This window comes from Amblyomma mixtum, chromosome 10 (genome assembly GCF_055824585.1).
Source record: "Amblyomma mixtum isolate Tamu chromosome 10, ASM5582458v1, whole genome shotgun sequence".
Classification (NCBI taxonomy): domain Eukaryota; kingdom Metazoa; phylum Arthropoda; class Arachnida; order Ixodida; family Ixodidae; genus Amblyomma; species Amblyomma mixtum.
Window position 1 is genome coordinate 145361050 of NC_143021.1, and position 60948 is coordinate 145421997.

Below are 60948 nucleotides of genomic sequence, written 5' to 3' on the forward strand. Positions count from 1 at the left end.
TGTCGGGGACACCTAACATCATTGGTATTCCACGCACACAACACCGAGGTATTCCATGGTGCCAGCGGCCCCCATAGTTTTATCTACAAAAGACAGTGTCATGTCTGATGCGTGTGTTGTGTGTGTGCGTACTTGCGTATGTATGTACGTACGTACGTGCTTGTGTGTGTATGTATGTGTGTGTAAATATGTATGTGTGTGTAAATATGTATGTGTGTGTAAATATGTATATGTATGTGTGTGTAAGTATGTATGTGTGTGTAAGTATGTATGTGTGTGTAAGTATGTATGTGTGTGTAAGTATGTATGTGTGTGTAAGTATGTATGTATGTATGTATGTATGTATGTATGTATGTATGTATGTATGTATGTGTGTGTGTGTATGTATGTATGTATGCATGTATGTATGTATGCATGTATGCATGTATGCATGTGTGTATGTATGTATGTGTGTGTGCATGTGTGTGTGCATGTATGTGTGTGTATGTATGTGTGTGTATGTATGTATGTATGTATGTATGTATGTGTGTGTATGTATGTGTGTGTGTATGTATGTATGTATGTATGTATGTATGTATGTGTGTATGTTTGGTTTGGTTGGTTTCTGGGGTTTAACGTCCCAAAGCGACTAAGGCTATGAGAGACGCCGTAGTGGAGGGCTCCGGAAATCTGGACCACCTGGGGTTCTTTTACGTGCACTGACATCGCACAGTACACGGGCCTCCAGAATTTCTCCTCCAAAGAAATTCTAGCCGCCGCGGCCGGGATCGAGCCCGCGTCTTTCGGGACACCGTAACCGAGCACCGTAACCGCTGAGCCACCGCGGCGGCTCTATGTGTGTATGTATGCATGTATGTATGTATGTATGTATGTATGTATGCATGTATGCATGCATGCATGTATGCATATATGCATGTATGCATGTATGCGTGTATGCGTGTGTGTATGTGTGTATGCGTTTATGTATGTGTGTATGTGTATGTATGTGTGTATGTGTATTTGTGTGTGTGTCACAACTTCCTTCTTGGGTAGATTGATTTCATTAAACCGGTCTACCTGTGCGTCCGCTGGACCGAAAGATGGAATTCGCAAAACATTGGCTTGTACATAAAAACAGCAGAGTATTTATATCGGAAGGGAAGGTTTACAAAAGAAACACTAAGAAGAGTACTGCACGGCTACATAAAGGCGAAATCAACAATTCAAGAAGTCTAAGACAAGGTTGCACCAACAATTAGCTCAGGGTATATACACGGTTAATTACATGGTTACCAATATAGATCAAGGCAACACTGAAAGTGTACAGGCGATGTAGAATGTACGGGCATGCAACAAACAATAAAAAGAGAGAGAGCAACTTTATTTGAAACTTGAGGGTTTGGAGTTAGGGCACGTGGGGGCGACGTCTTGAGCCCACGAGACGAGTGCGAGCTGTGCCTTCTTGCCTAGTCTTGCAAGAAGTTGGATCCAACCCTCCGAGGAGGGAGTTGGCAGTAATGTTTGTGGGGGCGGGTTACCCTCGCATCCCCAGAGGATGTGTGCCTTAGTTGCAAACACTCCCTGGTCGCAATTAGGACAAACGGGGTCGTATTCCCCGTCAGTGATGCGGTATAGTCTAGAAGGACTGAGAAAGGAATTGGTGTGCAGTCTGTGAAGCATGGTGGCTTGCGCTCGGTCGAGGTGGGGAAGCGGGCACATGCGACTTGTCTCCTTGTAGAAGTTGGTGATTTCCGCACAGTATAGGGGGCCTTGGCGAGAGCGTCCGCGTTCGAGGGGCCGGCTGCCCGGTTGGTTAGGCCTCGGGCAAAACGGTTGACCCCTTCGTTCCCAGAGTTCCCCGCGTGCGCAGGTACGTATACTCACACTAAGCTTACAGTGCGGTCGAGAGTGCAGCCGCTGAGGATGTGTGCGGCAGGTAGACAGATTGAGTTCGTCGATAAATTTTGAATGGCTCGTGTAGAGTCACTGAATATCATGCGTGTGCGGGGATCTGCGATGGCCAGCGCGATCGCGAACTCTTCGGCAGCGGTGGAAGAGTGTGTGCGCACTGTGTCGGCGTTGATGAGGGTGGTGTTTGGCGTGGCTCCGCAAGCCACGTATGTGTTGGAGTCGCATTTCATCGTGTCCACGTACATGGCGTGCTCGTCGGTGGAGTGCATGTGAGCCAGAGCCTGGGCCTTGAGTTGGCGGCGCGTATCGTGGCGGCCGGGCAACATGTTCTTGGCCATGGGTTCGACGATCAACCGACTATAGATATAGATATAGAGAAAAAGAACTAGAAGAATAATTTTCAAAATTTCACCAGCGCTGCGACTAGGAACAAGAACAGAGAAGGAAGACAAGGACTTGTTCTTGTTCCTAGTCGCAGCGCTGGTGAAATTTTGAAGATGTACCAACTAGCTCAAACCACCATTTTGCTCTAGAAGAATAAGAATAGGGTGGTGCGCATATGGCAGGTTCTCTCAGATCATGAATGGCAGTTTACCAATATCTCTCAAGGCAAAGGTATACAACAGCTGTATCTTACCGGTACTCATCTATGGGGCAGAAACATGGAGGCTAACAAAAAAAGGTTCAGCTTAATTTAAGGACAACAAAGCGAGGTATGGAAAGAAAAATGATAGGAGTAACATTACGAGATCGGAACCGGGCGGAGTGGGTGAGACAACGAACGCGGGTTAATGATATCCTAGTCGAAATAAAGCGGAAGAAATTGAGCTTGGGCAGGGCATTTAATGGAAAGGCAAGATAACCGCTGGTCCTTAAGGGTAACGGAGTGGATTCCAAGAGAAGGCAAGCGCAGCAGGGGGTGGCAGAAAGTTACATGGGCGGATTTAAGAAATTTGCGGCATTATGGTGGCCGTGGCAGGCGAAGGACAGGTTAATAGGAGAGACATGGGAGAGGCCTTTGCCCTGCAATGGGCGTAGTCAGGCTGATGATGATGATATGCGTTCACGCATAAAATGATTGCAAGCGACGCTATTCTCGAGTCACGCGTGATTATCGCTCGTCAACCCACGCAGGTAATGTTAAAGAAGTCATGGACTTCTTGTTCTTCCGGACGTGCAACGTCATATCAGTACAAGAGCGTTTCTGCCCTTTGTCTCGCTTGAAACATGTGCTACAACCCCTTAATAATGCTATAACATTACTTGGCTATGTTGGCGGAGTCGTGTCATCGAAACGTCTCGGCAGCAGTTGTGCCGTTCTCAGAGAGGTAGCATCAAACGAATGGTTGTAATCGATAGAGGTTGATGTGAAGATGATGCGCAAAAAATTTGATTGAATAGCATGATTAGTCAATTAATTAGAGCCAAAATGTCGAAAAACCGTCGAAATAGCTCGGACGTCGATATAGTGAGAGGACGGAAAAACAACCGTGGAGGTAAAATAGTGGGAAAATAAGCAAAGGAGTGAAAATAAAGTTTGAAATGTGTTTAATGACTGATAATTACTGGAACAAAAGTTTGAGATGGATTACTTAGAAGCCGAAGTCGTTAGTCGGTCTGATAGGCTGGAGAGTGAATGTTATTAAGAAAAAATGTAAAACAAAGTGATTGCAATCGGCAACCATAATCAATGAGGATGATTAATAGATATCAAATAATGACAAGTTGCTAGTAAATGTGCTAATGAGGCCAATGCGATGCTAACTAAGAGCAAAGGGGGCAAAGAGTATCAAAAAAGAGCAAAGGCTATCAAAGAGAAGCATAGAGAGACAATGAGTGCCGTGGAGACGTCAATGGTTTCGTATTCTCCCAGTGCGGGTTGCTGCAGTGATCTCTAACGTTTTCCTACCAGCTCCGACAAACATCACTCGAGAGTTAAGGGCTAACTCGATGACCACTTCCTGGGCGTACGTGCGGAGCGCTTGCATGCGCAGCACGCGCCACGACAGACTTCGAAAAGGGGTATGCATCTCCATGCTCCTGGTGTTGGCTCGTCCCCCTCCCGAGCCAACTGAAAGTATGCCAATTCGTGAACAAAAGATGGTTGTAGAGCTGGAAGGATTCCAAGAAAACTTCAAAGAACCAGAAAGAACTTTAAGCCATGAAAAAAAAGAGTCCCCGAGAGCCCCGCGGTCCTCCGATCGTTGTTAACCGGACCCCGCTTCCGACGCGCGCGCTGGCGCCAGTGCGCAGGCGCCTATATCTGACATGCACAGCAGGGTGTCGAACCGGAATTTTTTCGGGTTCGGTTCAGGTTCGGGTTCACACCTTTCGGGTTCAGTTCCGGGTTCGGCTTCAGAGCGACATTGCGTTCCGGTTCGAACCGGTTCGGACCGTACTGAACCGGTTCAAACGGGTTCAAACGGGTTCAGGGCAAAAAAAAATTTAGAACTTAGATGGGTTTTAATCAACCTTGTTATGGTGTTTACTTCTTCTGTGGCATCGATATATAACATAAAAATGCAAAAATTTGTTTAATGCGAGATGTTCTCACTTTACCCACTTTATGTATTGTCTGCCGCAAAAAGACGAATTTACGGCAAGAGCTGAAAAATGAAATAAACTCGAAATGTAATGTACGGCTATGTGTATGCTATAATCCTTCTGAGGATGTATAAGGCGAAAAGCCGGTGGATTTTGCATCTACACAACTCTCCAGCTGAGGAATTTCGGAGACCCCGTCGCGCGAGAAATTGGTCTCCTTGAAGCTCGAGTCAATCGGGAATTTTTCGTACGCAGTACACTTACGCGGGCGCCGACATGACCGCCGCACCAGGCCTCTACCAGACACGTACAAGCGCAAAAAACACGGACAGAGAAGAGACTTGGACAACACGAGCGCTTACTTTCAACTGAAGGTTTATTGATACACAAGCAAAATTATATACCCCTTGCTGCATGACGTCAAACTGATAGCCCTGCCGACATCACGTGGCTGCTCCCAAAAACATTATTTCCTTTTTAGTCAGTGTGACAGAAGGTGCGCTGACGCAGGATGGGCCGGCTTTTCTAATCAAATCTGTCTCTATTATCTCTCTCAGATCCTGACAACTATGTTTGGCCACAATCTTGCATGCGCTGAAGACAGGTTTACATGGTTTCTTATTTTTTTCAGCACAATCATGACAATGTTCAGAGAGATTACCGTCTCTATAATTGCCTACCTTCCTCCTGTGTTCCAGTAATCTTTCGTTCAGACATCGGCCAATTTGACCGATGTACCTAGAGCCACACGACAGAGGAATTTCATAAACCACACCAGAAACACATGTACAAAAGGATCCCGGTCTGTCCGTGTTTTTTGCGCTTGTACGTGTCTGCTATGAACCAACTAGCCCAAAGGTCTGTGCTCCAGGCCTCTACGTTCCCGCGCACTATTGAGAAACGAAGCTGCCATGTATCGGCACCTATATACATACAGACACCTTTTCGTCGTCCCGAAATCGACTTGCCAGCCCCCCCCCCCCCCCCTTCCCTTTCCTACATGTTACGAGAATATGCGAGAACCCCTCCACCACACATCCCCCATCGAACGAGAGCCTCGTGGGAGCACTAGCTCTAACACCCTGAGCATACCAAAACATATTTTATTGAAATCTCCTCTTCGACATAGCCTTTGTGACTCGCTTTATATATCTCGAGCCCCTGTTTCTCAGTATCTTCAAAAAGACAGCTAGTCGTGGATTCTCGCTAGTACAGTCAGAAATTACGACTATGACTTATTATGATGACGTCAACCTGTTTTATTCTGATAAAAAGAATATGATAAAAAAATACACTTGGATAGCTTAGGTTGAGGCGCTTCGTTTCTGCACGGACACAAATTGGTAACATCTTCGTTGGGTTGTTGCGTTGCAACATTCTTGCAAGTGCAGCATTCTGCTAGGAAGAAGGTGTACTTGCACTGCGTAGAATTTTTGTAACCTTTCCTGGGGGGTCTATCAAAGGGAGCCTGTGCGACTACAGAATTCTTTGCGCCCTTGGTGGAGTCTGGTGAATCTGTCGTGCACCATTTGTCCACCAACTTGTTTCAGGGCATTTATTTTCAAAACTACAAACAACCCCTTTCTTGGAGCTGTGTGTGTGTGTGTGTGTGTGTGTGTGTGTGTGTGTGTTTGTGTGTGTGTGTGTTTGTGTTTGTGTGTGTGTGTGTGTGTGTGTGTGTGTGTGTGTGTGTGTGTGTGTGTGTGTGTGTGTGTGTGTTTGTGTGTGTGTGTGTTTGTGTGTGTGTGTGTGTGTGTGTGTGTGTGTGTGTGTGTGTGTGTGTGTGTGTGTGTGTGTGTGTGTGTGTGTGTGTGTGTGTGTGTGTGTGTGTGTGTGTGTGTGTGTGTCGAAATTGAGCGCATGCATTTGCCCTGTGGCCGTCCGGAGTGCCTTCTCTCGACCCTGCATCTGGGACGCAGCCTCGGCGAAGGTCTTCATAGGGGGGAGGAGTCTATTGCGTTGCAAGACACTGCTGGCGTGTGAGCCCGCGAACTCCGGAAAACTCTTTGTGCCGCGAGCGTTCCGACCTATACTCGGCGCCGCAGGGGCCGGCCTCGTAGCCGACGCGGGGCTCATGTTCAGCCGAAGACGCACCCCTCTCGAACTTGACATATTTATGAGCGTCACGGCTGTCCGCTCTTCTCTCGCATCGGAACCCGGGGTGGTCTGGATTCGGCCCCCAAGGACGCTTTCTTCCAAGAAACGCGGCTTGGTCACGTGACCACGGCGTTCGAAAACTCGACCGTCAACGGACAAAGAGAGTTTTCCTCCAGCCGCGGAAGAGAGCAGCTGCTCGGGGAGACAGTCTGTAGCTTCGAAGAGCCTGGGGCCCTCTTTCCTTTTGGGTCAAAGTCTCTGAATAAAGACCCAATTCCTAGCCTTCACTGAGTCCGCAGCCCGCACCTTGCAACAGCATTCTCAATCGGTGCTCGAAGGACTGTGCACACAAATTTTATTCGTGTATTCTTCTTTCAAACGATGACTTAGATATTAGGATACCTGGATCACTATGCGGTATTCGCCTACGGCCGCTGAATAATTTAGAAAATAATTTATTCTCACATGCTTTTTCGGTTTCATCAACCGAAAAATGTTGTGACTTGTAGCTGAACTGTCACGTGAGGCGTGCAAACCTGTGATATAGACGCTGATACTTTGTTCTGACTCACTACTGCACAGAAACCAGCCTGCGTCAAAGGCTAGAATTACAACAAACGAGTTTTTGCCGTTTTATTTCGTGATCCTAAATTCAACTACACGTAACAGCACTCGTTCTGCTGATGAAACTAAAACAACGTCACGAAGAAATTCGAATATAAATTATTTATTGGCTGTAGGCAAATACCACAGGGTGCTCCATGTATACCAATGTCGAAATCATCGTTTGAAAAGAGAAAATACCCAAGCAAAAATTTGGTGTCTGTACTGCTTTATTGAGTAAGATCAGTGCTAACAATTTGATTAAAGCCATACACAAACATGAAAAGGAGGAGAAGTAATAACTCAAGATTTCACATAAACCTGACTTACAACGCTTTAGAATTGGCGCTAGTACATTACAGAAGAGTCAATTAGGTTTCTTCCCACACATCATACTTCATTCAATTTTGTTGTCTCATATACTGGGCGCCATTCTTCCACTTTCCAGCGCAGACAGCTTTGGATGGGTAAACCTACGCGCGAGCCTGTCTCATTTTGTCTGAAAAAAAAAAAGAAGTGTGCCGGGTTGCAAAAAAAGTGGGGCTGAACCGAGCTCCGAACCGGTTCGGAACGGTTCCTTTGAATCGTTCCGGTTCGGGTTCAGTTCCAAGATGGCGAAAAAAATATGGGTTCGGTTCGGCTCCGGTTCCGGGTGAAAATTCGGGTTCGGTTCCGGTTTCGGGTTCAGGTTCGGTTCCGGTTCGACACCCTGGCACAGATATCTGCGCACCGCTCGCGTGTGCTCGCGCGTCACGCATGCGCAGACAGGCTCGAGCAGAATGGCCTGAAAGGCGAATTGGTTTATGATGAAACGAACGGCGGCGCAACAAGGACAGTAGCCCTCCCTTCTTAGTGTCCTTCTTGCGCCGCCGTTCATTTCAACAGGCTCCAGCCTACGCCCGTGCGCGTAAGCGCTCCGCCCGTACTCCTCGGGTGTGTTCATCGAGTTAGCCCTTTATGCATGGGCCAGTGATGGTGGCTGTCTACTCTCGGCGTCCGCCTTGTGAATGCGAGCCACTGCCGCCGGAGGACGAGTCGTGCGTCCTGTCGGCATTTCCACGTCACCTGACGTGACTTGTCCGCATCGTCCGCGGGTGGCAGCGACTTGGATTCACATGGCGGACGGCGATAGCGGACGACACCGATTTCGGCCGTCGCGTTGATGGGCCTTAATGGGATTATTAATGCTGTCGCATTAATACAATGTTCATTAATATGCTCGATAACAGCTGCGTAAGATCTGTTCCCAAATCTTACCTGCAAGCCATGTCAAAGACACAGGCGCATAATTCGCAACATCACTCAGGGCGCCCGCCTTGTGCAACGCCCCCAGCATTCAACTAATCTGGAAGAGAGGACTGTTACAAACATTTATCAGAACTTATCTTAGATACGATGCGACATGATCTTGCACTAAGTTGAAAGAAGCTCGGTGAGCAGCTTGGGCATCTGTTTGTTCATTTGTGATGGAACAGCGGAACACGACGGGACAGGGGAGCTGTTTGCCAGGGCATCAGGACCACAAGCATTCGGCGCATTAAACACTTGCAACAACACAATGCCACGTGCGGAAATGCTGACATCTTCAACCTCGCCTATCGCGCATGAGTGGACGGTCTGTTTCTATTGTTTGTCACTGTGGAGAAGACAAGGTTGAAGTATTGATTATAGCTTTTAGCGCTGTCGTCATGTGTAACATCGCTGCCAAACACCAACGATGGAGCAGCTACTTTGTCTTTAGTATTCCATTTAACATCCTTCCAACACTCTCAAATTTTGCTTTTATCTAGAGTGAGCGGAAAGAGAATAACTATCCTTAGCATTACGATTAGCATCTTTCGGTTTGGTTTATGGGGTTTAACGTCCCAAAGCGACTGAGGCTATGAGAGACACCGTAGTGAAGGGTTCCGGAAATTTCGACCACCTGGGGTTCTTTAACGTGCACTGACATCGCACAGTACAAGGGCCTCTAGAATTTCTCCTCCAAAGAAATTCCAGCCGCCGCGGCCGGGATCGAACCCGCGTCTTTCGGGTCAGCAGCCGAGCACCATAACCGCTGAGCCACCGCGGCGGCGATTAGCATCTTTCACTGAGCACGCTATGGGCTGCAATTTTTTCTTCATTTTCATCTACTGGCAGTTCTCGAAAATACGGTAGCATGTCTCTCTTCTGGTTTAACAAATTCGCTGCATCGTCAGTCACAGGAGGGAGACGGCCGTTTTTTGTGCTGTGCGGCCACGAATATTGGCTCGCACGATGAAGCCGGATGGAAGAATTTATAGTGAGGGTCTAGTAATTTGTGACTGGTTCGTTTCCTCTCACGGGAGGAGTACAGGCCTCTCCAGACGTGGTGATTCAGCAGGAATGAAGAAGGACACTATCGATGATGGAGATGTTGAAAGGAAGAAATGCATTTAGAGAAATGCGAAACAACAAACTGATTTACGCAAGTGAAGTCACACAGAGAATTTCTATAATTGTTACTTAAAGGAACTGATCTCACAATAGAAAAACGACACTCGAACACATTATTTATAGACCGAAGGTCTCGGTTAAAGCCTAAGTATTCTGGAAGTACGTGCTATGCGCGGAGCCTCTAATCAGACTGGTGCTTTTGCATCCCGTTTTAAAGGTTCCGTTGATAATGAAGTTGGGGCGGTAATTCCTTGTGAGCCATGCACTTCATGTACTTTTAGCAGGAAGTTCCCAGACACCCTTAGAGCGTTTGGGGGCAGCGGTCTCGGACTCAAAGAAGATGCCCTCGACTCAGCCTGGCAAGCTCAGCGGAGACCAGCTAAAAAGTGACAAGAGGTTTTTGGGCGTTTAGTGCCCAGGTTTCGCCGGTCGCAAGCCAGAGAATGGGGCGTAGCCAAAGGTTCACAAACAAAACAAACTTTATACATCAAAGAGCCGATACAGACGATTTCACAATCACTAGTACAAACACAAAGTGATTAACAAAACAATTAATGCAACTCGTGCAAAGTTAAACTCGACAGAGACTACAATAGAAAAGGGATATCGCACCTAAAGTGCAGTAACACCAGAGAGGCAAACAAACAAAACACAATTTGTTCACTGGGCACTGCGACAGTCCGACGACCAGAGGTTCACGACGATGCAGTCCCGTACACTGGCGTACGCTGATTCGTTGGTTCGTGGCTGGGGCGAGTGGTGTTGTCCCGGGAGTCGGGCGGGCGCACTTCGGTGAAGCTTAAACGGCGGCTCGGGCTAAGCTGGCAGCGGTCAACGCCCTTCTTATATAGGCTTGGTCAGCGTCTCTTTGTTCTATGCGCCAAGGCAGGTGCTCACATACAAGCAGTAGCGGCCGTGCCGTCTCCTTCTCCTACTCGCGCCGCTGATTGGTTAAAAGCCGGGAATGGCTTCCAGGAGCATCTGGAACTTTCTGGCGTGGCGCCGCCGCCGACGGCCCAGTGAAGACAGGGGGCGCATCTCTTAGTACACGCAAGGCTATGCCCTCTCAGCCGATTTCCAGTCGAAGCATCTCTGACATTCTAGAAAAATCGACGGCATTCCCCCCGCGTGCGGTGTGGAGGGGGCGGCCACACACACAAGGCTATTTGCTCACCGGGGTTTCCTTCTCCCCCTTTTTCGACGGGCGCCGGCGAGAGCCATCCGCGCGGCGCTGCGTTGTTTCTTTTTTTAGAGCGCAGCTCTTTGGCGTCCGTTCCTAAGTTTCGCGGCGTCGTCGGCGTTGTCGTCGGCCTCGTAACCAGCTCCGCCCCCCTTTCATCCCCCCAGCGCTAGCAGCGACCGACTGATACCGCTGGATGCCGCTGACGCCGCTAGAGAGTCAAGATAACGTGACTGCATAGAACACCGTCGCCGCCATGCAGAAAGAGGAGGAAAGGGTCCCCCCCCCCCTGTTCTTGTGTGGCGGATAGGGTGCTCTTCAGTTGCCGACGCGCCGGTTATTTCACGTAGGCCCCGGCACGTCGACGAATACGTGACCACCTTCCCACGGCTAGACCTGGTTCTTAGCGCTGCGGAAGCGAGGGTATCATATTGTTTGTGTCGGCATCGGCGGCGTTGTCCCTGAAACCAACTCCGCAGCTGGGGTTGACTCACTATCGAAAAGGTGAAACAGCTTATTTGCTGCGCTCAAATTTCGCATTAGGAAGTAACGTAATCGTCGGTAATTTTTTGTTTTCAAAATTGCGCCGTATTTTGTGACTCACATCCATCCTGAGGTTTGGGCGAAAGCCCCGGAACTCAGAGCCCTAGCGCTAAAAACAGGCAGCGAATCACAAAATATTCGAAACTCCTTTCCGCACCAGGGTTTGCCCCTTTCTTTTTACTGCTCCTGCCTCCCAGCAGCACGAACTAGACAATGCCGCGTGCATTTCCTTTCAACCACCCCTCTGCGGTTGTCAGCATGTTTACAGACGTGAGACCTGCGGCAGCCAGACACGTTAGCTAATTTATTACTTTGGAGCCGACGGCCGGATGGGGAAAGGCGCCGTGAGGCGACGGAGAGCAACGCGCTTGACAAGGTAGACGGTGCCAGAATTCCAAGAAAGAAAGGAGATAACGGGCCTGTCGCAACACAGACGAAACGTAGGGCGGGGGCAACGGTGCGTGCGCGCCCTCGAAGCACGTGGAGAGGGGCGTGTGCGTCGTTTAACCCTGTCAACAGCGACCTTCCTTGCAATGCAGCCACCTTACGTGGCAATGCGCGCGCTTCTGTGCTGCCCACGCGACAGACCCTTCGCCGAAACGATGGCGGGATGCCAAAAATAGTTATCTGTGCTTCTCGCCTCCTTCTTTCTTGGTTCCTACTGCGCACGTGGTTTCACTAAACATTGAAGTCCACCCCCCCCCCCCCTTCCACGCATTAGTGGCGCCAAAAGTCGATAATTACCTACGTATATGTCCACTCTGGGCAGGCGCGTAGCCATAAATATTCTTCAGTGTGTGTTATACGCTGCCCGCAAAAAAGAAAGAGAGCCAGCGCCCGAACAATGCGTTAGTCATCAAAACTTCGTGCTGGGCTAGTTGGTAGAGCATAGTTTAAACTTCATTCAGCGCAAAAAGACGAATACAAAGACGAGTCGAGTCTTTCCTTTCTGTGTGTACGTCTTTTGCGCTGAACCAAGTTTCAACTATCTATATCATATTTGTGCTTTAATGAAGCCGAAGGATTAGTTGTTTCGTTCACTGAAGTAGCTACATAAAAATACGAGTGCACACAGGACTCCGAGGTTTTGGTTCATTGAGAACAATTATTTTGTCATATATGAACACTCGTACGAAAAATCGCGGCTATTTACATTTTCACACAATACAGAACACAACACCTGCTCTACGATAAAGTCAGCAACTGCAAACCAATGGCATTTTTCGGAACTTTTACCCTGTGAGGGTTTCAATTGGGGGGATAAATACGTTTTCCCCGTTAACATTTATTTTGTCATAAACAGACACTAGTACGAGAAATCGCTGCTATTTACAACATTTTCACACAATAATATACAACACAAGACCTGCTCTACGATAAAGACAGCAACTGCGAACGAATGACATTATTCAGAACTTTTACCCTGTGGGGGTTTCAATTGGGGGGGGGGGTAAATACGTTTTCCCCGCTTAAGCGCGGCTGGCACAGCTCAGTACCGACGGACCCCTTCCCGTGATCGAGTACGCTACCGAACGCACGTCGACCACGGTGAGCCTTGTTCTGAGGCAGCAAAGAAACGACACTCTGGTTGACACAAACAAGGCACTTATTGCTACCAAAACAATAACACCAGCTAGCAACAAAATACGCTAAGGAATCGAGGACGTCCGACTCACCAGCACGGTTAGCTGTGAATGTTCGCCCACGCTAGGGCAGGGGATACTCCGAGGCTGGACGGGACAAGATGCGCGAGTACGTTCCTTCTCACGAGGTTCCGCCCGCTGGCGAGAGCGGAGCCCACGTCGATACGTTCCTACACGGCCAAATCCTGAGCCAAAGAGAGTCGTCTCCCATCCCTTCACGGGAGGGCAGCAATCACGCCGTCCGAGGCACTCGTTGCCCTGCTGTGCCCTGCCTTGTTATTTAAGGCGCGGTTATAGTGCAACGTGCTCAGCGCTCTAGGAAGCTGCCGCCGACGCAAGCTGCGTCACGCCGGCTACGACGAGCGCCTCGGGAAACCAGCGCGCGTTTGGCGCGCTGTAGTGCCCAGCGGGTACGCAGATGACGAGCAGTGGAAACAGGTTTTTGTACCGTAAGTTACACTGGGGCTGGTTGCGAAGAGCTTTGCGCCCCTCTGCGCCGACCATACTGCTCATGCGCGGAAGCCGCGTGACGTCACTAGAGGCGCAGCTCCATCGCCCTCGACGCCGCCGGCGCGCGCGCTTGGCGCATTCCAGAGTCTTGACGTCACAGTCTCGGCAGACACGCCGGAGCCGCTTGCACCCGCCGCTGTGCTTACGATACTATCAAGGGGCTTTACACTGCACCAGCGCCGCCTCTCCCCTGGCGGTCATTTCCGAACTACTGTCCGGGCACGTCGCCGGCGGAGCTGCTGCGGCTCGCACTGGCTCGCACCCCCTGGCAGTCTCTCTTTCATTGTGAGCACGCGCCGTCCTGCTCGCGGGCGCAGAAAAGAGGTGTTGCCGCTCGCTGTGAGTCATGGCTGGAATTCCGCGACGTTCTAAGAGTGGCGAAACTCGTTGTGTCGGGGCTGTCACAATAGTTCTCTGAACATCAACGGCCAAGGGCTGCCCGTGGAATTCTATAGATTTCCTGGACATGTCCTACAATCTTGGAAAAAAGAAAATATTATTGGAAAATTGTAACATACCGTAATGGAAATATTGAAGGCAATGGTCCACCCTTTCTATATGTAGCAAAATCTTAAATTTTGTCATCGCTCGTATCGAGCAGTTGAAGATAGGAAAAACGTTAATACAGAAAAAAATGCAAGCCTATCGATGGGAGACTGCTATAGTGAAATCTTGTAGTATATAAAAACAAATGAGTTCATACACTCTTTCCCACTTAAAAATGCTTTTGTCCGGAATTGTCGGCTATGAAATGGATGAGAACGAGAAACAGTAGGCCTCGACAACTGCTGTGGGCAGGGTGAAGTAAGCCTTTTTCTGTTGCTAAACACGTTTGGTAGGTTGAACGCGTAATATTATTTCTGACCAGTTTTTGCATTAATTTACTGAGCATGTAATGTTTACTAAAGCTCGCGCTAACGAAACTCTTTTGTTTTTGCCACTAAAGCCCTTCGCCGGTCATATAAAGCAAAACATTATTTTGGAGACACAACAACAGCTAGTGGCGGTATGCGGACGCGTGTGAGGCGAGGTCAGTGATTGCATCAATGTTCCGACTTGTGACGCCTGGCTCAATTTTCGAAGTTGCTTTTCATGTAAAAGATTTCTTAAAATAAAAATAATCAAAATGTTTGCTTGCACATGGAGGAGCTTTTGCATATGAGCGATGGCTCTGCATATAAATTGTTTTGGGGATGCGCGTACGCTGTAATCAGCATTAAAATAAATATACCAACCGCTTATCTCTGTTGTAGCGATTGACCAAACTAGAGCATTTTTTCTCTTCGCCGTATATAGCTAGCAGCTGGTAGGCGCATTTCTCGCGTGTTTTCGTTTTTCTCTTCAGCATCGCGTGTCTCCTTAAGGCCTCTTTATTTTACGTTAAAATAAAAGTTATTTCCATTATTATTCAGCGAAACACGTAACGAAATCCTTATTTGACATTTTCAGAAGCGCTAACAAACAGAGGGAACAGACAGGGACGAGCGCTCTAGAGAGCGAGATCTCACCGTGGGAATTGAAGGTGGCGGAGATAGCCTCCAGCGCTTTGGCGTTGAAACTGTCGTGGGAGAAGACAGCAAAGCCGCCTTCCTTATCTGCCGGTATAACACACATGGACTGTTCCAACAAAAAACCTGCAACGCGTTTCAGGGGAAGTTTGGATGGATTCGGTCTGCTGTGGTTGAGGACGTCAATGCCATCCAAGGTGCAACAGCTGGCCTCGTCGGAAGCTAACTTGGATACACGACGTACCACGGACAGAAGCTCATGACCTGACTTCTTCGTTTCGTAGGCGAACTTGGGGCCAAGGGCCAGGACGTTCTTGATATCTTCTGGCAAAGCCAATCCCTCGGGGTTATGCAGGGTGCCCTTTGCTTGTGCTCGGGCGGTGACCTGCAACCGTAGAATCTTCAGTTGCTGCTGCCAGATGGTCTCGGTAGCTCGAGAAGCCAGGCGCCGGTATTCCCGTAGAAGGCGAGCAGATTTTGACGAATCCGCTGGGTCATGCAGCTGCATGGCCAGGTGGCTTCTGTGAAGCCGAGCTTGTCGATGACATTCTGCCCGCAGGATCTTGCCTATCCTTCCGGAGTGCCCAACAGAAGGAACAAAGCCTCCGAGCACGGTGATGACGTCCTGGGGAAGGATTTTTTCTCGGATGCAGAAGGCAAGCGAGCGTGCTCTGCATGTCACTGCAGCGATGAGGGACACTGTCGCACTTGGGGAACACAAAACATTGAAGAAAGGGCCCGTTGAACTAGAGATGAAGTTCAGAAGGGTAGCGGATCGGGCTAGTTGGTGCAGATCTGACATTTTTCAGAACAAGGACCCTCTGCGTCCTTGTTGTTTTAGCGCTTCTGAAAATGTCAAATCTGCACCAACTAGCCCGATCCGCTACCCTTCTGAGATCCTTATTATTGGGCCAACAAACCTGCATGCACCGAGCTTCTCAGCCATCCAACGAAATTAAGTATTTGCGAAGATGGCCGCGCCAAAAAAAAAATGCTATTTACCTCGAATTCCACGTCTCAAATGACCTTGTCATTCACTTGCGATACGCATTTCGCAGTTACGGTACCGGCTTTTTCGTCAACAATCTGCTTCATGAAGTGGACCTGATCCACTACCAGTTCCTTTTTCAAGTTTGTGTAGTGAAAAAAAAAATCACTGTCGAGTGTTTCTTTGAACCTACATCTCAGAGCGTACAGCTGCCGCGACAGAAAGAAATGCGAACGGCGCGGTGCATACGCGCTCCGCTGTTCGAATTTATTTTCGTCACGCTTATACTTGGCTGGCAACACAAATACGCTAGAGACATCCGTCATACAATAATGTACCACTCTAGCCTCTTTTTGTTGCTACCGAGGTAAAATCGCGTTGAAGATAGATTTCACCTGCGCAGGGCGTGGGCGCCGTGCTGTTCGCATTTTTTCTAGCGCCCCTTTACATTTTGATAATCCTCTGAAGCTCCTCAGCGTTCAAGCACGAGGGAAAAAGCTCGCGAGTGCACAGATATTTGTTGGCCGGCCAACACGTTCTAAGTACGTGCAGAACTGCCTTTTTTTTTTTCAGGTGAAAGCGCGCTGCTCACGCAGCTACTCAATGGGAGGGGTGACCGGTTTGCCCGGTCAAAAGTGGGGAGTCCGCCGAAGAGGGCGCTTTTCACTGGCGTCCGCAGCGCCCCCCTGCGAAGCTGCGGTCCCCTATCGCGCGTGCGCGAGGAGAACGCACCGTTCGTATATAATGCGCGGGACATGCGGTTAATGCAGTGCGCTCTAGATGGAGGTTAAAGAGAGTCGAGCCGCTGCCAGTAGGCGGAGAAGACTGGAAAACCTCAATTTCTCTGACCCCGAGGTTGTCGCTTGGCAGTTAGCCGCATACGCTACGTATATCCTGGCATAGCAGAGCTAAGCCACTGACAAATTTTTTGGCGCACGCCGCGGCCAGGTGAGGAGGTTTTCACTGCTGCTACTGCTACCGCGCGAATTTCGCCGCCATAGGCCTTGCTGTGCGGGCAAATTTGCTCTCGCGGATTGCTGTTGACGCGCGAGGCGAAAAAGAAACTTGCGCTAGCACTGCTAGTACAGCGCCTTCGGCGCAAATGCAGGAGGACTATGTATTTAAGAGAAATCTTCTAAAAGAGGCCGGACCTCGGCGAGTACCACCACCTGGTACAAGATCTCCGTCGAGTGGACCCGGAATACAATTTCAAATATATCAGGTAACAAAAAATGTTATACTGCTCCCGCAATACATGTCGTGAAGAAGTCAGCGCAAAAAACGCACGAGGGACAGAAGAGAGGACACACATCACGTTCACGAGCGCCACTAATGCGTCATGTCTTCTGTCCCTCGTCCGTTTCTAGCGCTGACTCCTTCGCAACATGCATCACCAACTAGGCCGGCAGCTTGCTCTCCTGTCCCGAGATACAGTAGCGCTCGCTACAAGCTCCCCTTGTTATATTTCCTTTTTCTATTGGGTTTCACGGCAAAGCGATGTGCAGCTACAATTTAGCACTGTTTTGAAGCGAAAAGTTTCACTACGCGGATCACAGCCGAGCTTCGCGTGAGCCGAACTGGTGAGTTATGGGTATGCGCGAAACCGAGTGACGTCACGCGCCGCGCAGGTGGTCGCCCCTCGCCGACTCCGTGGCCTGACCTTTCGGCGCAGCTGCGCGCTACTGCGCATGTGCGTCGCCTCCTCGCTGCCCCCACAACTGCGCGCTTCGCCTCCTCGCCCACCGTTTGACCTTTCGTTGCAGCCGCGTGTTGTGTTGCCCACGTCGCAGCCGGCAACCCTCCTCTCAGCATTCCTGCGGGCAGTTTTAACCGCACCGATTTCCGTCTCCTCGTTGGCCTCCATACAGGCAATATGTGGATGGCCGTCAAACCAAGCATCACCACAGCCTAATTTTTTTTCCGCCGTACCCGTGGCGCTTGTCGAAAGTAAGTTTATTCAAAATTAATTATTATTTTGTTGCATTATTCATAGCGCGCCGGTGCCAAAGGTATTGAGCGCGCTGTATCGCTCTTCTCTCTTAATCGAAACGTCTTAAATGGTCGGGCGCAAATTGAAGCAATAGGGGCTGTGTGTAATGATTACCACAGCAAAGCAGTGAGCTAGATTTTCAGTTCAGTTTGTCTGTTCATGCAGAATGACCAAAGCGTCTTTTGGCCGCCTGCTGGACCTTGCTTACTACTAAAGTTTACATGCTCCCAACCACCACCGCAGACCGGTGTCTCCAGTAGAAAGGCTGCTGTCACACTGAGGTGAGTGTGGTGCTGGAAATGAACGCTGGGTATTTTTAACTGCATTTTGTAAGCAGAACTCATGAGGTTATCACTGCGCTGAAAAAAAAATTGTTTTGCTTGCCTTGGTTCCCACATTCTGTATTGCTGTAAGCCTGCGACCAAATCAAACAGGTACTAAAACAAGGCAAAATTCGTTTTCTTCGAAAGTGTTCTCATCACATTGATTTCATGACTGCTGAAAATTTAATTTATGACTGCTAAATGCTTACAGGTTCCTCGCCTCAGGCTGCAGCATGCAAGCCATTGTAATCTCTTACTGCCTGCACTCTTCAACAGTGTCGCAAATACTAAAGGAAACTTTGCCAGCAATATTAGACTGCCTGTCACCAGTTGTTTTGAAGCGCGCAATAGCAGCACAGTGGCAACGCATCCAACAAGCTTACAGCACCAAATGAAACTCTCGTAACTGCTTTGGCAGCATAGACGGCAAGCACTTTGCCATCAGGTGTCCGGACAATACTGGCTCTGATATCCGCAACTAAAAGAGGTTTTTCTCAATTGTCCTTCTCGTAGTTGTAGATGCTGATTATCGCTTTCTGCTAGTTGACGTCGGAGCTAAAGGAAAATTTCCGGATGGTGCTATGTTTACAAAGAGTACCATCAAAGAACAGTTTGAAGATGGAACACTCGGTCCACCTTCTTAAATGGCCAGGTGGCCTCTGTGTATCGTGGGTGATGCGGCATTACCTCTGAAGACGTACTTACTGTGGCATTACCCTGGGAAAAACTTAGAAGAGAAAAAAAAGGTCTTCAACTATTGGTTCTCTAGGGCACGAGGATGCGTTGGAAATGTAGTTGGCATTTTGGTTGCACGGTGGCGCTCCTTTCTTTCCACTGTGCGCGTAGACCCTGCCCCCCTAACCAATATTGTAAATGCAGCAGCGTGGCTACATAGTTTTCTTTTCTTACGCAGGACACTGCATACTGCCGATCTGGCTATAGCGATAGTGTGTGTGGAAAAAAATGTGCAAGATGGGGATTGGTGCAAAACAGTTATGGAAGCCGGTGGCAGTAGCAACCACTCGACAGTTACAAGTAATCGGTCGACTTCAACTGCCATGGTCCTGAGGAATGAAATCGCTGAATATTTAATATCTCCAGCAGGTTCCCTTCCTTGGGAGCTCAGAGCTGTTCGGAGGAGCTAAAAAGTAGTCTACACCTTTACAAGACGTTGCATGAGCAACAATCTCGTCGAACAACGAAGGTCTGCAGTTTTCTACAATCGTTTTCTGTGCAAGTACCCGAGAGACTTCGCTCCGTTCGAGCGCATCACTTCCCAGTTTGTTTTCCGTGTATTTTAGTTGTAATAGTAAATTGAAAATGTAGTCATAAATTTGTTGTCAGGTGTTGGTAATCCTGTTCTTTTCCTTAATTACTGTCTGTTCTTCAAAAGTGGTATTAAACATGACTAACATTTTGTTATGCCTTCACAAATTTTTTGCATCAGCTGTTTGTACAAGTGCAGTTCATACTTTCGTGCCACACATGTTACAGAAATATTTTTTCTAGGTGGAAGTAGCACGTGGTTTATTTTAGTCTACTTGCGGGGTATAAAGACTAGTGTTTTTCTGTTTCCTTCTTTCCCGTGGAAACTGCTTTGACTGTCTTTAGCAATCACCGGCACTAGACTTGGGCCTTTCTGATGACCCCGCATATTGGTCATTTCCAAATTACATGCTTAACAACCTTTTAGTTTTTTGGAATTTTGATAAATTGGATAATTAATTTTCCAGTGTATCGCCACCAAAAAATGATCTGAAATAGCGTAATAGGCGAACACGGCTAGCAGGAGTTAAGCAAAATAAAATCAGGAACATGCTATCCCTTTTAAAATCGCAAAGCTGGCATGACAGTTTCATATCACAGGTACTTGAAGGCTGTTACTTCCCGTCTTGTTGCATTCAAATGAAAAAGTAGTATGATAGCTAAATTGTAGTAAAATAATCATTTGGATTGCAGCCTTATACTTTGATCCATTGGCAGCGGTAATGGACCTCCATAAACAGCAGTTTTTTTCCCCAACCCTGAGTGATGAAATTCACCATTGAGCAAAATTGTTTATAGTTTGACGCTTCATAAAAAGTAGGCTGTGTGCATGTTAGCAAATGCAGAAATAGTAAAATTGCATGCACAGCGGCTTTATGAACTAAATGACATCCGTTTCAAGTTATTTGGCCACTGGCTTTGTAGAAAGATAGGGGAACATATTTGTACCTATGAGACTTTGTAATAAAAAGAGCTATTAAGAGGCAATCCAGTGATTAAAATATGCTCGAAAGTTCAAGAATTTTACAGATAAAACTTCCTTAGGCTCGTCGAAATGCACACCTGCGGATGTAAAGCACACAGGACACCAAGGAACCCCATTAAGAAAGCATGAAAACACACGTAATGCTTTGCTCGGCAGCTCGGCAGTAGTCACATACAAAAAATATGGCACGTCGGTCCGCCGTTGGCCGCACTTGAACCAAGTGGGAGAATTTCTACTTCAAGCGACAGAGGGGTAAAACACTTGAAAGAGGGATAAATTTTCTCACAGAACTGTTTGCAGTTAACACATTTCACTCTCAGCGGCTGCAATATCTATATTCGGGTACAACTCAAGTGTGAAGCACCGAATGCCGCTCAAAGGGGGCCCTCCCTCCAGCCAGAAGCGTGACTGGTTTTCATGACGTAGAGGTTATTCCCCTCCTTTGAAATTGCATGTGTCTGGCAGGTGTCTCAGTGGGATGGGATTAAGTGCAATATCATGTCAATTGGTCAAGGCCATCCCTCCATCCAGTGGCATGAGTGACTTAGAAGACGTGGATGTAAATCGTCTAGTTTGAAATTGCATAAGGATTGGTTTAGTTTATGGGGTTTAACGTCCCAAAGCGCCTCAGACTATGATGGACGCCGTATAGAAGGTCTCCGGAAATTTCAACCGCCTGGGGTTCGTTAGCGTGCACTGAAATCGCACAGTATGCCGCTCCAATGAAACCGGCATGACCTGCGTCGTGCACTGGAGCTCACATACGACTATGAGTCTGACACAATGGCAGAGAGGGAAATCCCAATGACATCGACGCGTTGGTTTTATAACTGGGCACCCTTTCTGCATTACCTCTAGCAGGGCGGGATAATTACTGGGCGGATTGGAGAGCAAAAAATTGATATTTCCGATGTTGTTACATGTACTATAGGTGGGATAGAGGCGGGAAGCCAACCGTTGAACTGAAGGCTAGCTAAAACAAGGAAATCTAAACTATGTATAACAAGCATGCTTCGACCCTACTACCGTCATGTTTTCTTGTAAAATAAAACCTACGGTTTTCCTGCGGTCTACCTTGGTTTCAATGATTATTTATTGTGCCCTTCATTTCTTTCGGCTCTTAACCAGAGGCAAGGAAGTTTTGAAAGTAGCCGACTTAATAGCTCGTGTTTGACAGCACAGGGTAACTACGATAACTACGGGTAACCACATACTTCAATTATCTGCCCTTCTCTTCCCTACAGTTCAAAACCGTTGCAGGTTCCCACAATATCTTTTTTTTCCTCAGTTCCTTGCGTGAAAGAACACTTTCCCACACCTTTTCAAGTAGAGCATTGGGCCCAGCAAAAGCGAGATCAAGCTCGTGTAAGCTGGGCACAGCTGTCGGTCCCATGGCAGGTGTACCACACCGCTGGGTCTGGCACGGGGGCCACAGGCACTCATGCATCCAGTGTGTAGGCAGCATCTCGTCACGCAATTTATGTAGACATTGCACCGGCTGCTTGACTAACTCTAAAACTTATGGCAGCATCTCTATAAAACCTTTAATCCACCCCATATAAACAGCATCATCATCAGCCTAACTGTTCTTCCAACTACCGAAATGGGACCAACACACTTCTGTGCCTAACCAACCCAAGATTGATTCTGCTTAATTACTGAAAATCCATCGAAATTTGTTTCCTGGCTAAGCCACAGTTTCCTCAAGCACAAATGTTCGGCTGTGCTCAGGAGGATGTCGGCAGTAACTACTCCCTCATTGATGTCCTAATCTGCTTTGCAGATTCCCTCAAGTACGTAGAATTAACATAATTGTGAAGGGAAAGCGCTCCTGACCTCAGCCACTGCAGTGTGCTTGCCAAACTGTTAACCGTACAATTTCTAAAATTCCAAATTCCCATTAAGCGCACTTAAGCTCTCCCACGATAATGCTAGCAGTGTTGAATTATCACCAGGCAAAGCATAAAAAACAGGCCAGTGCTTGCCACATTCAAATTAAAGCAAAATCTGTAGCAAGAAACGGCGAAACTGAAGACAAATTTAAAAGGAGTTAAAACGCCAGAAGAAAGCTGCTGACGCTGCTGGACCCACACTCTGGATGCATCCCCCATTCTCCCCATGCACTTGTTTGTTTTTCTCTTTTTTTGTTTCCTTTTTTGAACAAAAGGGACTAATTAGACAGATTGACAACGTACAACTAACATATACGGGAGGTGCTTGCACTCACCAATGCAAACCAGAGATCGTCGCGCTCAATAGTGGACCATGAAAAGAAAACACACTAATGGAAAAATACAGGCCCGCTATTTCTGGCGCGGTTACTAGGCGCTAGTCTTACCAGTAAGTACTAGTTCTGGACACTCTACTGCACTACTTCGAAAAACAGCTTTGTACAAAAAGTGTGCAGGCCGGTTGATGAGCAATAGCGCTCTAAACACATATACGCCTATATAAAATGAGTAAGCCGTCGTCTAGCACCTTTTATTTTTATAAAAGGAGTGCATTAGAGGACAGCTTACCACCCTTTTTAGCCCTTTCTGTTCAGAGCGAAGAGTGGTAACCAGCCTCTGCGGCCTATCTCTCAGTGCCTCTGAAGGCACAAGCAGCTCTGACTCGAAAGGCAGAATTCTGCTCTCGGAAAGTGCATATCATGTTGCTGTCCTACATTTCACCAACCTGACTTGAGCGTAGCAGACTGTCCGTATTCAGTCAATGCTTAACGTGCAGGTGTGTGTGAAAAATCACACTTTTTACTTTGCTCCAAATACTTTTTCTCAGAACGCAAAACGTTCATGAGGCATTTTCGCCTTCAGCGCGGAAGTAACAACAGAAATGGCTCTTGCGTGCAAATTGGCTGTTCCATTTGACATTCAAGCTGCCTGCACTTGGGGGGGGGGGGGGGGGGGGGTAAAATGTAGTATAATCCATCCCACTCATCATCCAACACTGGATTGGAGCACTCGGTATCGCTGTACAGGGCAGTTTTATCGTGTCCGTTCTAACCGCAGCATTTTGGACAGTCTTATAACTGTTTTAATGCAGCACTATGTGAATTGCATACGTCTGGCAAAGACTGCGCACGGATAAAAAAATGGGGCATGAAGAGAAACTGGATACAGTTGGACAAATTCTGGTGATGTCGTGATAAGGTCATCAAGTTGTTTATCAGTGTTCCGTGCTCCATTCTACACTCGGCAACAACTCTTCTTGGCAATGAAAGGAAGGCCACAGGGAAGAAGCGCTCATAACCACCTCGTGCTGTCAAATAGTTCGGCCGCCTGGTGCACTGCTCTCCCCGTGATAATGCCAATCCATGACTGGAGCAGCTTGCGCCATCTACTGAAGCTCGCTGTAACTAGACGTGCCTAGCAAATTTATTGCAATAAAAAAAATCGCTTTTTTTTCCTGACTTTCAACGTTGCAAAATTGTGCTAGAAATGTGCTTTAAGTAACAAATATTAACAGCATACCAGCCGCCGTGGTGGCTCAGTGGTTATGTTGCTCGGCTGCTGACCCGAAAGACGCGGGTTCGATCCCGGCCGCGGCGGTTGAATTTCTTTGGAGGAGAAATTCTAGAGGCCCGTGTACTGTGCGATGTCAGTGCACGTTAAAGAACCCCAGGTGGTCGAAATTTCCGGAGCCCTACACTACGGCGTCTCTCATAGCCTTAGTCGCTTTGGGACGATAAAGCCCATAAACCAAACCAAGCCTAACAGCATACCATATTTTAAAGACTTACAACTGCAAGCTGGGAATTTCATCCGCTGCATAGCAAGAGGAGGCATGTTTTGGTACTGTCGCTTGTGCTCCATTGCCAGGAAAAGTTGTTATGGTATAGAGGCACAGACTAAATAGCAAAGTTTGGCTTTCAAACTGCTTGCTCATCTCTTCTGTGCACTTGGTAAAGGCAGAAGTATCCTCCGAACACAGAAATTGCGAATTCCATGTGCAGTCTACCCACAACATGTTTGCTAAAGAATCTTTCAAATCTGAGGTTCGGTGTAGGCTAAAAATTTTACTTTCATACCGCACTTGCCAACAAAGGGACAAAAAATTTCTTTTAGGTTGCAGTAGTGGACATGAAAATTTACAAGAGAATGAAAAGACATCTATATATGTGGCTGTTTCTGTTTTATTAAAGAATCTATTAGCGTGCCCAGTTTTCATAAATATTTAGCAATAACGGCCTTGCGAGCCACCAACTAGATCATCAAAGGATCATGGAATACTCTCTGTACAAGAATCACGCAAGTCTCCAAAAAGACTTAAAAGAAAACAATGAAGCCGCAAACTATACAAATAGTTTTAAGCCTTGCAAGCAGAAACAACGGATTTAATAGAAACCTGTTGACTACCTTTAAAGGCAGCAACAAATGTGCAAGTTGTAGGAGACTATACAGTACCAGACGCTATATTTAAACCCTTGTTAGAGTGCTTCCAATCGGTTCTTGTCTCCAAATGCTGTTGCCTTGGGAAGGCCTATACAACACATGCCCATTCATGTTAATCTCGAGGCTAAACCTAAAACTCTACTCGCACGAGCATACAACAAAAGCCGGAGCATGTGGCTTAGTGGCCTCCGGTCTGTTATCAGTTGCCACATCAGAATACGGCTTCAAGTAAAAGAAAAATCGAACCCTGCAATGGCGCTCTTTCAAATGAGGCGCCAACATCTTTGTGACGCAAATCTGCCGCAAAACTGAGAAACAGAACAACTTAATGCGCATTTTATCTATTGTCGAGACTGCACCAATATGAACAGATATGCATGCAATGTTTAGTTGGGCGTTTATCCCAAATAATACTACGCAAGACACTTCACATGCAATAAACTAATGACTATGACGTCCACCTCACTTGGCAAATTACGTGTACAGAGCAAAAAAAAAATGAAATGTGAACATATGAACGGCACGTTTCGGGTTAGCATACAAATGCGCCTTAAGGCGAGAACACAGGGCTACAAAGCCAAAAACATTTTTCGGCGAAAAACTGAGAAACGTAGAGTTTCACATTCCATTCTCTCCGCAGCAAATTACCGTGCCGCCACGCCCCAAATCGCCGGGTCACGAAGTTTTGCCACGACTGGCCGAGACAGTCATTAGGCACGAGGCAATTGCCGCCTACGCAGTAGTAGTCTGCTGGAAAACAGGACGAAGACGCTTCAATTACACTGACACACGAACTAGTCAATCACAGCCTTATAAAATCTTTGGCCGTCACGATCGGTGTCATGACAAAGGACAACGCTTTGGCCCAACTGACTACGAGTCCTCAAATGACCGCCAAGAAATGTGCAAAAAGAAAAACGCATTCGACCAACTTTAACACTCGCAGAGCACATTCCAAGCTAAAATTTTGAACTTCGAGGCGAAAAAGAACTTATTTTAGCGGGTGGACAGCGACTGTCGCAGTCCCTTCGAGGTTCCGAGTTAACTGCGGCGGTGCGCAATCCGGCTGTGTGTGGGCAGAGCCAATATAACTATAGCGTCACTCTCGTCCGAACTCGTAGAGACGCGTAGCTACGTGATTCGCATTCTCTCAAGCGGCGGTTGAAGGCTCGCGTTATAACTGTACCGCTCTCGCTTCCGCCTCTGTCGAGCGTACAGTCGAGCGCGATTTGAATGTTATCGTGCGAGCGTCGACCGGGAACATGAACAGCGCCATGGCCCAGAATTCTCTGCCGAGGCGAGGCGGTTATCAGGCCAGCTTCCCTCACTCTTTTTGCTGTTCCTTCAGCAGCCGTCACTCCCTGCCGGGCTATCAGTTCCTTTTTTTTTTTTGGGGGGGGGGGGGGGTCGAACAGGCAGTGATCGTAGTGCGCACGACGTATTCTTCGGTATTATCTGGTGAACAAAGGCGATATGACGAGGCGATGCTGCGTTGGTATATTTTTTCCAACTTGAAAGTCGTTAAAATCAAGAAGAGGGAAGCACTGGCTTTACCAGATCTTTCCCACCAATTTTGTTATCGCCGGCGAAGATACGAGGTAACCAAGTGCACACTTTATCGCAACAAATGGAAAGCTTAGAATAGAGAGAAAGGGCGGCGGGTTTGTCGCGGGGGTGACGGTTGTTGTATGAGACAGCGAACGAGTGAGAGAAGGGTGAGAAACCATGATTTTTTCTGTTCCAAAACCGGCCGCCAGGTGCCTGGAGTGCTAGGCTGGTCGACACTCGCGCGATAACCTTCAAATCGCGCTAGACTGTACACTCAGAAGGCCTCACTCATATTCACGTCTCCAACATGCTCGCACCACTTGTCAGCGTTTTCAAAAGCTTAAAGCGTTCGAATTGAAATCTGAGCACCCGCGACCTCCGCATATCTTGCCGTGCGATCATAGGAGGAAAATCGGGCGGGGAAACGACCTTCAATAAACGCACTGACTGAGTGTGCATATCTCCGATGTCGCGTTACTACATCGACGCGACTGCTTTACAAGCTTATTGAAGGTCGTTTCCCGCCCGATTTTCCTCCTATGATCGCACGGCAAGATATGCGGAGGTCGCGGGTGCTCAGATTTCAATTCGAACGCTTTAAGCTTTTGAAAACGCTGACAAGTGGTGCGAGCATGTTGGAGACGTGACTCGCGGCCATGACCCTGTCCGTCTGTTACATCTGAAGTGAAAGTCGTAACCAGTCATGCCTGACTAGCCATTAATCACACGACTTGTTACTAATGACTGGTTCTTATGACTAGTTAGTCATGACTGGCGGACTGGTTAGTCATGACTAGTCATCACTAGATTGTCATGACTAGTTAGTCGTTAGACGGTCATGACAAGTTAGTCATGACTGGTACTTAATTACTAGTTAGTCGTTAACGAGTCATGACTAGTTATTAACCAGTCATGACTAGATCACCATTAATCAATCAGGCTTTGTTAGTCATGCCTAACTAGTCATGCTGGTTATCATGACTAGTTAATCATGACTGTCTGACTGTTTAGTCATGACTGGTTGACTGGTTAGTCATGAACGTTTAGTCATGATTAGTGAGTCATTAGACGGCCATGACAATTTAGTCATGAACGTTTAGTCATGATTAGTGAGTCGGTAACCACTCATGACTAGCTAGTTTTTATAGTCATGACTACATAGCCATTAACCAATCAGGACTTGTTAGTCATGACTGGTTATGACTTGTTAGTTATGACTGGTTGACTGGTTAGCCATGAATGTTTAGTCATGACTAGTCATCACTGGTGTGTCATGACCAGCTAGTAATTAGACAGCCATAGCTAGTTAGTCATGACTGGTTTGTCATAACTAGATAGTCATTAACAATTCATGACATCGTAGTCATTAACCAACTATGACTAGTTTGTCATGACTGACATGTCATTAACCCGTCATGACTAGTTAGCCATGTCTAGTTAGTAATTAATGGTTGACTGGATACTCATGGCCGTTTAGTCATGACTACTCATGACTAGTTTCTCATGGCTAGTCGTGACTGCTTTGTCATGACTAGTCAGTCATTATACAGTCATGACTGGCTAGTCATGACTAGTTAGCCATTAACCAGTCATGGCTGGTTAGTCATTAACTAGTCATGACTAACTAGCTATTAACCAGTTATGACTAGCTAGTCATGGCTGATAAGTCATCACTGATTAGTCCTGACTCCTTATAACTGGTTTGCAATGACTAGCTAGTCATGGCTTGTTATTCATGAGCGGTTTGTCATGACTAGTTAGTCATTAACCAGTCGTGACTAGTTAGTCATAACCAGTCGTGACTAGTTATTCATAACCAATCGTGACTTCAAATCAAATCAAATCGTGAAAGCGACAACAAATTTCTTCTAGTTTAAAGTAGTGCGAACATGAAAATTTACGAGAATGACATCTATATATGCGGCAGTTTCTCTTTTATTAAGAATGTATCAGCGTGCGAAATTTCATAAATCCTTAGCAATAAGGGCCTTGCGAGTCACAAGTTAGGTCATCAAAGGATCATGTAATACTCTCATTACAAGAATCAAGTCAATCTCCGAAAAGAAATACGGGAAAATAATGAAGCTGCAGTCTGCACACATAATGTTTAATTTTTGCAAGCAGCAACAACGGATTCCATAAAATGCCGTTGACTACGTTTATAGGCAGCAACATATGTGCAAGTTGTAGGCGACTATATAGTACCAGACGCTATATTTAAACCCTTGTTAGAGTCCTTCCAATCGGTTCTTGTCTACGCATGCTGTTGCCTTTGGAAGGCCTGTACCACACATGCCCATTCATGTTGATCTCGAGGGTAAACCTAAAACCCTACTCGCACGAGCATAAAACAAAAGCCAGAGCATGTGTCTTAGTGGTCTCTGTTCTATTAGCAGCAGCCACATCAGAATATGGCTTCAAGTAAGAGAAAAAAAACGAACCTTGCAATGGAGATCTTTCAAATGAGACGCCAACCCCCTTGTAACACAAATATGCTGCAAAATAAAGACACAGATCAACTTAATGCGCATTTTATCTACTGCCGAGACTGCACTGGGATGAAAAAATCCTGCATGCAATGTTTACTCGGGCATTTATTCCAAATAATCCAACCAGTTACTGGTAAGATCTTGGGATTACGACAGTTAGCAAATAGACATAATTGACCAGTCTCAATACATGACCTAATAGTTATCACTAAATACTACGCAAGACACCTCACAAGCAATAAACTAACGACTATGACGTCCTCCTAACTTCTCAAATTACGTGTAGAGCGCAAAAAGAAAACAAATAGATTAAATGTGAAGATATGATCGGCACTTTTCGGGTTAGCGCTCAAGTGCGCATCAAGGCGAAAATACAGGGCTACAAAGCGGAAAACAACTCTTGGCGAAAAACCCGCCGCGGTGGCTAAGTGGTAAGGCGCTTGTCTCCTGAGCCGGAGTACCCGGTTTCAACCCGACCGCGTCGGCCGCGTCTTGATGGAGGCGAAACGCAAGAGGCGCCCGTGTGCTGTGCGGTGTCAGTGCACGTTAAAGAACCCCAGGTGGTCGAAATTATTCCGGAGACCTCCACTACGGCACCTCTTCCTCTCTTTCTTCTTTCACTCCTACCTTCCTCCCTTCCCTTACGGCGCGGCATGGGTGTGCACCGAGATATGTGAGACAGATACTGCGCCATTTCCTTTCCTCAAAAACCAATTTATTTAAAAACTAAGAAATGTAGCATTTCACATTCGATTCGCTCGGCTGCAAATTAACCACGCCCTAAATCTCCGGGTCACGAAGTTTTGCCACGACTGGCCGAGACCGTCATTAGGCACGAGGCAATTGCCGCCTACGCAGCAGCAGTCTGCTGGAAAACAGGACGAAGACGCTTCAATTACACTCACACACGAACTAATGAATCGCAGCCTTATAAAATCTTTGGCCGTCACGATCGGTGTCATGACAACGGACGACGCATTGGCCTAACTGACGACGTGTCCTCAAACGACTGCCATGAAATGTGCACAAAGAAAAACGCATTCGCCCAACTTTAACACTCGCAGAACACATTCTAAGCTAAAATTTTGAACTTCGAGGCGAAGAAGAACTTTTGCGGGTGCACAGCGACTGTCGCGAGTGCCGTCGACTTTTCCGAGCGAATTACGGCAGCGCACTTGAACCGGCTCTGTGAGGGCAGAGCCAATATACCTTAGCGTCACTCTCGTCCGAACTAGTCGAGACACGTAGCTACGTGATTCGCATTCTCTCAAGCGGCGGTTGAAGGCTCACGTTATAACTGCTCCGCTCTCGCTTCCGCCTCTCTCGAGCGTACACTCAGAAGGCCTGACTCACATTCACGTCTCCAACATGCCTGCACCGCTTGTCAGCGTTTTAGGTGTTAGTTAAAACTAACACCTACCGTTCATCATTCTTTCCTCGAACCATAGCCGAGTGGAACGCCTTACCCTATAAGGTTGCTGACATGCCCTCTGTTGAATCTGTTGTTATGGCCGTGTCACCTTATCTATGGTGCAGCACGTATTTCTTTACAACGCTTCTTGCTTTGGCGTCCGCCTTTCGAAGTCTATTCCTTCTCTCTTCTTTTCTATTTTTTGATTGTGCGCATTCCTTCGTGGCTGATTCTCAACGGCACGTTTTCTTTCTTTGCCGCTGTTAAACTCAACTTAGCAATTGTTCAAGAACAATGTATCCACTCCTGCTTTGACAGCCAAGCGGCAGTTGGCAGAATTTGATAAATAATAAAAATAAAATAAAAGCTTCAAGCGTTCGAATTCAAATCTTTGAGCAGCCGCGACCTCCACTTATCTTACCGTGCGATAGAGGAAAATCGGGCGGGAAACGACCTTCAATAAACGCTCTGACCGAGTGTGCATATCTCCGATATCGCGTTACTACATCGACGCGACTGCTTTCCAAGCTCCCGACATTTTAAGGCGAAAGCCTTTAAGTGCTCATACTCGCGGCCTTGACTCTCTCCGTCTATCCATTACATCTGAAGTGAAAATCGTAACTAATGATTACTAGTAACAAGTCATAATTAGTCATTAACCAGTCACGACAAATCTGGTTAACTATTCATTAACCAGTCATGCCTAGAGGGTTGTTATAAATAGCTACGAGAAGAGTTTTGTGATTTACGTGCTTCAAGTTTAAGGTAAGGCCAGAAGTATAAGAAGTTTAGAAACTGAGGGAATTTATAGACGAAAGGAACAATTTTAAGTTGCACAGGGCCCAGAATGTCGCCAAGCCAAACTATATTTTGCGGCTGTTGTTTTTGCACATTCAGAAAGGCAACTTCTCTGTACCTGATGTAGGTTATGAAAAACATAATATTCTCAAGATTTGAAACGTTTCAATGATTTTAAAAGTAGAAGCTTTTCAAATATTCTATAGCCTAAACATCTATAGTGAAGGTGCACAGACAACACAAGAAAGCTGTTTCCTGCTGATAGCATTCCTCTATTATTGTAGTGCGATTAAGAGCGTCCAATAGCATTGTCAGCTTTGGTGTCATGAGGTGAGTGCAAATTGTCTCAACTATACTTTTTTTAGTCCATGCAACCATAGAAACGTTTGGTGGAGGAAGAAGGAAGCCGCTCGCAAACATGCCTCTCCGTAGCTGTATAAAGCTGCTCTGCGCATGCGCAGCAAAAAAAAAATCACTCGCAATTCGCAATTACTACTCGGGCGGTGCAGAGAGCTGTGGGCTGGAGATGCTGTGCGGTGGCGGTACGTAGCGACAAACCGGAAAGAGGCGTCGTCACCTTGCGAAGAGAGCGGATAACAGATACGGCGGCACCAGTGTCTATAAGAGCAAGCGTCAAAACACCTTCCACGGTAACGTCAATAACCATCGCGGGGAAAAGAGGACTTTGACGGTCAGCGGAGTACGCAGTTCGTGCCTCGGGAACTGCGGCGGTTAGTTTCCCTGCTCGGCTGAGGAAAGTCGGCGGCGCATGGGCGAAATGGAGCGGCGGCGGGGTGACGGTGAGCGACGAGACGAGGAAGCCTGGTGGCCAGAGGGTTCAGGTGGCGGCCCCGGCGGAACTCGGAAGTAAGGCGCCGAATAGGACATTCCAGTATATTCAGGCCCCGACAGTGACATGCGGAGTCGAAAGTGGCGGGCGACGTGTCCGGGAATGCCGCAAGCAAAGCATATCGGACGGTTGTCCGATATGCGCCATGGCGAGGTGGGCGGCGCAACTCTACCAGTAGTGCGTGGCGAGCGCATGATGGCCGAAGGATACACATACGCCGTGGGAGGTGCTGGGCGAGCCACAACTTCGGCGTAGGTGCGAAGCGCCGCCACAATGGGGTGCGGCGCGAAAGCGTCAGGATAACTCAGCGGCACAGCACTCGGGGGAGGTGGAGATAGGGCAGCGTCAGAAAGCGCCATCAGGGCAGCGACAGGAGCTGGAGGATGGCCGGAAGGAAGAGCTTCCGAGACCTGTCGCGGGATTTCATGTCTGAGCTGCGGCGCCAGAGAACATGATGGTTCGGGTAGAGATGGTAGGAGAGATAGCTGGCGGGCAACCTCCTCGCGGACAAATTTCTTGATTTCGGCGTTGAGGTAGGAGGAGTCGGGTTCCGCGGCCAGTTAAGCGAGCGACGCGTCAGCAGGGTGGCGAACCAAAACGCGTTGCTTCCGTAGCTCGTCGAAACTTTGGCAAAGTTCGTACACCATTGCGACGGTGGTCGGACTCTTAGCCACGAGCATGTTGAAGGCGCCATCATCGATGCCCTTCATGACGTGGCGAATTTTATCTTCCTCTGTCATGATGGGTTCACTCGTTTACATAAATCGACTATGTCCTCTATGTAACTGGTGAAGCTTTCATCGGTCCTCTGCGCTCGCGAGCGGAGACGCTGTTCAGCGCGAAGTTTGCGAACGGCAGGGCAGCCGAATACTTCCGCAAACGTAGTTTTGAACACGGACCAGGCGGTGATGTCTGACTCGTGGTTCCGATACCAGAGGTTTGCGACGTCAGTAAGATAGAATACGACGTTGTAAAGCTTCAGAGCGTCGTCCCACTTGCTGTGCCGGCTCACCCGTTCGTAGGCTGACAACCAATCTTCCACATCTTGGTCGCAGCTGCCACTAAAGATAGCAGGGTCGCGTTGACGTGAGGGACCAGAACAGGTGATAGGTGGAAGCAGGTCGCAGGAAGCAGGGTCGGGGACTGCTGGCTTCGGTCCTCCATGGGAACGGACACCGTGCGACTGTGGAGTTTCAGGGCGACTCCGGGGGTTGGGATCGTTGCAACCTCCACCAAGTGAACAGTGGATTTCTTAGTGGGTCACGGCGACCAACGCACGCAACGGTCAGGTCGTAGCAAGACGGCAGAACCAGCCGAAGGAAGCAGCTCCAGCACGAGCCTCGCGCCGGAACCACCAGCGATGACGACGAAGTGCGGCACCGCGGAGTCGTCGTCGTCTTCTTCTTACACAGGGGACACTGACGATCTAAAGTGCCCGAGGCGAAAGCCTTTCCACGCAACTTTGGCTTCTACTGTGAATTGGATTGGCTAGTCATGACTAATTAGTTGTGACCTAAGACTTACTAGTTATAATTAATTAGTTAATTACAAAGTAGTCATGATTAATTAGTTAATGACTCACTATCATGAATAATTAGTTAATTACTAAGTAGTCATGATTGGCAAATGACTGGTTACTGACTAACTGGTCATGTCTAGTTATGACTGACTAGTCATGATTGGTTACTGACAGGCTAGTCCTAGCTGGTTAATGACTAATTATTTATGACTAATTAGTTGAAGGCTAACTAGTCATGATTGGTAAATGACTGGTTACTGACTAACTAGCCTTGTCTAGTTATGACTAACTAGTCATGACTGGTTAATGACAGGCTAGTCCTAGCTGGTTAATGACTAATTATTTATGACTAATTAGTTAAGGGCTAACTAGTCATGATTGGTTATTGACTAACTAGTCATGATTGGTTAATGAGTAACTTGTCTTGACTGGTTAATTACTAACTTGTCATGACAAACCCGCCATGAATAACCAGTCATGACTGGCTACTGGCGTAATAGTCATGACAAACCAGCGATGACTAGTCATGACAAACAAGTCATGACTGCTAAATGACTAAGTAGTCATGATAACCAGTCATGACTGGTTAACGACTAGTTAGACGTGACTTGTTACTAAAATCACGAGTTACGATTTTCACTTCAGATGTAACAAACAGACGGACAAAGTCATGTCCGCGACTATGAGCACTTAAAGGCTTTCGCCTTAATAAATCGACGCCTGCCGGTGGGTTTTCGGCATCATTTCCGCTCAGTGCTTGGTGTTCACGCCGTCGGAGCCGCGCTGAATGGCATGCAACAGCGGCCGGAAAACCAGCCCGTTTGCGCGAATCACGAGGTGGCTGGGCAAACGAGTGCAAATGATATCGGTTGAACGTGCATTTCGAAAGCAAGTGCATAGATAACACGCATCGGGCTAAGAGTGCGTGATTGGTTTATTGGTGTTTAACGTCTCAAATCGAATCAGGCTATGAGGGACGCCGTAGTGAAGGGCTCCGGAAATTTCGACCACCTGGGGTTCTTTAAGCGTGCGGGTTCGATCCCGTCTGCTGCGGTCGCATTTCGATGGAGGCGAAATTCGTTAAAGAACCCTAAGTGGCCGAAATTTCCGGAGCCCTCCACTACGGCGTCCCTCATAGCCTGAGTCGCTTTGGGACATTTAACCCCATAAACCAACCCAAACCAACTAAACTACTTAGATGAAAAGGAATACTGTGCCGTTCCCTTATAGCAAGTATTGATGCTAATGGTACAACCGCCGAGAAGTTAAGCCTCCGTCCATTTCAACGGCGTTGGAAGCGTGTACACGGCATCATTGTGTATGAGACTAACTCCCGCCAGTGGCGATGCTGATGCCGTTTATGGGCTAAGCCTCGCCATTTACACCTTTGTCGCGCGCGAGAAAGTGACCGCACATCAGTTTATCGAAGCACAGAGCATCGCGTGGTCCGGTGTAGCCTCGGTACTCCAAAGTCATACACCCCGAGCCATTCCCCGACCCAGCACTGCAGCTCTAACTCATTCTGTGCTGCGCAGGGGACCACAGCAATGAGTCCGTCACAGTATGCATCGCAACCCAGACAACACCAAACGTCCTGAGGACGTCCTCAAAAGATACAAACGTCTTCACGATTTTTGACTGTGTCTTTAGGACGTCCTGAGGACGCTGCCTAGAAGAGGGTCCTAGAAATGTCATCTGGAGGACCTAATGAGGACGCAGTTACAAACAGACCCTTTTTGTTGATTGCGGTTGTTCCTGCAGCTATATGTAATTATTGCGGTAATTAAAGCACGGTCATTATTGCGGTAACTAAAGCGCACAGGTGAATTCTTGACAAATTCGCGCGGCTAAACCGCCTGTCTTTCCCTTTTGTGCGAGAGCGCAACGGCATCGAGTTGGGCAGCGCTGTGCGCTACCGTGAAGATTTCTCTGCCGCACAGCGACGCGTGAGCACGACGTCGCAGCGCAGGCCCAAGCAGGCAGGCGCGTTGCTTTTCTTCGTACGCGAATGCGCCAGCAGCGGAAAAGCGCACCGAGGCTCCGGAAACGAAATGATTTCCTTTCAGTGTCTGTTTTGCAGTAATCGAGAGTTGGTTGCGTATACTGTATGTAGCATTGTGTTTGCTTTACCAGTAAGTTAGAAAACTGTTATACTTTAGAACATTTCCAGATTTGTCGTTTACCACGGCATATCTTTGCGGTACCCATCAGCGCCTTGCGTCACCGCCACATGGAGGAAGAAAAATTGTTTTTCCTTCCTCCATGCACGCCATCTTTCAATCGGCCAAGTCAAGTCTCTTCAAGCCAAGCCAAGCCAGGGCATAGGAATCTGCATGAAAATCGGCGAAGTAGCGCACTGAAAAAGTCATGGAGGCGACGGTTACAAACAAAGGTGAGATGCTTGACGTTATGTCTTAAATTGTTTTGATAGGAAAACTTGCGAACTTAGTAGTCATCACGATAGGCAAAACTGCTTGTCGCCTGCGCTTGTTTCTTTGGCATTCGCGGTTTTCTTTTTGTTTTTTTTTTGTTAAAAATGACATCACATTCGCGCCATTTTTAAGCCAGACCGCCAGACAAGTTCAAAATGGCTGAAAGTTCTGATCGGCAGTTCCGCCGGGAGAGGAAACGGCGTGTTGACGAGTGTCTTCAGCTGTTGAACCTGGAGCAAAATGAAATGCTAGGAGGGCCATCCACTTCGCGTCAACTGGAGACCCCTGCAACGTGCGTTGTGCGTGATTTGCCCAGAACTCCTACATCACGCGAGCCTGGTGCGAACGAGCGCTTCTCAAGCGATCTTGGAGCAGGCAGTACTTATGGTGTGTCATCCGACAGTGACGAGCACTATTGTGTCGAGGCAGCCTGCTCGTCATGCTCTGACAGTGATTATGGCTCGGCGTGGATCTGGGAAGCTGCAGAAAGCCCCGGCGTGGACGGTGTTGAAGGACGCATTCCTTCTGCATCCTTCTCCAACGACGGCGCTTCCACGGAGGACGGCGTAGGTGATGCTAGTGATGACCTCACAAAATTTAGGCAGAAGCTGCAGATTTGGGCAGTGCAATCGCAGTCATCTCACGCCGCGGTGACATCGCTGTTGAAAGTTCTTCGGACACATGCATGTTTTTCTTCTCTGCCGTCATCTGCAAGAGCCCTACTTCAGACTCCAAAGAAATCTGCAGGAATTTGGAGTGTGCAGGAGGAGAATATCGTCATTTCGGTATTGAAGTCGGATTGAGGTGGCTGCTGCTCAACTGTGGCGAGTTGCCTGCAGAACTGAGCCTCAGTTTCAACATTGATGGCCTGCCAGTTTCAAAAAGCTCTAAAGGACAGTTTTGGACTATTTTTGACCGGGTCAACAACATCAGTGAGAAAGTGCCATTTGTTGTAACTGTCTTCTTTGGCAACAGCAAACCACACAGTGCAAATGAATTTCTGCGGGACTTTGTGGACGAGCTGAAATGTCTCATATCTACAGGCATAACATTTGGCATATTGACAGTTGCTGTAAGGCTCCATTCCATAGTCTGTGATGCTCCTGCTAAAGCTTTTGTGATGTATATTAGAAGTAACACAGGCTACTATAGTTGTCCAAAATGTACTTTAAAACGAGAATATTGTGAAGGTAGAGTGTGTTTTCCAAGTGCTCCTAGACAACTACGAACAAATGACAGCTTGAGTGCAAAAACACAGGAGCAGCACCACACTGGTGAAACAGTTTTCGAAGAACTACCTATAGACATTATAAAAAGTGTGCCATTCGATTATATGCTTCTTGTATGTCTAGGTGTAACACGCAAGCTGCTGCTGTTATGGACTCGTGGTCCAAAAGAAGTTAGGGTAGGTAGCAAAGTCTGTAGTGAGATTTCAGACAGAAATACAAACTTAGCTGAGTTTGTGCCTTGTGACTTCAACAGGAAGCCAAGGGGCCTGTCAGAGTTAGATAGGTGGAAAGCAACAGAACTTCGCTTCTTCTTGTAGTATGCAGGACCTATTGTTTTGCAATCAGTAATTCCCCCAGAGATGTATAAAAATTTCCTTGCTTTGCATGTAGCCATACGTGTACTGTCAAGCAGTGTTGCTACAGCAAATGAAGTTAAGTATGCAGAAGACCTGCTGAGCTTTTTTATTAGCAGCTTTATTAAGGTCTATGGTCAACAGCATGCCTCACGTTATGTGCATGGGCTGTACCGTCTAGCTGCTGATGTGTTGCACCTGGGGCCCCTGGATGCTTGGAGTGCATTTCCATTTGAAAATTATATGTCTTCTTTAAAGCGCATGCTCCGGAATCCAGAATGCCCACTTGAACAGCTGTGTAACAGGTTGGCAGAGCACGGCACAGTTTTCACTGGCAACGTGAAGGCAACAAGTTACCCGCTTTTCACATCAGAACATGAGACTGGGCCGCTCATTGATCCTTGCCAAGGGCCGCAATTTTTTAAAGCAACATTACCAAGCAATCTTGTGCTTGCAGCTAACAAGAAAAATAACTGTTGCACACTTCTAGATGGGTCTGTTATTTTGATTGAAAACTTTGCTCATTTTCCATCTGGTGACCCATGTGTCATTGGAAGAAAGTTTCGCCAGTGCAGAGACCTGTACACTTCGCCTTGTCCATCCTCGATGCTCGGTATATGCATAGTTTCGCAGCCTTCTAGCCTGTCGTCCTGGCCTCTTCACAGCATTGCCAAAAAATGCCTAAAAGTGCTTTTTAAGAGAGAGAATGTTGTTGTTCCTCTCCTCCACTTTTGAGCATTTGCCTAGATTACGCACAGTATCTGATTTGGCTGTCTTGTTTTTACACCTCATGTGGCACAAGTGTGCATATTGTTGGCACTACATAGCAGACAGTTCTCCATGCATGGAGTGGGAGTCGGCAAAGGAGGCAAGGGGACAGTCTGATGGTTTTGTGGTACTGAAAATTGCTGGAAAAAAACAGTAACCTCGAATTTGCTGATGATGCAGCTATGCTAATTTAAGAGATGAAATGTAGTATAAGCTTGAGGGTCTGTACAGGCATAGTGCTACAGTTTGCTTAAGTTTAAAGGAATAATATGTAATTCAATTTTCTGGAGTTGAAGATTGGTAGTGAGGTATCGTAATAGTGGTAGTATGCCTTTGCAATGTAGAGGTGAATTACCCAGATCATGAGCGAATTTAAGCACATTAGGAGTAGCTTTGAAAGCATTTCACAGCACAGCCACATACATATTCAACGAAAAAAAAAGGCTCCATTAGAGTAAGAGTGGAGTCCAAGACATTGACAACACTTCTGGGTACATTTTTGGGTATGTTATCTAAGAGATTTGGTAACGATGCAAGACAGCATTTAGAAAGTGCTAAAGATGATGTTTTGTTGAAGGGTGTAACGAATTCTGTAGCTGTGTAGTTTGCTGATGTCTTTTTATTATTGAATGGCAAATCTCTGTATTTGTTCTATTTTTTGTGCTTGTAAATAATTTTTTTTACTTCATCATTCTAGAGCCAGTTATACTTGTGAGGCTTTCGTATGTTTTGCATACTACTGAACATTTGCATAAGAAATTATGGTACATGCATGTATGTTTCTTTTTTATAAGGTGATCACTACGTTGTAGTGAAGTTTCCAGAAGAGAGCGATGCAGTTGCAATAATTCACAAACGATGGATATCAAGAAAACGATTTTGTTTGTGGCCCCCAGAGATGAGGCATGTTGAGAGCCTTGTTAAGGCTGGAGCGACACCGGGCCCAGACTGGAAAGAACTGCCATGTACAACTGTGCAAGCCTTTGGCAAAATTGATTATTGTGTTTGATTTTATGTTCATGCATTGTAGCTGGCTGTAATGTTTAAATTACTTGCTCTTATACTTAGCCTTTCATAAACAAATTATCTTATTTACTTGTAATGCAAAACTTTACTGAAATAGAAATCTGCCATTATGCATTGTGTTACAGTAGATTATTACAACTAAGCATTCATTATTTATAACTGAGTCTATCGTGTATCTGGACATAAGTATCAAACGTATTTGTATCTATGCCAACCTACTCTTTTTCCCCCGTTTAGTGTGCACCCACAAAGTCTGCCCTATTGCTCTGTTCATGCACCCCTTGCTTGCTTCTTTCATTACGCAGCCGCGAAGACGATCCTTGAAACACATTTATTTTTGTTTAATTTTTTAATTTTTGGGCCTGTGTAGTTGATCCTCACATTATAATCATAGTCATGTTAAATTTGAGTAGCTGCAACTCTGTAGTCAGTGCGTTGTAGGAATTCCGATAAATTAGCCAATTTTGTGCACGACCATTTGGTAATAATAAAAAAAGAACACATTTTTGCTGTCTATGACAGTAATTTCAACAGCCACCTATCGTTTTTTTGCCTTAATGCCCTTCCAGTTGTGACATCAATTAGTTTTCTTTTCACTAGTGATTTCTGGGTACACCTAATAGAAATAGCAAAACTGTAGTCACAAGAAAAACTAGAAGCAGCTGCACATTGTTAGCTAAGTGCCTTGAAAAATAAACTGCATGTAACACGCTATGTGCTAAATACTGAGAAGAACTTTGCCTGCCAGATAAGTTCTTGCCAAGAAGAGATTAGAGCATTTCGTTATCGCTGTACTCATTGTATAGGCAACCAGGGGCAAGTAAATTGTATGTGGCAAGTGTTCAGCACATTTCAGTGGGTAATGGTTATTTTTATATTTTTCAGTTTTAGAAATATGTGCCATTTAAACATGCCGCAGTCAAACCCAGTTGTAACGTATTAAGGTGCTGAGGTGATGGCATCGCTATAGCTGGTAGCAACAGCAACTGGGTTGCACAGAAAAAATAAACGCAAACAGCTTCAATCTCTTTCATGATACAGAAGGAAAGTGCTCTACACCATTTATACTTTTAGGCACATATGGTGATGCAAGGCAACGCCTGAGAAGGGCAGAAGACACGTCTGACCTCCAAAGTGAAGATGACCTCGGGAGGGGAAGGAGGAGCCGGACATTTGGAATGCTCAGATACGGATGATGATGAGCTAAATCTGCCAAAGCCACCACAAGTTATGATGGAAAGTAAGAGTTCATAGCACTTTTTTTGCGATCTTACACTTGAGGGGCAAAGGTTCTGTATCCTATGTCTTAACTGTTAATATAAAGATTCTGCACAAATATATAGTGATCTGGTAGTGCAGACAAAGTTTGAGATTGATGATCCAATTTTTCTCGAGGAAAAGTTTTTTGCCATCTGCACTTTGAAGTAACAGTCATTATCTTGTGCTCGCCAACCATTTTTCATTTCATAAACTTCCAAGCATGACATGCACTAAAGAATTCAAAGTGAAAAGCTGTGAACCAAAACAAAGTTGGAGCTCTGAAAATCTATTTATTGCTCGCTTTTGTTTGGGTGAAGAGGCTTAAGTGTTGCAACATGTTGTATGCAGAAAAACTAGACAAGGCTCATAGTGAAAATTCTCTTAGTATAACGGGGGCAAATTCTGATAAATCTTTCATGAACAGTTAAAGGGCTGTGGTTCAGGTTATTTGACATCTTTTATAATGTGAGTACCGAAAATTGCATTTGAGTGGCAGTTTTACTCATTTTGCTGTTATTTTTATTCAAGGAGCGAGAAATGACAGCAATAAAAAGCCTCGAAAGGAAGCAACAGGAGCTATGTATTCATTGGACAGCTTTCAACTTCACGGTATGATCTTTTTGTTTGTTACGCAGGCATTATAATGAATATAGAAATCATATGGGCTGTTAATTTGAATTCATGGAGTTTTGGTTCTAGCTTTGAGTGTGTTAAAAAGGCACTGGTTATTTGAGCATTACATAATTCAAACACTTCTTGTAGTATTACAGTTCCAATTATCAAGGGTCGTCTGTATTATTCAAGCAGTTTGTCCTGTGGTACGAACTGCGTTACATGAGTATGGCTTTGGTTGCAAGTGAATTAAGAGTAGTGTCATGAAGTCAGTTTTAGCAGGTAGAGCTGTCTCTATACTCTTCTTATGATGGCAGCATCATCACATTACTCATTTGCTTCAAACTAATGCCATTTTTTTGTACTAAGTGCAAAGCAGTTTCCATTGAGATATAATTTTAAGATGTGTTACATGCACAGGTTGAAGTCAGTCCATATATTTATATATTTATCTATGAATCCAAGCCTAGAAGTTCTCTCGAGCTCAACAGCTGTTTTTTATTTTTAATTCAAATATATCTTGTATGTACAGATAACAGCCGGGACAGTCAAGAAGATTATTTATCCAGGAGCCCCGGCCAAGGATTGCCGAGCTTTTGTAAGTTGTACATGCTTGGAAGTAATATTTTGCATCAGCTGTGTATAATATAGCACCCTCTTTCTGTTGCATTCCTCAGCTCGTGCTTCCAGCATGCCGCACAGTCGTATCCCAGGCGACCAAAGAGGATAGCAGTCACAGTGAAAGTTTACTGCTGCAGTGGCACTTCCAGGTGTACCGTTCCTATGTGAGACTTAATTCTGGTTTCATTATGGTCAGATGACTATGGAAGTCATGAGCTGCAGAGGATGCTACCTGCGTACCCGTCAAGACCTGGCAATGACCACTTCCATCCAGGTGAGCCTGTGAATGCATTATTTTTTTTGTTTTATAATTAAATTGATGTTTCCACTCCCTGCAGCACATATGTCAAGGCCCGGTGGCCATCATCTGGTGTCAAGCCCTGCTCCAACATATGCCCTTAAATCAGGTAACCAAGAGTGAAATAACGACCTTTCGTCAGTGAACACAAGTGACCCCTGTAGTCGCTTTTCTTTTTGCTAGATATGTGGTCGCACTTTTCTGAAGAAGTAATCTCAATTATAATGAACAGCAAAAGACAGTTCAAGCTCTATTGCAAGTTTCACTCCTCATTTGGGAAGCAGTGAGCATAATCTGACATATTTAGAATATGCTAATGAATGTTTCGAAAAACCGAATTTTAAGTCAACTGTGGTGCATGAACTCAACCCTTCCTGCCAATAGTACACATATATTACCATCTACATAGCATCTCTATACAGCAGCAGTATGTATAGCTTCAAATAAAAGGGTTTTTCAGCTGGCTGTTAGAACAAGTTTTTGTGATTGAGTTCTTAGACTTGCTATGAACAAGTTTTAGAAAATTGTTGCTTTGAAGCAGGTCATTTGCATAAATCAGAGACAGTTCTGAAACTAGAGTAAGTATGCATTTTGTTCACTGTCGATGATTCGAATGGGAAGGAAGATAACTTGTTATGTCAACTCGCATTGGAAGGAAGCATTTTAAATCACCTTGATGTTGGGGCCCAACCACCAGTAAGAATAGTGATAAGAGATGTTATCATGAACCTTGCATAATGCAGAAGTTATGATGAAAATGTCCTGCACTTTATTACCGAGCAGTTAAAAACAGCCATATGTATTTATGTATTGCAATACATATCATATTGTATTGCAATGGCTGGATTTTATTTTATCCTCATAAAATTGGTGCCTGGAGCAAAAGTTCAAGCCTGGGTCAAGGAATAGTGTTTGCTCAGAATAATGAATTATGTTGCTGCCATGTTATAGCGTCCCAGTTCACTCTGTTTTTTTTAATTGATTATGCATATATGCTCATCTTTTCAGAATTTGAACAACTTCTCAGAATTAATCAAACTATACTCCTAAGAGTAGAGCAGCAGGGCAAACAGCTGCAGGCCATTATGGACAGGCTCAGTGCTGGAACTCACATTTCGTCTGACCTACACGAGGATTTGGTGAAAACTCCGTTCACCGATATAGAAGCATTTCTCGCATTTGATGCAAGTTTGTCGGGTAGCGAGACATTCAGGACACGACTGGTAAGGTGCTTTTTTTTGCATGTTGTTGAAGCATGAATAGAAAAGGGTCGTAATTAATGATGTATTCATTCCTTACAGCTCCATCAGCTCTCCAGCCCAGGGGGCTCAGCTGTAGGCCCAGCAACGAGGAGAATGCTTGCAGCACTTCTTAGTCTACAAGTGGCTGTAGAGTACAGCTGGTTAGGACAGAAAAGGAATCGCAATTTCTCCGCACTCAATGTCACTGACATCATTTGCAGTAAGTTACGTTTATGTCATATCTTTGCAACACTCTAGGGGAACCCTTCTGGCTTTTTAAAGCTGCCGAGGAACTCACCTACCTTTGCTTCCATTGCTTTCAGCCTGATATGGACGCAAAGAGAGGCATGTGGGTGTACACATTCTCAACAACTGCCCCAATTCTATTAATGAATAGCTGTATTGCATAAGAGTTGTTGAAAGCATTATAGTATGATTAGCCCATGATAAAGGGAGTAAAGAAAAGAAAGCAGATGCAGCAGCATGCATGAATAGAAGTGCTTGAGAAACCCCATAAAGCGCACTGGAACACCCGGTTTGAGAACTCCCATAAGTAAAAAAAATCCTTTTCTAGATTAACAAAGAAGTTCAGCACAATATCACAAAGGTGGAATAGTTACGGAGTGGCTTAGAACAAGGTTAGCTGGGTAATGTTTTGGCTTGAAAGAAGCCTCCAGGGTTAAGAATGAAATGAATCATTGAACTGATTCAGTGTTTCATGAAACTCTTGTCAGGTGAACAAGTGACATTTGATAGAAAGGGAAGATGAAAGGAATGCTGTGCGAACAAAGCTATTAAGGCCTAAGTACCGAGGATATTTTTTTCTCTTTTCTTGGAAGTGTTATAATTAAGGATTTTATCTCCTGTGGCCGCAGCACATTTCAAAGAAGCTCAGGTCTAGAAATCAATCAGGCAGTGCGTATTCTCCACGACTTTCTTTTAGCACACCTCTAGTCCCACCTTAAGCCATTTTGCAAGAGTTTGAAATAAAAAAAAAGCAAGACATGCTCTAGCAAGCTTGGCTTGGGCAGTGCTCCTAGCATTATATCTTGAGAGCAGCAATTGGTAACTAAGAAAATAATGCATCTGTTAGCTACAGAAGCAGGAGGCACACTTGTAGCTCTGCAAATGAGAAAAAAAGGCCGATACATGGTTTCTGTAAAGTTCACTGTTTGCTCTTGCATTTGGCAGCATTTTCAATCAGTGTACTTCTCAGTGATATGCTTTTTAATGCCATGCAGCTCCATATGATTGCGTGAATTTCATTTGGGCATTATGAATCACTGTCATTATGAATGGTTGTTCCAGAGGCAGTGAAAAAATGCTTCAGTGAAGTTAAGAAAAATGACATTGAAAATGTAGTCAAGATTTGTCTAAGACATGCTGCAGAAAAGCTACGCAAACTTCATGTGAAGGAAGCTCATGCTCACAGCACTGGTAAGTTGGACTGTAACTGCTGCTGGAAAAGAAGCAATAGCATGTTATTGCTGTATACCATAAGTATCCAGGAAATATCTTGAAAGCAATGGTAACGTCGTATTGTCTTGCAAGAGATATCTGCCACTTTTCACCAGCTTCCCCTTTGACTTTATGTATTCTCTCTCGAAAATGTTAATACGAAATGAAATGCGGTTAAGGGCAGTTATCGCATCTACTAAGACTATATGAAAAGTTCTGATTATTCTGCAACCAGATCATTTGATTCAACAAATTGCATGAAAGAGGAGGAGTATCTTTCCAGGTAAAATTGCTTCAACTTGTTTGTGCTGTGCTGTAGGAACTCAAATATTACGTGCATGTATTCAACATGCAAACAATTCTGGCTTTACTAAACAAGAATTCAGGGTGCTATTAAAGGCATCATATATTTTTCATTGTGGAAATGCTTGTGCGTATGTAGTAAAATACAAAAAGAATAAGCTGCTATGTTCGCCTGGAGGTATATTGCTTTTACCAAGATTGATTCTTTTAGGTCAAGACACCGAGCTGCTGCATGTTGAAGAATTGGAGTTTTCCGAATGAAGAAGAAAATGAGCATTGAAATAAATATTTATGCAGCATTATTTTTCTGTGTTCCTGCTAGCATTTCCATTCTAACTGAACTGATGCAATGCGGGTTCTTCTGAGGTTGCTCAATCACCTGTTGTGACTCTTCCCTTTCCCAAGTGCAGAGTAGCAGGCCAGATATTCAGCTTTCCTGCTGATCTGTCTGCCTTTCCAATTAATAAACTCGTATATCAGCCAGTTTATTCAGGACAGCCGTTATACCTGATCTTTTCTGGCACTGGGTGTTATAGAACTTGCAGCCAGTTTCTTGCATTGCATAGTTCATATGCACGTGGAAATTTGCAGCTTGATTATAGCTTCCAAGTGTTGCATTATATTAGCTTTCTACAGTAGCAGCTGTTACTGTTCTTGTTCTAATAGCAGCCAGGTACAGCTGAACACGTAATGGAGCATAAATACGAGTAACAGTTCACAATGCTGAGTGTGAACTGCAATGATGCCTTCAATGTAGTGTCCTCAATATGTACTAAATTAGTCCCTTGTTGTCCTGTCTAGGACATTCTGAGAATGTTCTAAATTCAGACAAATGTCTTGAAAATGTACTACAAAAGGCCTAGGGTGCCCTTTTGAGGATGTTCTCAAAACGTACTGGGGCCGGACAAAACGACTTGTTGAGACCCTTTGGGGGATCATTGAAGGACGTCCTGAGGACAACCAAACATCCCAGTGGAGGCATCCTGAGGACATTTTCAGGATGCCTTAATCGTTGTCTGGGAAGCTATAGTTTGATGGACTGTAGATATTAAGTTTACTTGAACGTTCTGTTGTCGACGGAGGCGCTCCGGTTTCTTGAGACAAGTGCACAGGCGACGCCGGCCGTTCGAGTCTTGCGGCGGCCGCCATTCTCCGAGCACCGGCGACCACGCTCCCCTTCTTGGAAGAGCAGCGGGAGGCCCAAGAGGTCGGAGCCACATCTGGACACCGCTCGCCGGTTACCGCGGCCCCCTCGACATTCGGTCGGAGAGAGGGACACGGGCAGTGCCGTACGAACTCGCTTGCGGAAAAAGACATGCGTGCTGTGCTCCGTCTTTTCTGTGTTCTTATGTAACCTTCGCAGGCTAATAAATCTGCCCATTTATTTGTTTTATCTGGACGTTTGTTGTGTTGACTACATCAACTACAACTTCAGAAGTGGGATTGAGACTGCCTTGCAAAACTGGCGCCTTCACCGAGAGCTTCGACCACGTAAGCCACGATGATGCTCCGATCGAAGCCAACGACGGAAGGTCCTGCGAGCAAGGTAGCACCACGACCGGGCCTTTCAACGGACAGCGACGCGCCCAACGATGTGGGGGCAAGGGAGGCGGCACTCAGCGAAAGCGATACTCTACGAAACGACGAGGCGCAGTCTAATTCAGGGCGGGGATCCATGAACGCCGACACGGTAGACGGCCACGGACTGGACAACCCCAACGGAAGAGCCCCCGGGGCCTTCGACTTCCAGGCGCTGAAGCAGGCTGCGGTGCAGACGGCAGTACGTGAGGCCTTGCAGGGAGCAGCCCAGCTTCTGCAGGCGGCTCAAACGCCACACCACCCACCGACGGGAACATCAAGCGTCTTGGATGGACGACTGGCCACGGCAAGCGCACAACTGGTGCCAAGTTAAGACCCGTCATCTAACGACCAGCCAACAGTCGAAATTTGGCTGAACAAGGTAGACAACCTGGCTGCAGCGTACGGTTGGAGCGACCAGCAAACGACGTGCTTCGCACTCACAAAGCTGCAAGGCGTTGCCAAGACGTGGTACGACGGCCTGACGAATGTCCAGCGCACTTGGGCAGAGTAGAAACGCGAGTTGAAGAAGGCATTTCCGTCAACATCCAGTTTCCAGCACACCTTCCGGGACATGGAAGCACGCAAGAAACAGCGCCACGAAAGTATAGAGGCGTACTTCTACGACAAGCTGGCGAAAGCAAGGCGCTGCAATGTAGGCGACCCGGCCTGTATTGAATACCTTATCACTGGATTCGACAATGAAGATCTTGTGCGGTCCCTCAGCGTCAGAGACTACGCCAGCCCCGACGAGTTGCTCAGGTGCATGAAGCGGCTCTACGAGCGTACAGAAGTCGTAAAGGAAACTAGAGCCAAGACGCTGTATCAACCACCAGCTATTCGGCACCCTCAACGCGTCCTAGGAGGACACAATTCGTCACAAGCGGCGCATCAGCTTCAACACTGCGCTGGAGACAACGGATCGACGAGGGCTCCCCGACGAAAATTCAACGACAAAGGCGAGCCACTTTGTTTTAATTGTTCTTCATATGGACATTTCTCGGCAGCATGTCCAAAACCTCAGCGTAGACCGCGCTGCACGAATTGTGGAAAATCAGGCCATGAGAGCAAAGACTGCTATTCGAGGAAAGGCTCGACAGCCAGCGACACAGCTAAAACAGCCGTCCTATAGCCAAAGAAAGCAGCAGTACAAGTGGCAGCATGGTGCTAAATCAGAAGTACTTCATGGATGCCAACGTGAATGGGAAGGCGATCAAAGCGTACATCGACATGGGCAGCCAATGCTTAACGATACGAGAAAGCGAAGCGGAAAAGTTACACCTCTCTTATGAAGCACTCAGCCGTCCATTCACTATCAGAGGGTTCGGAATGGGAAAAATAACGCCCCTGGGAAGCTTCGAAGCGAGGCTGACGGTGGACCAGGCTACGGCCGACGTCAAGGTACACGTTGTCCGCGACGAAGTGCAGGCTGTCCCATTGCTTGTCGGTCAACCCTTTACTGAGCAGCCTCACATTGCGGTGGTGCGCCGTAAGAACACGATGCGCATTTTCGAGGAGCGTAACGGGTCGGAGGACGAAGACGGAACTCTTACCAATCTTGCTATACCGGCCCTACCTCCGCGACGTGTGAACTTGTGGGCGAAGGAGGCCGTTGTCATACCTCCTAATTACGTCGGGTTCATTGCGCTTGGGAGTGACAACGTTACGCACAGCGACATCTTCGTTCGTGGCAGGCTGCACGAGATGAGCGGCGAGTATGTGCCAAGCTGCGCATTAAGAGAAGATGAACAGGGCGAGATATGCCTGCCCGTGGCGAACGTATCCGAATCTCCTCTGATTGTTGCTCAAAACCAGAAGATCGCGAGAGGAACGTTGTGCATGGAAGAAGAAAATACCGAACCCTCCCTGATCGCAAACAGCAACGAAAGAAAACCGGCAAAGGCGATCTCGGGTGAAGATTTGACGGTTGGCACAACGATTTCTGCCACGCAGAAAGAGGCACTCGTCGCAGTGAATAACCAGTACCGCGACTGCTTTGCGACGTGCCTTTCAGAAATCGGGTGCACGGTCGCGGCGCAAATGAAGACTGAGGTGACCACCGACGCTCCTGTAACGTACCGCCCATACCGCCTAGCCTACTCCGAAAGGCAGGCTGTGAGAACAATGATTGACGAACTCAAGGAGGCTGGAGTAGTAACGGACTCTAACTCTGCTTACGCGAGCCCTATCCTACTTGTTTCAAAGAAGAATGGCGAGAAGCGGCTTTGCGTAGACTTTCGAGCCCTCAACAAAATAACGAAAAAGGACAGGTATCCGCTACCGTTGATTGATGACCAACTTGACAGGCTACATGATAAACGACTGTTCACTAGCCTAGACCTTGCGTGCGGCTATTATCAGGTGCCAATTGATAAAGAGAGCCGAGAGAAGACAGCATTCGTCACTCCGGATGGACACTACGAATACACCCGCATGCCATTCGGACTTGTCAACGCACCGAGTGTGTTCCAGCGTATGATAAACACCGTCCTCGGCTCCCTTAGGCACACGAAGGTCATGGCCTACATGGATGATCTGCTGATTCCATCGGCTTCGTTTGAGGAAGGATTAGACAGCTTGGGCGAGGTACTCGAGCTCCTGCGTTCGGCTGGTCTCAAGCTGCGCTTGAAAAAGTGCTCCTTCTTCCAAGAGAAAATTAGCTACTTGGGTTATGAAATTTCCGCATCGACCATCAACCCCGACAGCCTCAAGTTGAGAGGAATTGCAAATTCTCCTACACCAGCAAACGACCACGACCTCCGACGCTTCCTGGGCCTCTGCAGCTATTTCCGACGTTTTGTGGCTGGATTTGCTATGATAGCCAAGCCACTTACGATCCTGCTGTGCAAGGGAGAAGAATGGCGCTGGGACGACGTTCAAGAGACTGCATTCAGGCAGCTACAAAGACAGCTCATGAGCAAGCCAAGCCAACGCTGGCACTTTACGCACACGGAGCGAGAACGGAAGTGCACACCGACGCTTCCAAGGTCGGCCTCGGAGGAGTGTTGTTGCAAGAGCAACCAGACGGCCTCATGCACCCCGTTATGTATGTTAGCCGTAGCACCACGCGAGACGAGGAACGCTACCATTCATACGAACTGGAAGCTTTAGCCGTTGTGTGGACAATTGAGAGGCTTAGACCGTACCTGTATGGAACCGAGTTTCTTGTTGTTACGGACTGCAACTCATTGAGAACTGCTTTGTCAAAGCGAGATCTGGTGCCACGTGTCGGCAGGTGGTATCTAAAGTTGCAAGAGTATACGTTTGATGTAGAGCATCGACCGGGAGCTAGAATGAGCCACGTCGCCGCCCTCATCAGGGCTCCTGCGTCGGAAGCTGAAGAAGTTGACGTTGCAAGTGGCATTAATGTCTTTGTAACAGAGCTCTCCAACGAAGACTGGCTAACGCTAGCACAGAAGACGGACTCAACATTACAGTCGATCATGGCTTCCCTAAAGGGATCATCAGAGACGAAAGAAGCAGAGCGCATCAGAAAAGAATATGTCCTGGTTGAAGGCAGGCTTTTCAGGAGAACGTGTGGCAACAACGGCGACGAGCGTCTGCTATGGGTAGTGCCACGAGCGGCACTCTGGCAGGTCGTGAGACGATGCCACGACGATGTGGGTCACTTTGCAGTTGACAAAACCATGGCCTTGCTCGAAAGCAAATACTGGTTTCCAAGAATGCGCCGGTACGTGAAGCGACATATCTCGTGCTGCTTAGAGTGTTTGTATAGAAAGGTTCCGTCCGGAAAAAAAACCTGGAAAGCTGCACAGCATCGAAAAAGTGGCCGTGCCATTCGACACCATTCATATGGATGACTTGGGCCCATTTATCCGCAGCAAGAGTGGCAATACACACGTGATTGTGGCAGTGGACGGCTTCACTAAGTTTGTGCTCATTCGGGCCGTGCGAAGCACCGCGTCGGGCTACGCCAAAAGCTTTCTCAGGGACATCGTCTCCATATTCGGGACCTCACGACGGTTGGTTACCGATCAGGGAACTGCCTACACCAGCCGACAATTCGAGCACTACTGTAAGACTCTCAGCATAATCCACGTGAAAACGCAACTTGCACGCCTCGTGCCAACGGACAAGTCGAGAAGTACAACAGAATGATAACCCCTGCGATTGCCAGCTTATCCGAACGAAGCGACGGGAAGGATTGGGACGAAACGCTCACGCAGGTGCAATGGGGAATCAACAACACCGTAAAACGAGCTACGAAGACGACTCCATTCACTCTGCTTTTCAACTTTCGCCCCCGGAACGTGACAGGGGACTCAGTTGACGACGAAATTGCACTGGAGCTGGACGCCAGTATGCTGAAACTAAGAAAGAAGATAAAGCGAAGATGCACACCAACTGAGGGCGGCTGGAAAGGAAAAGGATAGCCGACTGTTGTCGACGGAGGCGCTCCGGTTTCTTGAGACAAGTGCACAGGCGACGCCGGCCGTTCGAGTCCTGCGACGGTCCCCATTCTCCGAGCGCCGGCGACCACACTCCCCTTCTTGGAAGAGCAGCGGGAGGCCCGATAGGCGCTGAGCCACATCTGGACACCGCTCGCCGGTTACCGCGGCCCCCTCGCCATCCGGTCGGGGAGAACGACACGGGCAGTGCCGTACGAACTCGCTTGCGTAAAGGACATTCCTGTTTGTGCTCCGTCTTTTCTGTGTTCTTATGTAACCTTCGCAGGCTAATAAACCTGCCCATTTATTTGTTTTATCTGGACGTTTGTTGTGTCGACTACATCAGCTACACTAATAAGAGACGCGGAATGGATCGCAAAATATTTAATTATCATATTCAATGCATCATTGAAGCAACATTCCTTGCCTAATTACTGGCTGCAGGCTAGGATAGTTGCAGTACACAAATCTGGAAGCAAGCACGTTACCGACAATTACAGACCTATTTATATCACCTGCGCCTGTTGCAAGATGCTTGAGCACGTCGTGTCCAAATACCTTGAGGACACGAACAAACTAAATCCCAATCAACAAGGTTTCAGGCGGAAGCTCTCTATTGTTACTCAACTTGTAGAAACACTACATGATTTTTCAAAAGCTTTAAACAACAGGGATCAAGTGGACGCAGTTTGCCTAGACATGTCTAAATCATTCGACCGTGTACCCCATGATGAACTTCTTAATAGGCTCATTGACTTAGGCATAAACAGAGATATTGTATGCTGGATTAAAGCTTACCTTACTAATAGAACCCAGTACGTGGAGGTAGACGGTGCGAAATCTGACGTCCTGGGTGTATCCTCAGGTGTCCCTCAGGGGTCTGTGCTTGGGCCAGGGTGTCGAACCGGAACCGAACCCGAAACCGGAGCCGAACCTGAATTTTTGCCCGGAACCGGAACCGAACCGACCCATATTTGTTTCGCCATCTTGGAACTGAACCCGAACCGGAACGATTAAAAGGAACCGTTCCGAACCGGTTCGGGACCCCGTTCAACCCCAGTTTTTTTTGCATCCCGGCATACGTCTTGTTTTCCTACAAAATGAGATGATCTATCGCATAGATTTACCCACCCGTAGCTGTCTGCGTTGGGAAGTGCGAAAATTGTACCCAGTATATGCGACAGCAAACTTACAGGAGATGTTGTGCCTGGGAAGAAGCGTAATTGACCCTTCTGTAATGTACTACCGCCAATTCTAAACACTTGTTCAGTACGGTCCACTGTTAAAGGGAACATGCGATCGCGTGGCCTCCGCACTTCGCGGAGCGCTGCCGCCGAGAACTTGTGGGAATTGACGGCACAAGACGCATGCGCAGTAAGCATGACGGCTGGTGACTCCGCGCATGCGCCTGATGTCGCCTATTCTCGCCGCATCCAGGCGGCAGGGCTTCATGAAGCGCAGAGCACACGCGAAGGCATGTTCCATTTAACAATGCACCATACTGTACGTCAGATTTATGTGAAATCTTGAGTTAGTACTCCTCCCCTTTTACATATTTTTACGTAAATCTTTAGTCAAACGGTTAGACTGCTCGAACTCAGTAAAGTACTATAGACACCAAACTTTTGCTTGCGTGCTTTCTTCTTTCAAACAATGCGTTAGACGTTGCTGTACATGGAGCACCCGCGTGGTATTCACCAACACATAATAAATAATTTATATTCGAATTTCTTCTTCACCCTGTTTCGGTTTCACCAACATAACGATGGGTGTGACGTGTAGTGGAAATTAGGTCGCGTAAGGGGCTATAAAACGGCAATATAACTGCTGATACGTCCTTCGTTGTAATGATAGGTCTTGAAGCCGGCTGATGTAAGTGCTGCAGTGAGTCAAAACAACGTATCAGCGTTTGTATTAGTTTTCCCGTGCCTCACGTGACCTAATGTTGAACTCACGTAACAGCCATCATTCGCTTGATGAAACCGAAACAGCATGGAAGAATAATTTCTTTTCTAAGTTATTTAGCGGCAGTAGCCGTATACCACACGGTGATCTATGCATTCTAATATCTACGGCGCCATTTGGAAGGAGAAAACAGGCAATAAAACTGGGTGTCTATAGGCGTTTTAGTAGCGACTGAGAATGCCTTCCTTTTCTTTGCGTCATTTCCCACAAATAGACGAAATATTAGCGCGAGGACCCAACAATGTTGTGGTGGTCGTTTTTGAGAAAAGGAAATGGCGCAATTTGTCTCACTTCTTGATGGACACCTGAACCGCGCCATAAGAGAGGGAGGAAGGTGAGGGTGAAAGAAAAAAGAGAAACAGGCGTTGTAGGGGTGGGCTCCGGAATAATGTCTACCAGCTGGGGATCCTTAAAGGGCAACTGCATAGGTTTTAGAAATCGACGAGCTTAAAAGGGTCAATTTGTGAAACTTCCAGGTAAAGTATGCGAAGTCCTTTTGGCCTAGCATTTGATACGGTGACGTAATTACCAATTAAAATTGCGACGGCCTTCAAGCTTCTCCGCAGAGCACAACGCTAAGGAGGGACGCATGATGAAGTCATCGAAAGTATCCGTATCTTTCCAACGCATAAACGCCTTTGAAAGAAAAAAACCAACGTCACCGAAGGCACAGCCCGCCGAACGTTGTTTGGCAGCGTCCAACGAGGCACGGCAGGGCGTGGCTGACGGCAGCAGTAATTTGAAATCATACCTTCCGTGACATCACATTGAACTTCGCCGCACTCCACTGTTGCTTTAAGGAGAAGTGCAAAATTTAATCGTCGATTACGTCACTATTTTAAATGGTAGTGCAAAAAACTTAGCATGCTTTACCTACAGCCTATATAGATTTGAATCCTTGAGTATCGCGAAATTCTCAAAAAGTGGCGCAGTTGCCCTTTAACGTGCACTGACATCGCGCAGCCCACGGTGCCTTTTGCGTTTCGCCTCCAACAAAACGTGGTCGCCGGAGCCGAGTTCAAACCCGGGTACACCGATAAGTAACAGAGCGCCCTAACCACTGAGCAACCGCAGTAGGTAGTGCAACATTTACTATTGTAGGCGCTCATTGTCTGAGACAGCAAGTTATAAATAAATAAAACCCCTCACGATGGGTATGTAGGGCAATCAAGAAAAAAATAGCGCAATGGCTGTGGAGCTCGGCTGCTGGTTCCAAAAATACAAAAACCAGCGTGACGTCGAAAATCCCGAGCTGGTCTCCGTTAATCTGGAGCCCTCCACTACACCGTCTGTCATGTAGCCCCAATGTCTACTCGACACGTTAAACCCGAGATATTACCACTAGTATTACCAAAAGAAGGATGTATAAATTGGTGCAGCTTCTATTTCTTTTATAATCCGCATATTCTTGTTTGCACGCGACGGAAATAAGAAACGAAAGGCGGGTTCTTGGCAACGGGGGAGATGTACTAATAAGAAAAAAAATACCGATTACACAAAAGGACAATGCGGAAATACACGAGCTCGCTGGCATGCGATAGTGATTCCGCCCAGAAAGATGCTACTGCGATGAAATGTAACTACGATGAAGTGATTTCGTTATGCCAATTCGATGAAATCGTTCTGCTTCTACGAAAGAATTGCTGCCAGTCGCCAGCGCGCGGCTCCATCCGCTGTTCTCGCACTGCTCGTTCTTGAATTCTCTTTCTGGCGACTTATATCCACTTCTCGCAGTCATATTTGCCGTTCTTAGTGTCTGACACGACAGGCTTATGCTTTCTTGGCGTGTTTTTTTTCGTAGAACGCTTGGGCGACTAAATACGTGGAGCCTTCACAACAATCTGCCTCGGCTATATCGGGTACAGGTGGGTGATTAGGAGTGGAGAGATGGGTGAAAGTTTTTGAAGGTGCATTTTTACCACTGAATGCTCTGATGTACGCCCACAGGAGTGTGAATCAAGGATGGAGGCTGCAAGCACGCAGCGCGGTTATTTTTGGGAGAGCAGGCTATAGACCTTTTTCAGTTTTAGCCTCGCTCCCAGCGCGCCGAACACCGCCATGTTGCTTTCCTCCTCTCTGGCTGGTTCGAAAAGGCGGTGTCCGTGCGTCCGGTGCGTACGTTCTCTGCGGTTCTCCGTGTTTACTGTATGCGGTTGCCTAGCTGTATTAGCCTGATTTGGGTGTATGTGCGATTAAAGCTGCAACGAGGTCTTCAGGAAACCACTGCGCAGTCGTCTGCTGTTCAAACAACTACATTAAGCGAAGGCGGCTTGAAGCGGAGCAGTGTGAAAAACGCGGCAGTGCGGTTGCGGGCTTTTTCAGCTACCCATACCTTACACGCGAGCACCTACTGCTGATGTCGCTAAGATATGTGTCGTCTGTGACCCTTGCAAAATCAAAACATAAGTAATAACTTGGGTAAATGATGCAGCAGCACGGCGGGTTACGTGAAACATTTCTGTTATAACTGCCGATACTGGCGACTGATTACATAAAGACAACGGCACTGTAAACATAGCTATTTGACAGTACTTGAAAGCCATGATGCATTGCGCAAATGCCACAGCTGTTTGCTTGCAGTAAATATCCGATAAACCAGCAGGACTTAAAAAACTGAAGGCCGCAGCTTTGGCGTGTCCACCTTGCATCGTGACACCTCATGCTTCGACCAAATTCTTTTTTCAACTGACGCCATAATGCAAAGTCCCGATTGTTTAAAAAAAAATGTGTCTATTAGGGACGTGCAATCAGCAGGCACGCAGTGCCCACCCGACCACACGCACGCGCTTTCTCGCTCTTTCGGCATTAATCAGTGGCCGCACCCGAGACTGACCAAGCAGATATGCTCCTCAATAACTGTCACAGCAGGTGCACCAGTTTCAAGTGCATAAATTACATCGCGTTCAAAGGCCACGACTCTCTACTACTTCTTTTTCCGAGTTTAGCGAAATGTCAGACGACGCGAAGCTCCAAATCCAGTTTCCTCTGTTCCTGCGACACTTTGCTTCGACGCACGCCGCCGACGGATGCACTGGTGCTCCGAAGAGCGCTGCCACACACTCGCATGTCCACGCTAAGAGTGGACCACCCTACATGTGCACGTTATTTTACCGTTAGTACGAAGTAATCAAGGAATTTATGCAAAGCCAAAAGCCGGAACAGAATTCTGTGCGCTTATGCGCTCCAGCGCTGCCTTCTCCATGTAGCACTGCAGAAAGTACCGTTTTTTAGGACAGTGCGGAGGGAAAATGTAGTGAAAGACGCGGTCGAGCGCAGTTTCAATCAGTTCGTGTCACCGGCGCAACGCAGATCAGACCGCTTGAGCGCTTGACAGCAACACTGCTGTTAGCTCGGAAGGGAGCGGTTTTTCTTTTATAATTATAACTACAACATAGAAGCGCTCAGCAAGCTCCGTGCTCGCATTAATAAATGTCTCCATTGTAGATACCAGAAAGCCGTCAAATAAATTGCGCACACTTGCGTAGAAGCGCACCTCCAATGCCGATTTTCGGCACAACTTGCAGGGAAACATCCGCGTCGCCGCTCGCCGAAACACGGGCCATTTTGTTCACAGTTGCTCAGTGCATACAGTGCAACACTTTGCAGGTCAAAATCATGCAAAAATCAACACTCGGATAATGCTGAACAGCGCGGCGAGTACTCGCTGCCTGTATCGCAGAGGCGGCCGCTCAAGCCAACATGGCGGAGAAATCGGCCAGACGCAAGACGGCGCTGCTGTCGAAAGATGGCCGCGCGCATCTGAAAAAGGTCTATACTGCTTTGACATTTTTCGAAGCGCTAAAACAAGGACGCAGAGGGAACAGGCAGGGACGAGCGCTACTTCCCTCTGCGTCCTTGTTGTTTCGGCGCTTCGAAAAATGTCAAAACTGCACCAACTAGCCCGATCCGCCACCCTTCTGAACTATACTGCTACCGCAGTAAAATGAATAACTAAAAGAGTATGCATAGTCTAACCTCTGACTCCGAGCGGGATTTGTACTAATGGCGGCGCAACAGAAAACTCTGTTTACAGATGCTTTAGGCTATTCGGCTATCTTGTAGGCTTTCTTTATGGTTGTTGCATGGAATATTTGGAACCTCTCTGACCCTCCTCGTGCCTTACTTGACCGCGTCGATTTCAGCGATCTCGGCATAAGGCATGCCACCATAACTCCCTTCCTCCGCCCGCACATGCTATGCATATCCATACCACGTGACTAGCATGGCCACCAAGCATTTCAGAATTACCTAATCGCTGTTGTGAGTTGATCCGCGACCATGGTCAGTAGCCTCGCTTTCGACGATGCCCCTTTCTCACGCGCACCGCGCTTCTTCCATTCGGGATGCTTTGCCGAGCCAGCGAACGCGTAGGCAATGATTGCCCTCGTTGGCCATCGACGTGGGTTTGGCCGGCGGTTACTTACTATTTCAATAGAAAATTACAGCATATTGTTACCGTGCTTTTTTAGCGTTTACAGCGTTACCGGACGCCGGACTTTCCGGTTAGCGCTGCGCACAGCACTGCCGCCTTTTAATTCCATTTCTGGGTTGACACGTTCTTTCCGGGGCGGTGTCGTGAAGGTTGAGGGGCGCTATTTCGTCTGCGTGCTTAGCGGAAGGACGACCTCTACAACATCGGGGTAGTTCACCACGCCACCTCGTTCGCTATAACCGAGTGGTGTGGCCAGAGTTGTTCGCTGTATCTGCGACGAATTTCCGTTGCCCTTATGCATATTTTCATAGTAGCACCACACCCACTCGCAGTAAGCCAGCGTTCGCTATATCTGCGGCCATTAAAGTGGGCTCCACTGTACATCCGCTGACTTTGATTTAATACACCAGTATAGAGAAAGTCTAGGTAAGGCTGTATGTGTATGGGTAGAGGAAGTAATGCCTGATCGCAACATTTGTCATCTGCCTTGTGGAGAGGCCGTAGAGGTAAGCAAAAGCGAAGAGGGAGAAAACCGAATGAATCAGCACTCCCGAGCATGTCCAGAAAAGATAGGCGAGCACTTAGTCACCTATTAAGAAGAGCTGCCAGAAAGGGGTTGTTTGCAGTTTTGAAAATAAATGCCTGAAACAAGTTGGGGGACAAATGGTGCACGTCAGATTAACCACTCTTTATCACTCTATTAAGGGCGCAAAAAATTCTGTTGACGAAAAGGTTGCCTTTCATAGCGCCCCGGGAAAAGTCACAAACATTCTATCACAAACAAATTCTTTGCTTTACTATATTGAGAAGCCACGATTAGCTGAGTTTTTGAAGGTACTCAGCTATAGGGGCTCGGGATATATAACGTGAGTGACAAAGGCGATGTCGAATAGGTGATTTAAATAAAATATGTTTGGTAAGCTCTGGATGTTAGGGAGAGCAAGAGCTCCCACGAGGCACTTCAATAAAACATGGGTTCGACCTAGTTGGTACATGATGTTGTGAAGGTGTGGGTTGCGCAACCACGGGACGAATCACGAAGAAAAGACGCAGAGACACACACAAGCGCTTAATGCTGTATATGTGTGTGTGTGTATACGCGCTTGTGTGTGTCTCTGTGTCTTTTCTTCGTGATTCGTCCCGTGGTTGCGCAACCTACACCCTCCCACGAGGCCCTCGTTGGGTGGGGGATGGGCGGTGGAGGGATCCTTGAACATTTTCTTACCATGTAGTAAAGAACGGGGGGGGGGGGGGGGGGGACTGGCAAGTCGGTTTCGGGGCGACGCAAAGGTATATGTATATGTATATGTATATGTATACGTGCCTGTATATGTATACGTGCCAACACATGACAGTTTTGTTTCTCAGTAGTGCGCGGGAACGTAGAGGGCACGTGCGGCGGAAATTTTGGTGCCTCGTAAGTACACAGCGTATGAGAAAGTCCCAACTGACTAAAGCTTCAAGGGAGACCTATTACTCGCGTTACGGGGTCTCCCAAACTGCTGAAGCAGGAGGGTCTTGTAGATGCAAAATCCATCGGCTTATCGTCCTACACCTCATAAGGTGGATTATAGCGTATATACTTAGCCGATTTCCAGTAATTTTGAGTTCATTTCATTTTGCGGCTCTTGCCGTAAATTCGTCTTTTTGCTGCGGACAATAAATAAAATAGGTAAAGTGAGAACATCTCACACTAAACAATTTTTTCATGCTCAAGTAACACAGTAAACGCGACAAATTAAGACGGGAGACGACACGACCGCAGACTAACAACTGGTTATTTTATTCTGCGAAAAGTATACAAAGGCGCAGGACACAGGAAACAACCACAAAAAAAAAACAGAACAAAGGATAAAACTTAAAAACCATAATGCGCATGCACATCACATCCTGACGTTTTTTTAACGAAATTCGAACAGTATCTTCCACTGCAGACGGCACTCCCCTATGTCCTGGACCTCACACAACGCCAAGAAAGCCTGACTCCTTATCTATCAAATTGATATATGGTGAAGCAACACACTCATCGGCTTCTTTCCTGATCCCATTGGCCTAGACCAACTCCCTACAAATGCCAACAGGGTTATTAAACAGGACACTTGTCTTATCTACTGGAGAAAGCAATCGTTGCACTCGCTGCAATGCAAAGCCAAGTTGTACGACACCGCTACTTTTTTCACCCATCTGTGATGTTCGAACAATTGCTCATTGCTTCCCCAATTAGAAAGACAAGTCTCCTGTTTAATCACCCTGATCGAATTTGTAGGGAGATGGTCGAGGCCTTTATGATCAGGAAGGAAGCAGATGAGCGTGTTGCTTCACCATACATCAGTTTCGTTGATAAGGAGCCAGGCTTTTTGGCAACTGTGTGAGCTCCAAGAGATAAGGGAGCGCTGTCTACTACAGGATATAGTCTTCGAATTTCGTTGAAAAAGATGTCATGACCCGACTATGATGTGCATGCGCAGTATGGTTTTTTTAGTTTTAATCTTTGCTCTTCTGTTTTTTGGATTGTTCACGGTGTCCTGTGCCTTCATATACGTTTCCGAGAATGTAATTACCAGTTGTTAGTCAGCGTCTGTGTATTCTCCAGACTTCCTTTTGTCCTTTTTCATGAACCCTTACCAACTAGCCCAGTTTTATGTTCTCGTAAACAAATCTTTTAATTTTTTATTATTGTACAGTGATGTGCAAGAAAAAAAAAAAGAAAAAGCATAGCAAGGTTGACTGAAACCCATCGGCGTTATAATTTTTTTTTGTCCTGAACCCGTTTGAACCCGTTTGAACCGGTTCGAGACGGTCCGAACCGGTTCGAACCGGAACGAAATGGCTCTCTGGACCCGAACCCGGAACTGAACCCGAAAGGCGTGTACCCGAACCCGAACCGAACCCGAAAAAATGCCGGTTCGACACCCTGGCTGGGGCCCATATAATTTTTATGTTATGTTAATAACATCGCAGTCTCACTTCCTCCTCAAGTTACAGTCCGGCTATTTGGGGATGATTGTTTAATATACTCAATCATATCAAAGCCAGAAGACCAGCTCACATTAAATTTGGCGTTGAACTCCATTAATCAATGGTGTCCAGCGTCCAGAATGAAAATTATTATACAAAAACATTATATATTACACTGACAAACAAAACCAAAAATATTTTTTCATTAGATTATGAAATAGATGGGCGATATATAACACGTGTCAACTCCAAGTATTTAGGTCAAGTATTTAGGTGTCACTATATCATCTAATCTAAGTTGGAATTTACATATTGACAACATATGTTCAAAAGCCGAAACTAAATTGTGGTACATTAGAAGAAAACTGAAACTTGCATTCACAAAAGCAAAATTAACTGCCTATCTCGCGCTGGTACGTCCGACACTGGAATATGCAAGCGTCATATGGGATCCGTATCAGTCAAATCAAACGGATAAGATTGAAAAAGTTCAAAGAAGGGCCGCTAGGTTGAT

General features: G+C 46.8%; 1 protein-coding gene and 1 pseudogene across 4 annotated transcripts; both read left to right on the forward strand.

Moving 5' to 3' along the window:
- Positions 1 to 17701: 17701 nt before the first annotated feature.
- On the forward strand, positions 17702 to 45391 carry LOC149327204 (uncharacterized). 4 transcript variants are annotated; one of them, XM_089563732.1, is made up of 12 exons: positions 17702 to 17868; positions 18077 to 18192; positions 35662 to 35883; positions 40374 to 40539; positions 41088 to 41168; positions 41704 to 41769; positions 41989 to 42066; positions 42131 to 42199; positions 43099 to 43313; positions 43392 to 43551; positions 44640 to 44768; positions 45304 to 45391. In XM_089563732.1, exons 4-12 carry the CDS (start codon positions 40440 to 40442, stop codon positions 45351 to 45353), a joined length of 948 nt encoding a protein of 315 aa, XP_089419858.1. In that variant the 5' UTR covers positions 17702 to 17868; positions 18077 to 18192; positions 35662 to 35883; positions 40374 to 40439; the 3' UTR covers positions 45354 to 45391. The 4 variants fall into 4 exon arrangements, with proteins under 4 accessions (XP_089419858.1, XP_089419855.1, XP_089419856.1 ...); XM_089563729.1 differs by having other exon boundaries at positions 44640 to 45391; XM_089563730.1 differs by having other exon boundaries at positions 35703 to 35883; positions 44640 to 45391.
- Positions 35898 to 39219, forward strand: LOC149327205 (uncharacterized; annotated as a pseudogene).
- Positions 45392 to 60948: the final 15557 nt, after the last annotated feature.

Coding starts and splice junctions, on each gene's coding strand:
- LOC149327204 (XM_089563729.1), top strand. CDS start 40,440: ATGACCTCGGGAGGGGAAGGAGGAGCCGGACATTTGGAATGCTCAGAT. Junction 40,540..41,087: donor ACCACAAGTTATGATGGAAA/GTAAGAGTTCAT, acceptor TTTTTATTCAAG/GAGCGAGAAATGACAGCAAT. Junction 43,552..44,639: donor TGTCACTGACATCATTTGCA/GTAAGTTACGTT, acceptor TGGTTGTTCCAG/AGGCAGTGAAAAAATGCTTC.